The 60,948-nt window shown below is 37.5% G+C and overlaps 1 protein-coding gene across 1 annotated transcript; it reads right to left on the reverse strand.

Annotated features, from left to right (window-relative positions):
- Positions 1 to 11,677: 11,677 nt before the first annotated feature.
- On the reverse strand, positions 11,678 to 58,959 carry LOC145999000 (ATP-dependent RNA helicase p62-like). The gene is made up of 13 exons (XM_083135854.1): positions 58,892 to 58,959; positions 58,647 to 58,710; positions 48,075 to 48,272; positions 46,007 to 46,132; positions 40,620 to 40,731; positions 37,689 to 37,877; positions 36,712 to 36,891; positions 29,176 to 29,348; positions 26,814 to 26,918; positions 24,322 to 24,383; positions 19,610 to 19,669; positions 17,960 to 18,202; positions 11,678 to 12,591 (listed from the first exon to the last, which is right to left on the reverse strand). Coding segments are annotated over exons 2-13 (1,476 nt in total). The 5' UTR covers positions 58,649 to 58,710; positions 58,892 to 58,959; the 3' UTR covers positions 11,678 to 12,565.
- Positions 58,960 to 60,948: the final 1,989 nt, after the last annotated feature.

Here is a 60,948-nt window from a genome sequence, read left to right on the forward strand (position 1 = left end):
CAAATGGGGTTTCTCCCCCCCGCCCCCCGAAAAAAAGGATATGAAAAGTTCAAAATGCACATAGAAATTATCGCTAGCACACTTTTCACAAACACGCAGATGACAAAAAGTCCTTGGAAGTATGTCACTTCAGTCAAAAAAATATCCTCGCACTTGGGCACAAAACGACACACCTATGCACAACTTTCACGGACGAAAAGCTAGAATGCACTGGAAAATGAACGCCGATTCTTGCAGCTGCTTGACATTCTATTTTTAGACAATGCTGGGTGACCTCTGTTCAACATTGTGGAACGCTTGTGCTCACAAACAAAGATTTCCTTCAGCGCACTTCGAATTCCTATTCTCACAATGCAGATTCAACAACCAGTTTTCCCCCTCCCCCACCCCCTGCTTCCGCCCTCACGGAAAACTTTCATTTTGACATCGGATACTGATAAACAAGCTTCCTTCGAACGCAGATAGCAGGAGGGAGTGAAAAGCATTGCTTTAGAACAACAAAGCACGTCTTCCTTTGTCGGCAAAAATTTGACGTTGAAAAGAGCCACAAAAGAGAAGTACCTTTTCCCGCCTTTTCCCCTCCATTTTCTTGAAGACAAAAAAAATATGCAAAAAAACATTTCTGTTAAATACATGTGTTAGGAACAATATATAAAAAAATAAAATCGAAATTCTAGCCAAAAATAGAAAAGTTATAACGTAAAAACTACAACCTTGACACAGCGTCTCGATCGAGACACTTGGGACAGTGAGGGTTACATTTGGGTATCTCGTTCGAGAGGCTTGGGCGGCAAAAGGTTAATGCCTGCCGCTTCAGTCTGAAAGCTCCCTTACTGTGTTCATTGATCCTAAGAACTACACAAAATGCTGTGGTATGTTCATAAATGATGGTTCATCGATACACACACACTTCTTTCATTAAAATAAAAATATTCTTAGTTCCATTCCAACATTAAAATATGTGCTGCCATAAAAAAAGCAGAGAGAGAGAGAGAGAGAGAGAGAGAGAGAGAGAGAGTGAGAGTGAGAGTGAGAGTGAGAGTGAGTGTGTGTGTGTGTGTGTGTGTGTGTGTACATGTAAATACACAGTGTTTCAAAATGATTTGAACAATTTCACATTGTTATATCTTATTCATAAGTGATCAAAATTAGATGCAATTTCACACATATGTAATGTAACTGTCCAAGTTTAAGTGCCAATGATTATCGTGCAGTTAACTCACAAATGCTCAATGTGAGCTCCCTTCGTTACTCTGTACACGTCAATACGGTATATCTTGGGAACAAATGAAGATACAGAAGCGTTCTTGACCTTGTTGTAAAGAGGATAGATGGTTGCATATTATGGGATGATCAAATGTTGAAACTTAGTAAAATTTGAACAGTTCAAAACACCCCCAATCTATTTTTCCCATTTTTGGATATGTTTAACTACCATCCTTCCTCTTCATACTGAGAAAGTATTACCGAGGTGTTTTTTGATATAAGGGAGAAAATTACATTGAAATTTGTCCCACATCAGCAATGAACTGAGCTGCAGAGTCCTTATGATGAGACTTTTCATTTGTGTCGTGCTATTTTTTCCAGTGCATGTTGTGAAAACTTCTGTGTTAGCCAAAAAAGTGAAGGGGGAAAAACGATAATGTCGGGAATGTTTGAGAAAAAAATCAATACTTATAATACTTTTTGAGAATAAGTGTATGTTGGAAGTTATGTTGATGGTTATCCCCTTACATTTTCAGTCATATAAATTAGAGCTCATCCCAACATCTTGAAATAAGGTCTCAAGCAATAAAACTTTGTATAATTGTCATTTGTCCAGTAACTTTATAAATATAAAAATAGTATTTTAAGTATTCAGTTCATTTAAATCTAAGTGGTCAAATTAAAAGTACCACTTTTAAACATAAAGATATCCATAAATATACCTGGTCTTCTCCAGACGGTAAAACTCATAATCAGATAGATCATATTCTCATTGATAAGAGAAGGCATACTAGTATAATTGACGTTCGTACACATAGAGGTGCTGACTGTGCCAGTGACCATTATTTAGTAATTGCTAAATTAAGAGAAAGACTCTCAGTGATAAATCATAAGCAACAAAATCTAAAAGTTCTAAAATTTGATACAGGAAAGTTTATTGATGAAAGAATTAAGAAAGATTACCAAATTAAACTGTCAAATAGATTTGATGTTTTGCAGGATTTAAATGATGACGAAAATATAAATGAAACACACGTAAATAAGAATTGGGAGCACATACGTAATGCAATAGAATCAGCAGCTAAAGAAAGTATAGGATACCATAAACCGAGAAAAAGTAAGCCATGGTTTGATAATGAATGTCATAATCTAATAGAAATAAGAAATCAGGCTAGACTTAGGTGGTTAAATAACTCTGATGATACAAATCTAAACAATTATAATAGAATAAAGCGAGAAGTTAACCGCACGTTTAGAAGTAAAAAAAGAGATTACTTGAAAAGCAAAATTAACGAAATTGAAACAAACAGCAAAAATAAAAATATCAGAGATTTATATAAAGGTGTAAATGAGTTTAGAAAGGGGTGGCAACCTAAAGTAAACTTGATAAAAGATAAAGACGGTGATTTTCTAGCTGACCCAAGCGATATTCTAAATAGATGGAAGAACTACTTTAATGACCTTTTAAATGTTCATGTAGGAGATAAATCAGAAGTAAATGAAGTACACACAGCAGAACCTTTAGTTCCAGAACCTAACTTGACTGAAGTTAAAGATGCTATTAAAAGGCTAAAGAATAACAAAGCACCTGGCATTGATTTAATACCAGCTGAGTTAATTAAATATGGTGGAAATTCACTAATATGTCAAATTCATAAATTAATTTGTTTAATATGGAATAAAGAAGAAATCCCTCAACAGTGGAAAGAATCCATAATTGTTCCTGTGTTTAAAAAAGGTGATAAAATGAACTGCAATAATTACCGTGGAATTTCTCTACTCTCAACAACATATAAAATATTATCCAACATTCTTTTAACAAGACTAACCCCATATGCTAATGAAATTATAGGTGATTATCAATGTGGATTTAAACGTAACAGATCAACTACAGATCAAATTTTTCACATCAGACAGACACTTGAAAAAAAGTGGGAATATAATCAAAATGTCCATCAGCTATTCATTGATTTCAAAAAAGCATATGATTCGGTCAAAAGAGATAAATTATATAATATATTAGTAGAGTTTGGAATACCTAAGAAGCTTGTTAGTATGATAAAAATATGCACCAGTGAAACAGAAAGTAAAATTCGTGTGGGTATTAATATGTCTGACAAATTTACAATTCATGATGGGTTAAAACAAGGAGATGCATTATCTCCTTTGCTCTTTAATTTTGCCTTAGAATATGCTGTTAGGAAGGTAAAAGAAACTAACGAAGGACTAAAATTAAATGGTGTGACTCAGTTGTTAGCATATGCAGATGATGTAGACTTACTGGGGGATGATGTGAATACAATTAAGAATAATGCTAAAATATTTTTCAAAACTGCTAAAGAGATAGGTTTGGAAGTTAACAAGGAGAAAACTAAATATATGCTTACAGGCCGAAAACAAGTGTTAGGTGATAATCAAGATCTAATTATTGATAACAACTCGTTTGAATCAGTTTCCAAATTTAAATACTTAGGAGTAATATTAACAAATGAAAATTATATTAAAGAGGAAATAAAAAGTAGGCTTAATTCAGGGAATGCATGTTACTTCCCTCTTCATAAACTTTTGTCTTCTCGTTTAATATCTAAGAAACTAAAAGTTAAAATATACAAAACCGTAATTTTGCCTGTAGTATTATATGGATGTGAAACTTTGTCCCTTACATTGAAAGAGGAACATAAATTGAGAGTATTTGAAAATAAGATCCTTAGGAAAATCTTTGGACCTAAAAGGGACGAGGAGACAGGTGAGTGGAGAAGGTTACATAATTTGTATTCATGTCCAGATATTATTAGAATAATTAAATCAAGAAGACTTAGGTGGGCCGGCCATGTGGCACGAATGGGAGAGGAAAGAGGAGTTTACAGGATTCTTGTTGGGAAACCTGATGGTAAGAGAACTGTAGGAAGGCCAAGACGAAGATGGAGGGACAACGTTGAGATGGACCTAAGGGAAATCGGTAGGGATGGAAAAGAGTATATAGAACTTGCTCAAGATAGGGAAAGATGGAAGGCCTGTGTTGCTGCAGCCATGAACCTTCGGGTTTAAGAAGGTTATTGAGTTAGTTAGTTAGTTAGTTAACAAACATTACCCAATATTACAATATATATAATACTACTGTTTGATTCGGGAATATTTTTAAGACTGCTAACTAGTAGAGGTGATTGGGTGCCGAACCTTGGGAGATGGGGAAAAGGGCAGTTAATTTTCTTATTAGACAAGACTTAGCATTAAGAGGCCATAGTGCAAGGCAAAAAAGTGGCAAAGAGTTGGGGGTATTTGCTCCAAGTCCCCCTAATCACTGCAATTGCTTCTAACTCCCAATGATTCTCATAAAGTATAGTAAGTAATGATTTTTTTCTAAAAGATTCCCGACATTAGTCGTTTACCCCCCCCCCCCCCCTTAATTTTTTTTTGGCTCACACGGAAGTTTTCACAACACGCCAACATTTCGTCCCCACAAATGCGGTTAAAAATATGGAAACAGTAACGTTTAATTTGCAATAACAGCACAAAATGAAGCCAATTATCAAGTGGAATATCATCTGTCCCTGAACAGTAAGTATATATATCCTTTAGCACGACACAAATGAAAAGTATCATCATAAGGATGCTGCAGCTCAGTTCATTGCTGATGGAGGACAAATTTCTCTCAATCTCATTTTTCTCCCTTATATGAAAAAACACCTCCATAAAACCTTCTCAGTATGAAGAGGAAGGATGGTAGTTAAAAATATCCAAAAATGAGAAAAATTGATTGGGGAGTGTTTTGAGCTGTTCAAACTTGAAATTTGAACAGTGTGTTCAAATTTTACTAAGTTCCAACATTTCATCATCTCATAATCTGGAACCATCTTTCCTCTTTACAATGAGGTCAAGAACGATTCTGTATCTTCATTCGTTCCCCGAGATATACTTCATTGAAAAGAGCATGTTGCTCAAAAATGACTTTTGAACAACCCTCATGTAATTTGTAATAATCATATTTGTGATCAAAATCCGTTCAAAGGTATCGGTTTTGGAGCAAAGCAAAGCTGTGTACCAAATATCATCGACATCGGTGACTATAAGGGTTAACTCCTGCCTGTTTGGCATGGAATGTCCCGTATATATTATTCGAACACAGGATACATGGAATCAAAATATTTAAATGATAAGCTACATTCTTCTGTAATTTTCATTTCAATATTTTTTTTATTGTTTCTTTTCTCGATTTGAATATTCTTCTATATGGAATTCCTTCTTAATGGACGATCTGGATCTGGACTTCCTTCTTAATGTAAAGTCTGGATCTGGACTTCCTTCTTATACCTGCCGCAAAATTAGTTTGGTATTGACACTTGAGAACCACGTGTTGAAATCGGGTCTACGTCACTGCGGGAGGGTGGGTTGCTGGCATGCGAGCCAATCAAAATCTTCCCAGTGCTTCTCCCAGGCCCTGGTTACCTAGCAACAGAAAACGTTTTTCTCGGTGTTGCCGCTTATCGGGCGATTCTTCCTGCGATCAGATTTCATGTTGTTGGGAGAGAACGTGTTGTTTGTTTGTTGCATTGTGATATTTTAACCAGTCCGTTAGTTTAGTGTTTATTGAATTTAGAGTATTCTTTGTTGTATATATCGTGTTGTTTTAGTGTTATTTTTTGTACATAATTTTCTGTGTTCTGCTTGAGTGTGTCGTGTGCTTGTGTGAAGAATGTCAAGCACGGGAGGCAATACTCGAGATGACAATGTACCAAAGAGGCCATGCACTAAAAGAAAAAGGAATTCTTCTCAAAGGACAAACGTGGGAGATGGTTTGTTCGGAGCGCAAATAATTTGAGCAAGAGAAAAACAATGGAGGGTCGAATCATTTCTGTAAACAAATTTCTGGACAGGACTGCTGCTACTTTCGGCATGTCTAAGAACACTATTGTTACCATAGGGAAAGAAAAATATAATGTGGTAGAAATAAATAAATAAATGCGAGACTTCAAAATTGGAAACCCCAGGAAAGAATAGGAATATCAGTAAACGCGTGACAAATTTAGATACTTTTCAGCAAGATGCTATTCTCTCCATATTTACTCTTATTATGGGAGGAAAGATCATCCCACTGTTTGGAAACTGCGCGTTTCGTTGAAAGATTCGGCATTTTTTCAAGGTGGGGAAACATCTTTATGGACAGTCATAAAATATCTGGGATTCTCATACAAAAAAAAATAATGGACCCAAAATAAAGTATGGAGGCATATGGAGATGTGGAGGTAGAGCTCCACACATTCTCGACCTCGACCTAGGCCATATTATGGAGGTGATGCGGTGATGTGGTTCACCAACCACCTTTACCGCAGGTTTGCCCCAGGTACTCACTTGGGCTGAGTCGACCCCGGAGCCGCTCGGGATATTTGAAAAAGTTCCACAAACCACCGCGGGTCTCACGCGTGAAAGTCAGATGCCCCACCAACTGGACTTTGTGAACTTCAGTTGCGGTATAATTGAAAGACGGGCAGACTTTAACGGCGACTTCGGAAAGAAATGATTATTGAAAGTGTATATACAGAATGGATTGAAAAGGTAACCTGTAAAAATTCCCCTTTTCATTAATTCGTTCATGTTGTAAGGGAGATGGAAATGAATAGAAAAAACAATAACACATTTCATCATTGCTGTTCCTTTTCATAACACGTTTTCCTCGACACAGCGTCAGACGGCTGCAGGGCGTACTGTACCACATGATATGGCAACACCGTGACGCGTGTTCCTTCAGCTCTCAATACCAAACTAATTTTGCGGCAGGTATAGTGGACGATCTGGATCTGGACTTCCTTCTTAGTGGACGATCTAGATCTGGACTTCCTTCTTAATGTACAGTCTGGCTCTGGTCTTCCTTCTTAATGTAGTCTGGATCTGGACTTCCTTCTAAGTGGACGATCTGGATCTGGACTGCCTTCTTCGTAGATGGTTTGGATATGGACTTTCTTCTTAATTTCCTTCTATTTGGGAGTTACTTTATCCTTCTTACAGCTTTTTCCCTTAGGCTTTGGGAACTATACTAATTCCCTCCCCTGTGGCTGCGATTGGAACGTGCCAACACTAAATATGTCCAACTTAGGGTCTACTTGGTGCCAAAACGACTGACATGTGCATCAAAGTAGGTGCCACAGCTGAAACACGCAACCAAAAGTGTTGTGGGGTATCGACTGGAACGTGCCACCACTGGGGTAAATAAAATTTCCACTATTGGAAAGGTAAATCAAATCAATCAGATTCAAGATCTGTTCAAAGAGACAATTTTGTAGCAGTGCCTTGACTTCTTTACTTTTCTGATCAATTTACATATGATCACTAGTTTGATTTATGAAGTATATACATTAATTTATTTTATATTTATTCTTTGTCTTCTTATAATACAACCTTTTTGGGAAAAGTTCCAGGACTGATTATTTTATTCTTTACCTATGGTATTGAAACACAAGAAATGGGTGTTATTCAGTTACCTGTTCTGAATAAACATGGCCTTGAAAGTGTTTCCATGCAAACTCACTAGGTGGCAGAGCTGTGCTTTGCAACCCACTGTGAAGCTTGTTGACACATTAGTTGGAAGTTACTACCGTGCGTCCATTTCGATCTGCAGCCGAGAGATCGGGAGAAACGTGGCGGGCGGCGCTGACGGAGGTGCCGACATTTGCGGCCTGTAATGCCTGCATATTTTTATGGACATATGCAGACATTTATATAAATATTGCAAAACTAGCACTAACCTGTGTTGTAAGAGTTGTTCAAAGTGATGTCCACCTACATTCACACATTCCTGGCATCGTTTGATGAAATTTTGATTCACACGCAAAAGTAGTTCTTCCGTAATTCTTCCTAGTTCTGCCCTTATATTGTCTTTTAGTTCGTCGATGCTATGAGGGTTATTTCGGTAGACTCTATTTTTCAAGGTTCCCCACAAATAATAGTCACATACGGTAAGATCTGGCGAACGTGAAGGCCATAAACCTCTTGAAATTATTCTGTCCTCAAACACCTCCCTTATAGCATCCAAAGAATCAGCGGCGGTATGGGCTGTGGCCGAATCTTGTTGAAAATACCCATATTGTCTCTCATTATCTGATAACAACTGAAAAAACGGCGCGAGTATTTGTGTGCGGTACCTCTCTGAATTTATTGTGTCTTCAAAAAATATAGGCCCTATTATTCTTTTGGCACTTACAGCACACCACACACCAATTTTTGCATTGTGTAACGGAACTTCGTGTATTATTCGGGGATTTTCAGTGCTCCAGTATCTATTGTTCTGTGAACAAACATGACCACACAAGTGAAACCATGCCTCATCCGAAAAAATTATTAACTGTGGATCAACAATACCATCTACAATATTCTGCAAAACCCAATTACAAAAATTTACTCTACTTACGTTGTCAGGGGGCCGTAATTCTTGCACTATAGAAACTCTGTACGGTTTTAATTTTAGTAGCTTAGTGGCTGTATGTGCTGATGATTTTGACACGCCCATCTCCTGTGAAACACGGCGTAGATGTTTGTTTGGAGAACGTTCTAACGCTGCACCAATTTCATCGAGTTTTGCTTCGGTTAGAATCCGTCGTTTTTGCTTAGGTGTTTTAAAATTTAACGATACAGTTTCTCGTAATTTAAGGACAAGACGTCTAACCGTATCTCTATGTGGAGGTGAAACGCCTGGGAATTTCTGTACAAATTGCCTACACACGTCTCGACACAAGTCTGTTTTCACGTAAGTGTCATACATAAAAATTCTTTGTTCTAACGTGAACCTTGCGGCTGGCATTCCAATCGTCTGACTGACACAACACACATACACACTGCAATAACACAAACAAGTAACGGCAAGTAACCAAGAATAACACACTTACACACAGTACAAAATTAACACGCTCTTGGTTTACATCTGCCTGCCACTATATTCACAGCTCTGTAGTCGCGAAGGAACAAAAAACTTGAGCTAGGAGATTTCGTATTGCAAGGAAGCTCACGAACACCATTAGCTTTTAACGGTTCGTCTGCAGCGTAATCTTGATACAGTGTTGCACATTTGAAACCTCCAAACGATCCCATCGACACAAAACTCTTTCAAGGATATAAACTTAAGCAGGACGTTACTGGTCAAAACTATGATTAAAATGTTTTACAGAGTATTATCTGTGGCTCTTAATATAATTTCTAAAGCGTATTTATTTGTGTATATAAGGGTGGAACTTGGAAGAATTACAGAAGAACTTTTGCGTGTTATAACACAGGTTAGTGCTCGTTTTGCAAGATGTCCACAAAAATAAGCGGGCATTACAGGCCTCAAATGTCGGCATCTCCGTCAGCGCCGCCCGCCACGTTTCTCCCCATCTCTCGGCTGCAGATCGAAATGGACGCACTGTAGTATGATGTGGATTCTGAGCAGTGTGTTAACATTAAGTTCTCTCTTAAGATCGGAAAACCTCTAGTGAAACATGGAATATGATACAAGTATGTGTGACAAGGCATTATCGTGAAGCAGTGTCTTTGATTGGCACAAAAAGTTTTTGGAGGGCAGAGATTCAGGCAAGACAATCCAAAGACAATGTTGATCACATTTTTTTATGCTAAAGGTTTGATGCACCATGAATATCTGCCTGAAGGATAAACGATAAATCAAAACTTTTATATTGACGAGCTGAAACGTTTTTGTCAAGCAGTTTGGTGGTGCAGTCCTGATTTGTCAGCATCTTGGCAGTGGTTCTTATTGCACAATGCAAGGCCGCATATTGCTTTATCAGTCCAGGAAAATCTGGCCAAGCATCGTATCCCTGCTCTACCACATCACCCATATTCACCCAAACTGTCGCCCTGTGATTTTTTCCCCCTCATGAGAAAAAGCTGATGAAAGGGAAGTGTCGAAGATATTGTAGCAATCCAAACAGTTTTGTGACAGATGTGCTGAGAAGCATCCCGGATGAAGCTTTCTCTGCTCGCTTCCATGACCTACAGAAACTGTGGCAGCTGTGCATAGGTAGCCGAGGGGACTATTTTGACAAGACCTAGGACCATTAGTCCGTAAGTTGAACAATTTATTTTTTTACAAGCTCAGTCCTGGAACTTTTCTGACAAAGGTTGTATATTCTATTGTTTTTCATCTTTCCAATTTGCTTTGTTCTTATTTATGAAGTTATTCACCTATATTATGCTAATTCTTAATCTTGCACACCTGGTGCTGCCATCTCTATTCCTCTTTGGCAAACTATTTACATTACTTGGTCCTACTGGGTACATAACAAAATCTTGTGATATATCATTCCCAGTGTGTTAAGAAAACTGCATCCACATGATTATCACTAATTTCAAACATGTTGCAAAAGCAATATGTTAGGTAGTCATATTGACTTTCAGATGCTCATACGTGCACTCAGAGCATATGTATATTATTGCATGCACCAGCTGGTTTATGTTTTGCCTAGGTGTTTGAAAATTAATTCAAACCTTTAACATAGTACTTAAAAGTTAGGTACCTAGAAGTTTTAAAGGAAATTGGTATATTGGTGGTGTGTACATTTGTGCTGTAAATTATGTAACAAAGAAAGGTTATGGATTTAAACTAGGGATGGGCCGATATGAAATTTTGGCCGATACCGATAAAGTACCGATATAAAATTTACCGATACCGATAACCGATATTCTACTGATCCGATATAAAATTAGAAATGGTCCTTGAAGAACCTGAAATGTTCATTGATCTCCTTAATAAATGTGTGTTTCGAGGTGACTGCAGTGCAAAAGAAGTTGAATATTTAGACAATTACTTTTTTAGAAAGTAGGGCATCGAGATTATCCATAAAAGTTACAACAAAATGGCAGAATTTTGCACTAAATTATGAGATATTTTTCGATATATCGGATCGGTAAAATAATCGGTAAATTTACCGATAAACCGATATGCCTATATCGGCCGATACCGATAGAGTACCGATTAATCGGTCCCATCCCTAATTTAAACTGTAAAATCTTTATGGGAAATTTACCATAGAGAATGTACACTGCTTCAGTTGTGACGTTTATGACAAAGTCAGGTCAGAATAAATAGTTTGAACGTTTATCAGCTTATATTTTACCAAGGTACATAATCATTATCTTCAATCTGCCATGTGTATAAATATGCAATAATCATAAGATTCTCTTACAGGTGGGGAGAGTTCTGGGTGCTGATTGGACAATACGAACTCTTGTCTAGTATGGTATGGTTGAACGTGATAAGTGTTCCTAATTAATCGACTTTCACTAGTGAATGTAACTAATGAATCTTTGTACCATGTCTATCATAGCATTCACTAAATAAGAGGGAAAATAAACATCAAGGTATTTTAAATATATTACTGGTATAAGTCAATCTTTGAGAATATATAGAGGTATGTTAAGGATAGTTTATCAATAGTCTTGGGATATTTCTGGGGCACAGGGTGTTCCGAAAATAAGACTACCAAAATTAGATTTGCCATTCTTTATTTTAAATCAATATAAACCTCTCAAGTAAGCCAAATGTCAACACAATAGCATTAATCAACACTGTGAGACCAAGGCATAAACGCCGATGCTACCGCACATTTGCAAAGTGAGATTGCGTTGGTGTTGGGTAACGTATATGACTAGGGTAGGCACAGAAGGAATGTGGAGTGTTACATTAATGTCACGCAGCTTACAGGATTGGGCATCCCTGCTTAGGCAGACCGTGGTAGGTTAAAGCAATTTTTATCTCTTGGATATAGTTAGTATATACAGCATGAGCTCTATTAAAATATTAGTTTCATTATTGATTAAGTTATTTTACTTTACATTTCTTCAACTTTTGGCTACTTGCAAAGATGATGATGATATTGATGAAGGGACACTTATAACGGTAGAGGAGGAAGTGAGTGGGCAGAGCAAAGCCGTGCTGCAAATGGATGGTAGCTGCAGTTGCAACGCAGCCTGGTTGAAGTTGCTACAAGGTGCACGGGAACCAGATACCTTTGTCCACTTCTCGCTTTGCTTTTCCCACATGTGGCACCAGCACAATTTTGCACAACCACCTATTTTCATGGCCGTGCATTTACATTTCAAACTTAACTGAAATAAAAGTTATAGGAGTTGTTTAGGGAAAAAAAATTACATTTCTTCCTCATTGTTTATTTCTCACTTATAAAAACATTGTTGTTTTCAGAAGCAGTTTTCCTTAAAACTTTCTTGTAATACTGTTTCATGGAAAATGCATGTTATGCATAACATAAATATAACACTTGCATCAAGACAAGATCTTATGTACAACCTGAAATGGTCCGAGTTAACCTGTAGTGTTGTCTCCCTTCAAAGGATTCAACACAATGTATTGGAATAATCAAAACCTCCTGCCATATCCATAACCTGTAGAAAATGAAAGAAAAAAGTTATTAATATAACAGGCTGAGATTTAGTAAATAAGTAATTACACTGTAGCATAAATAATGAAATGAAGTTTATGCGAAAACAGATAGTACTGGAATGTTACAACAGTATAAACATGTATCAATAATTTTAGATTGAAGACAAAAGTTGTTAATTAACAAAATAAGTACCAAAAATATGAATTCATGCAAAATAGTTGTTAGATAAGCAAGATGTAATGAATTACACAAGTACAGCAGAATCCCATTTTCACACTTAAGGCTCGGCTGAAACTTTGACCGATGACAGTGAAGCCATTTTCAAAACTTCCTCCTCCTTCCAAAAAACAGCTATGACATTTCAAACTCTGAAAAATTACAGTGTTTATGCATGTATAATGCACACCCTGGTTTTTAATGGGTAAAAGTGACAAAAAATTATATCTTTTATATAATGCGAAGTACAATCCAGTTTTAAGAAATAGCTTTCTTAGTTGTAGGTCGTAAAGCTGTTGCTATGCTGATCAAGAGTGAATGACATCACAACTATTCAGTGAGTCACCTGTTGCTATGTGGACCTAGAGGAAAATATCCTCTTGTGTAAACAATATGTCTCCAACCCATGTCACCTCCCCCTCCCCTCTCCCCCATTGTGTTTAGCATCCAAAAAGCTTTCACTCTTTAACCACCTTATTTATTCTGTAATAGTAGAAAGCGAGATCAAAATTATGTTATGGATTTGCATTGAATGTTAATTTTTCCTGTTTCTCAAAGGTGCGAGGTGCATTTTCCTAACCTGTTTTGTCACGAAATGATGCGAAATGAACTGCAAAATGCGAAATACTCTTTTAAGCATGAAATTTACTATTTATATACCAACGCGACACTTTCTGAAGTCGAAGTATCCTGTGAGTTATGCAATTCATGGAAAATTGATTAATTCTGCTGCGAACATTTGAGAGGCAAAAATGGGACCCTTTTATACAGGAATAAACTTAATATTCTGGTAATGATTTTGTGTGCTATTAGAAAGGATATGTTTATTTTGTGTAATAGTGCAGTTTTTAAATCTAATTTTAGATTATATTCACATTTTTAAAACCAAAATGTCATTTTATATGCTGCTTTTTCACAGCTATAACAGCAAAATTTCATTTTACAGCTTTTGAACCCGAAATTGATTCTGCTTTTGTACCGAAATTTTGTTTTTTTATTTACCAAAAATATGTACCTCTAGTAATTGGATACGAACTGCACTCTTTCTTTCAATGGGAAGGTATCCCTATTTCTCTGGAAATAAGATATGATCTAGTATGGAGTTCACTTGATTATTTTAATAAACATACATGCACCAACGGAAGATAAAGATGATAATACTAAAGATGATTTTTATACAGAGTTAGAACAGGTCTTTGATAAATTTTCTCAGTATGATATGAAAATTCTGTTAGGTGACTGTAATGCACAGATTGGCAAAGAAGAGACATTTAAACCCACGATTGGTAAAGAAAGTCTTCATGAATTAAGTAATGATAATGGGATAAGATTGATTACTTTTGCAACCTCAAAGAATTTAATTGTGAAAAGTACCACTTTTAAACATAAAGATATCCATAAATATACCTGCTCTTCTCCAGATGGTAAAACTCATAATCAGATAGATCATATTCTCATTGATAAGAGAAGGTATACTAGTATAATTGACTTTCGTACACATAGAGGTGCTGACTGTGCCAGTGACCATTATTTAGTAATTGCTAAATTAAGAGAAAGACTCTCAGTGATAAATCATAAGCAACAAAATCTAAAAGTTCTAAAATTTGATACAGGAAAGTTTACTGATGAAAGAATTAAGAAAGATTACCAAATTAAACTGTCAAATAGATTTGATGTTTTGCAGGATTTAAATGATGACGAAAATATAAATGAAACAGACGTAAATAAGAATTGGGAGCACATACGTAATGCAATAGAATCAGCAGCTAAAGAAAGTATAGGATACCATAAACCGAGAAAAAGTAAGCCATGGTTTGATAATGAATGTCATAATCTAATAGAAATAAGAAATCAGGCTAGACTTAGGTGGTTAAATAACTCTGATGATACAAATCTAAACTATTATAATAGAATAAAGCGAGAAGTTAACCGCACGTTTAGAAGTAAAAAAAGAGATTACTTGAAAAGCAAAATTAACGAAATTGAAACAAACAGCAAAAATAAAAATATCAGAGATTTATATAAAGGTGTAAATGAGTTTAGAAAGGGGTGGCAACCTAAAGTAAACTAGATAAAAGATAAAGACGGTGATTTTCTAGCTGACCCAAGCGATATTCTAAATAGATGGAAGAACTACTTTAATGACCTTTTAAATGTCCATGTAGGAGATAAATCAGAAGTAAATGAAGTACACACAGCAGAACCTTTAGTCCCAGAACCTAACTTGACTGAAGTTAAAGATGCTATTAAAAGGCTAAAGAATAACAAAGCACCTGGCATTGATTTAATACCAGCTGAGTTAATTAAATATGGCGGAAATTCATTAATTTGTCAAATTCATAAATTAATTTGTTTAATATGGAATAAAGAAGAAATCCCTCAACAGTGGAAAGAATCCATAATTGTTCCTGTGTTTAAAAAAGGTGATAAAATGAACTGCAATAATTACCGTGGAATTTCTCTACTCTCAACAACATATAAAATATTATCTAACATTCTTTTAACAAGACTAACCCCATATGCTAATGAAATTATAGGTGATTATCAATGTGGATTTAAACGCAACAGATCAACTACAGATCAAATTTTTCACATCAGACAGACACTTGAAAAAAAGTGGGAATATAATCAAAATGTCCATCAGCTATTCATTGATTTCAAAAAAGCATATGATTCGGTCAAAAGAGAGAAATTATATAATATATTAGTAGAGTTTGGAATACCTAAGAAGCTTGTTAGTATGATAAAAATATGCACCAGTGAAACAAAGTAAAATTCGTGTGGGTATTAATATGTCTGACAAATTTACAATTCATGATGGGTTAAAACAAGGTAAAAAAAGGTAAAGTGTTCCCCTGTGCATAGCACCACGCCATGAAGGCGTATAGGGGGTGTGGGGGTAACGCCCCACACTTTCTTGATCCGGTCGTGAGTGGGGGTGATGTGATCAGCATCACGCCCCTAACCGCCTTTACCCCCCAGGGTTTCCCCCAGGTACCCATGTTATTCGACGCTGGGTGGGCGCCGGGGCCGCTTTCACCGTTAGAAAAGTTCCCGGATTTGAACCGGCCGGGGATCGAACCCGGGACCTTGAGCATGGTAGTCAGACGCGTTACCGACTGAGCCACCGCGGCCACAAGGAGATGCAATATCTCCATTGCTCTTTAATTTTGCCTTAGAATATGCTGTTAGGAAGGTAAACGAAACTAAAGAAGGACTAAAATTAAATGGTGTGACTCAGTTGTTAGCATATGCAGATGATGTAGACTTACTGGGGGATGATGTGAATACAATTAAGAATAATGCTAAAATATTTTTCAAAACTGCTAAAGAGATAGGTTTGGAAGTTAACAAAGAGAAAACTAAATATATGCTTACAGGCCGAAACCAAGTGTTAGGTAATAATCTAAATCTAATTATTGATAACAACTCGTTTGAACCAGTTTCCAAATTCAAATACTTAGGAGTAATATTAACAAATGAAAATTATATTAAAGAGGAAATAAAAAGTAGGCATAATTCAGGAAATGCATGTTACTTCTCTCTTCATAAACTTTTGTCTTCTCGTTTAATATCTAAGAATCTAAAAGTTAAAATATACAAAACCGTAATTTTGCCTGTAGTATTATATGGATGTGAAACTTGGTCCCTTACATTGAAAGAGGAACATAAATTGAGAGTATTTGAAAATAGGATCCTTAGGAAAATCTTTGGACCTAAAAGGGATGAGGAGACAAGTGAGTGGAGAAGGTTACATAATTTAGAACTACATAATTTGTATTCATGTCCGGACATTATTAGAATAATTAAATCAAGAAGACTTAGGTGGGCAGGCCATGTGGCACGAATGGGAGAGGAAAGAGGAGTTTACAGGATTCTTGTTGGGAAACCTGATGGTAAGAGACCAGTAGGAAGGCCAAGACGAAGATGGAGGGACAACGTCGAGATGGACCTAAGGGAAATCGGTAGGGATGGAAAAGAGTATATAGTTCTTGCTCAAGATAGGGACAGATGGAAGGCCTGTGTTGCTGCAGCCATGAACTTTCAGGTTTAAGAAGGCTAGAGAGTTAGTTAGTTAGTTAGTCTTGATTATTTTTAATTTGAAGTTTTTTTTTGTTTTTTTTCTTCAGAATATTGTAATTTGGAAATCAGAATGAAGATGAAAAGCATGCACTCTTTTTAATCCTCCATCTTCTCAACAACATGGTATTGCCCACCCCTCTCGTATGCAGGTGTTCATTCATCCTTCAACCCCCACTAGGCAATGATTTGGGCAAGTCTTCTTATCTGCCCTCAGTTATCAGTTGTGATTAGTTAGGGTAGCTAAGGTGGTTACATGTGTATCTGATTTTGCGTGTGAATACAGTGTACTTAAAAAGTGGTCACCATTTACTGGTAGCTTAATCACGATTGAGAGGGGAATTGTTTTTGGCTTGTCCTACAGGACCATACACTAAATACAGCCATTTTTACCATAAGGCACCACCGCATCTCATTATTTTTGTTAATATTGTAGTGCAGTAGTTTTGTTTTATTCATTTATTTTCAAACAGCATGTTTTTGTTAATTCAATTTCTTTTGGCCCATTGAGTAATAACTAAATGCATGTAGATCATGTGATCTGGGTGTTGACTTAAATGTGCCAGAAAAAAAATGAGTAGGGAGACAGGGGTGTGGCGATATTTTCTGGGGAAGCTTGGAAATTTTCTTCTTAGCATCACTTTTCTTGTAATTATAAATGAATGCAGTGTGTTTCTGCTACAATCTGGAAATATATTTGAATTGTCCGCAGCCTGGTATGAACAAGACACCGGAAGGCAATGAGTTCTTGCCATTTTGATCATTGTGAGAAATGAGAGAATGAACATGGATTCCTACCACTAAAATTGTGTTCAAACTGATTGTTTGCCATATTTCTCATTGCTGGATCTTGAAGAAAGGTGCCTTGTGGTCTATCAGACCTTCTAGCTCCTCCATGAAAACTGTTTGCCTACACCACTTATCTGAAATTTGACATTCCTGTCAGTTTTCCCATCCAAGCTGTTGAAAATTTTACAATATTAATTACAGAATGAATATTTTTCTTTTGTAGTAAATGTTTACTAGTTCAGTCAACAGAAATGAGACTTAACAAAAGCATATGCAAAACTTACGTCTGAATCTATTATTATTATGACTTGGCCTTGTTGCTAGGGAGGCCAACTGTGGGTTAACTTCCTGTTTTGCCTCTCTCAGAACAGATATGAGATCCTTGGCCTTGCTTGCATCATCAGGGGTGAAGAAGGCATACGATGTGCCTGCTTGTGCACACCTTCCTGTTCTGCCAATACGGTGAACATAATCCTCTGAATTGTTTGGATAGTCATAGTTGATAACAACCTTAACATCTTCAACATCTACAGAAAAGAAATCGCATTGTATTAATCATTATGAACATCTTGCACTGTTCGGAATACTTACTGTGAATTATACAGCACAATATTGTTCCTCATTTGAAAACTTAACTCTTGAACATTGAGGTCTAATTTAAGCAATAAGGCCTGAACATCAAGCACTTTTTCAGTGGGAAGTTTAAAATTCCTCAAAGTTTTAAATAAAAATTTATATCTCTTTTAGAAACTGTACTTCATTTTTTTCTAAACAGTCTTTGCTGAAAGTCTATGGTTGAAAAATCTCAATATTAATTTACCAAATAGCAAACAAAAGTGAAAAATGTATTATTTTTTTTTTTATAAAATCTGAAGTTTTCCAGGTCACACGTAGGCAACGTGAGGGTTCAAAACAGTACCAGCATATTGCTTCGCATGCATTCCATTCTCATGGCAAGAATTGCAAACTTGCTGGTTATATTTTTGCAGAAAAAAAGTATTATCTAATGTAAAAGTGGGTGGGAAATCTCCCACAACACAGTCAGAATCAATTAAGCATTACTAATAGAATGCCTCAAGGCTAAGTAGCACTCAAAACATGCATCTCTGAACATTACCAGTCACAGTATGCTCCACAAGTGAAAAAACTAAATGTGGCATTTGTCATGTCCTAACCTTTAAGGGTTAAAACAAAAATCTTTAGGATAGATTATGCCAAGTAGCATATGGTCTTGTGAAACTGGCATCAGCTACTACACTACCACCCAAATCCAAAGGCTAGGATTACTAGTTTCTGACAATGCATTAGGTTTTGTCCAGAAACACTAATACACTTCAATACTTTGCTTTAAATGTGGAATTACAAAGAACTAGAATCTCATAGTTACCATTATATCATGATCAAGGAATTATTTCAAGCTCTGTATCAATTTAATCCAACATTATTTTGTAATTCTTCTTTCCAAAAATTTGCTCCCACCTTGAAGCTGACAGCAATAGATAAAATTTGCTACGTAAGTGTAATTGCCATGAAAAAATATTAGAAAAATTTAAAGACAAAAATATGGTGACATTATATCCGAGGATTCATAACGGAATGATATAATTGTTATTTAAAATATGATACAATACCTGTAGGTAAAAATTATTCCAGTTTTCATCCTTCCCTTACCTACTGATATTTGCATGAAGCACCACTGGTCAAGACAAACCACTCTTTTCAAAGATAAAAATAACAATGATATGAAAATCTGCTCACCATACAAGACCTGGCTGTAACGTAATACTCATGTTAATTCACCATATATTGCTCTTTCTTTGACTGGGACTACAATTCTACATGCAAAGGATTATTCTCCTGGAACTCGCAACATGGCACCAAACAGCCTGGATTTATAAATACTAACATTTGAAAAATAATATATCTTCACCTACCTAAGCCACGTGCAGCAACATCTGTTGCCACCAGAATAGTAACCGATCCGTTACGGAATTCTAGAAATGAAAATACAACAATCAGAACCAAAACAGGGACTAAGGAAAGGTAGTACAGTCACTGATACTTCTGGGTTTTATGAATACCATTTACTTTGAATGGTAACGTTGCAATCCAGAAGTGTCTGTGACTGTGCAAGACACATGGGGAACTGGAATAATCCAGAAAATTTTGTCAACAATGGGAGTACCCATCAATTAAAGAATTAAAAGAAAAAGTCACCAACAAAAATTGACAAACTCAAAACATTACAAGAGAGCTGAGTCAATACCAATGCAAATGTATCAGTTGATAGCATTTTCTTATTAGTACGTATTTGAAAGTTTTAATTCACACTGAATCACCAATGCCAGTCGATACATGTGACACTGAGGATCTTAACATCCTGCAAAAGGATATTGCAGGGAGAATTGATTTAAATAATTATCTTATCTGAAAGAATGAATATTTTAAAGCAAAACTCTGGTACATTGACATGGTATAGTTTCAATTTTTAAATCATGTCACAGTGGTATCACCTCAGCTATAACAACAGATAATTCAATAATCTGAAATTATACACTAATAAATTAATATTTACGTAAATGTTTTTCAAAGATGTATACTGTAGTTTGAAATAATGCCCTATATTAGCTGAACCTCATCCAATGGGTCTGCACAACCCTTTCCTGAATCCAAATATACAGGAAATCATGCCCCCAATTTTATGTTCCCAAATTTTACATTTTCACACATTATACATTCAATGTTGAGGGCCCCAAAACCTTAAAAATCAAGGTTCCCCTGTATGTAATTTTCACTAATATCACGACAATATTGTGTGAAGTGAATTTCTTAATTCAGTCCGTCATTTTAACATTCAGATTATCCTATACATGAACCTAAGAATTGTTGACGTGATACACTGGTAGACTAAAATGGTAAGGTTACAATAGAATACTTACATCTTAATATACAGGGTAAGTCAAAATGATGGACCCAATTTCAGACATTTATTCTGTGAAATATGAGAAACATATGTTATTGTGAGACATGTGCTAAGAAAGGTAATCTGTCAAAGTTTTTTTCAAACAAATCACAAGTGTTCTATTGAGCACCTCGCGTAACACGGCATACATCAAGCCGATAGTCTATCTCCTGCCAAACCTCGTGTAGCATGTTGCGGTCAATATCAGCAATGACTGCTGTGATGCGGGCACACAGGTCATCCAATGTTGTTGGAAGTGGTGGTACGTAAACATGATCCTTGACAAAACCCCACATGAAGAAATCACATGGGAGTCAAGTTGGGGAACGAGGTGGTCAATGAAGGAGAGATCGATCCTCCGGAGATGCACCGCCTATCCAACGTTGTTCCAATGCCCCATTGAGATGGTCCCGAATGCTGCCATGGTAATGCACAGGGGCACCATCCAATTGGAGAATGAAATCTACGCTATCCTCTGCAAGCTGTGGAAGGAGCTATAGTTGCAGCATATCAAGGAAAACAAGTCCTATCACAGTACGTTCATGGAAGAAAAAGGGCCCATAAATCTTTTCATGGGAAATTGCACAAAAGGCATTCACTTTGGGAGAATCATGTTCGTCTTCCACAAATTCATGGGGGTTAGCAGTTCCCCAAATCCTTACGTTGTGTCTATTCACTTTCCCTGAAAGGTGAAAATTTGCTTCATCACTGTAAATTAACCTCTCAGGGAACCCATCAGTTTCCATTAATGCGAGGAAATCAGCACAGAAGTACGAGCGCAAAGCATAATCAGCGTCTTTTAAGGCTTGAACTAGTTGCAAGCGGGAGGGTTTCATTTGTAAATGTTTCCATAGTACCCGCCAGACAGTTTTCTATGGAAGTTGAAGTTCTCTCGCTGCATGGTAGGTGGAGGTCTGTGGACTCCGCACAAAACATGTGTGAACTCATTCCACTGTCTCTTCCCCAGTCGACGGATGGCCAGTCGATTTTCATTTACAGATGCAGCCCGAATCTCTGAAATGTTCATACCACTTACGAATGGCCTTCCCCGTAAGTGGTTCTCTCAGATATTTGGTACGGAAATGGCGTTGCACACACTAATCACAGACTTGTTCACACGATAATCAAGCACTCAGAAAGATCTCTGTTCTCCAGTCAACACCATTTTCCTGCTCGCTGCTGACTCCTAGCGGTAGAAAGTGGAAACACTGCGTGGAAACTAAACTTTGAAAGTTAACCTTTCGAATCGCATGTCTCACAATAGCATATGTTTATTAATTTCACAGAATAAATTTCTGTAATCGGGTCCATCATTTTGACATACCCTGTATACTATGCACTTTAAATTGTTCCAGTATCTGAGAATCAGGATATAGGATGTGCTACAGTAGTCTCGCTTATTCGACATAAATGGCCGGCAGAACGTCGGATAATACGGAGCTGTTAAGAAAAAGACTATTAAACGTCAAACTACACTGCTGTTTGTGAAAATTGCAACACCGAGAAAGAATGGCCCGAATGAATCCAAACTTCAAGGATGTGTAGAAAAGTGTACCAGCAATAAGTTATTAGGATTGCAGAGAGATGGCGTACGCGTAGGTTCAGCAGCACTCGCTCGTGTGACCGGAAAGTTCTGTTACGACAAGCTCAGTGAGTGAAGTGTCGTCAAACGAAGTGGAAACTTGAAAGCAAGTGCTGGTATGCCTCGTCGACGTCAAAGGGTGCAATATGAGCATGTGAGCGAGTTTGAACGGGCCGAATGGTCGGTCTCCGGGAAATGAGTTTGTCATTACGTGACATTTCGGCTCGTACAGGGCATGCTGCTACAACAGTGATGAGTGTGTGGAAACAGTGGATAGAATAGGGTCGTACGCAGCGACGGGTAGGTACTGGACCACACAATGGAAACACAGCACGGGATGACCGCCATCTTGTCCGCATAGCTGAAACGGACCATACAGCTTCGTCCGCAGAGTTGGCTCGACGCTGGAGTACTGCAAAGGCTGTGGACCTTTTTGCATCGATGGTTTGACGCCGTCTGCTGCAGGCTGGACTGGTGGCACGCATGCCATTGCGTCGGCTTTCATTGTCCAGAAACCACAAACACCTCAGACTGCAATGGGTACGTGAAAGCCATCGCTGGCGTGCCGAGTGGCAAAATGTAGTGTTTTCGGACCAGTCCCGCTTCAACTTGTCCTACAGTGATGGCCGCATACATGTTAGACGCTACCGTGGTGAATGCATTCTGGCAGCCTGCATTGTTGAGTGGCATAGCGGACAAACGCCAAGTGTGATGGTTTGGGTGGTGTAGGCTATTGGATAGAACATGTGATCTGGCCTCCTACGTATTGAAGGCAATCTGAACAGCAACCGCTACATCAGGGAGGTTTTAGAGCCCAAGGTACTGGTCCATCAGGCAACTCCAAATGCCATAGTGCAGCACGACAATGCTCGGCCACATGTGGCGAGGAATGTGCAGCCGTCTTCGAAGAATGACAGGTACCACTGCTTCCCTGGCCTGCACGTTAGCCTGACATGTCGCCCATCGAACATGTCTGGAATATGGTTGGTCGGCAACATGTTCGTCACGGCCCTCCAGCAACCACTGTTGATGCATTGTGGACTCGCATAGAAACAGCGTGGAGGGAGATTCCCCAGGAACATATCCAGGCCCTCTTTGATTCCATGCCACGACATGTAGAGGCTCTGTTTGCAGCACGTGGGGGCTTCACACCATACTGAATTCTCAAGGTCAGAGATCATGTACAGTTCTGTAATCCTAATCATTTGTGTATTGTCATGTACCTAATCTGTGGTATAAAGTTCATTGCAATGACATGTATCCTTCTTGGTGTTGCAATTTTCACAAACAGCAGTGTAGATGTTATAATTTTACAATGATAAACTGCACTGCGCAGAGTATCGAATAACAGACACACGAGTCATAGTGTAGGCATGCGTGCCACATGGTAGTCTGGAGAAACTAAAAGTAGACTACGCTCATGCTCGCAACTTGCAGTTGTTGCAGATTGATGATTTTTTTCCCGGTGGTATGTCGGATAAACGAGAGACTACTGTATTTTCAACCCTTATATGATTTATACCAATTCAACTAAACAATACATATTACTTACGTGAAATTTAAAAGATTTCGTAATTCCGCGTTGCTCGCTACGAAATATTTTAAATTTCACGTAAGTAATTTTAAACCGCGTTTACCGCAACCACCATGAATACATATTACATGAAGAACATAATTGATTCATGCACATCATTTAATGCATTTGCCTCATAGGCTTCATATTTAGAAATTTATATCTATTTAAAATATTACATATTAGAAGAATAATGCAATCACAAGTTGCTTACAGAAAGAAGACATGGGGGAAATTATTAGTAATTTAACAATAAAATGATGTGCCTTTACCGGCAGATAGTGATTAATCCCTTAGCTAAGGCTTTTCTTAGCATTTCTACTGTAGTAAAGTGTGGTTTCAAATCTTAAAACTTTGTCAACTGGAAGTAAAGCAATGCTATTTCATATTTCCAGACCCTTCCAAATTTTCCCTCAAAAGACCCATCATGCTAAGCATAGGGAGAATCTACTATTTAGTTTTTTTGAAATAAATAATCAAAATAATCTAAGAAGCAATACCTTTTGCTTTAAGCTAAATTGAAACTTACGATTTAGAGCATAGTTTCTCTCACTTTGAGATTTGTCACCGTGGATACTTTGTACATAATACCTGAAAAGAAAAACACATGCACAAAATATGAAATGTGTAAATTGTTTTCTAAAAATGGCTAAATTCAGAATGCAAATCATTCAGCCCTGAAATTTAGCAACTTTATATAGTGGGTAAAATAATTTAAGATAGCTTTAAGGCAAGAGTGAGAGAGATATAGTACTACAAGAAATTATATCCACAACAGAAAAATATTCACCATGTAGTAGAAGGTTGTTATAATGGGTGGAAACTAATCAACAGATCCCCCCCCCAAAGATTTCTACTTTCTTTTTATTGAAACCAAAACTAATCTTTGTAGTAAAAAAATATAATTATAACATATAATTACAGGAAGGCAAAAATTTACTTTATTGTGATTTGCTTTTGTGGATAAAAGTAAATTATCTTCCCAGCAGATTTCCAGAAACCACCAAAAAGGCTGGAAAGCTTTTCAGCCAGCTTTAGCTAATTGCCGCCATGAGAACGAGTGATAATTAAATGAAATTGATAAAGGGACATTCACAAAGAACACCCATGCTCAGGTCAGAACTCAATACAGAATAAAAAAAAAAACTAACTTTTACTGACCATTTTCATACAAATTCAAAAGGATTTACACATGTTTCTTGATGTAATGTTTCAGGAGAACACATGCTCCCTTCATCAAACATTTATCTTCTAGTTTCAGTATAAAAAAATACATATCAAATATTCTAAACCACTTTAAACTGTTTCATTTTCCAACCATCGACACTGATCTAAAAATAAATTTCTGATGAATAGAGCATCAAAAGACTTGTTTAAACGCTTGTAACAGTAAACCAAGGGAGTAATTCTACAATGCAAGCAATTATGTACATACAAGAAAAATAAGAAGTCTTTTTATTCTTGAACACACACATTTACTAGACACTTTGCAAACACTGTTGCATAATGTATAATTCAGTGGACTAATCCCCATGCTAACGAACAAGAAAAGCAAAAAATTAAATCTTTCAACTGTAATTTCTCAACATAAGACTGTGTGCATTTCCTATCTACAGTATGTCGCTTGGTGAGACTAAAAATATTGAGAAGATACTTTTGAATCATTATGCAAATTCATTGTTAGACGAATGCAATATTAATACAAATTACACCAAGTGCAGTGGATTGTACATTCCAGAATTTTAGGTTTTCACTCTAAATATGCTCACCCACCCAGGCCCAAGCAAAGTATTATCAATGATTTGAAACATTTTTGGGGTAAAAAATACATGGGAAAAATTTGGTTCCTTTTCCCGACCACTTCAGACTCTAGCGCTGATGACATAAAACTTGCCAGAACGCTGTCTCAAATACAGCCTTCCAAAAGAGAGACCAGAGAAATGACTTTGCTCAATAACTAGAGGCACATATTTTTGGTAAAGAAAAAAGCAAAATTTCGGTACAAAAACGGAGTCAATTTCGGGTTCAAAAGCGGTAAATAAAATATAATATCGGTGTTATAGCGGTGAAAAATTGGATGAAAAGTGGTATATAAAAAGACATTTTGGGTTTCAAATTGTGAATATAATCCTAAATTTGATTTAAAAACTACACTTATTCCACAGAATTAACATTTCACTTCTAATAGCACATTTATGTAGTTATAAGAGTATTAAGTTTATTTCTGTGTAAAGGAGTCCATTTTTGCTTCTCCAATATTAACAGCAGAATTAATAACTTTTCCGGGAACTGCATAACTCTCAGGATAATTCAGACCTCGGAAGGTGTTGCGTCGGTGAATAAACCCTGAATTTCGTGTTTAAGAGTTAATTTCGCTTTTTGTAGTTCATTTCGCATTATTTCGTGACAAAACATGGTCACAAAATGCATCTCACACCTTTCAAACACATGAAAAATTAACACTACAATGTGTTTTGTCAAATTTCCTTTTTTTGTCAAAAACGAAATATGCATGTCCCTATCAATAACACAAATCTAGTTAAGCAGATAAAACAATTTCTCAGCAACATGTTTCTATGAATGCAATAGTCCCTCTCTTGTAGGGTCACTGTGACAATTGTCTCCTGTGATGGGAGGGTGTTGCTCCTTCCTTTCAGACATCATCTCTAAAAATGACACCAGCTCCTGTCTAACAAATAGGATAGAGAGAGAGAGGGTAAGATGTAAATCTCTTGCTGGCCTAGGTTGGGTGTAATGAAAAATAAAGAGGAAAATGTATTCTTCGAATATTTGGAAAAGTTAAATCTATTCAACTTCTCCTTTCATGTGGCAACCATTCTTGTATAAAGTTAGATGCATACAAAACAAGTTTGGCATTTTGACCCCAGTTGTATGGGAAATTTGCCAGGAGTAGAACAAAAATCATACAGAAAAACAGTCAAAACAGAATTTCACTCCCTGCCAAAAATTCTCAAAAATTAATGCAAGTGTAGCAATAAGTGTGTAAATACAATTGCTTACCCAGCTCCTTGAATGGACCTTGCAAGTTGGTCAGCTCGCCTCTTTTGTCCAACAAAAATAATAGTTTTATTGTCTCCACCTATTTCTTCAAGTAGCAATCTCAACCTAAAACAGAAAATTTAAATCTGTCATACACCATGTCTTGTAAGTAATCTTTGTGAAAATATTATGCAAATATATAGAACAAAATAGAACTTCACCCATACCACATGCAAAACAGCAATACATCAAACAAACTGATGTAGATTTTCAGCGAAAAATGCAAGCTCCATCAGGACTCAAACACTGCCAAGCTTCCATCTTTCACTGAAAACCTATGTAGTGCATCTCCTGTGTATGCCTAATTTAATGAAACGAACTGATGCTTCAACATGCAATTTCCAGTTCAAGACAATCTAGTACATATACTACTGCAATGACATGCTGGAAGTCTTAAAACACAAACTGCATATATGGGAACCTCATTTTAATATATTTTAAAAGACTACGATGAAAAAAATGCATGAAAATACAAAATCAACGAAAACTCTTATATGGTTCTACTGGTATCCTGAGGATGGAATTCCTAATGCAGAAAACTGTAAAACCAGGAAGATAAAATTACGGTCCTGCTCTATTTAAAAATGGATAATGTTAATATTTTGAAGTCTGCCATTTCTTCACTAGGGCAATGTACCAGGTGGTTAGAATTATTAAAGTTCACCTATTCAGAGTTCTCTGGAGTGACAGATTGTAGCCAAATCTGATATAGAGGCTATGCAGATCATGGGGAAAGAATGCCGATGGGGAGAAAAAGATTAAAAGTTTCACCAGAAGCTGGACATGCAGAACTTCATTTTCAGTTCATGTCAGTACAGCATTGCTCAATATGCATGTTGTTAGCATTTCTTGGAGAATGGTAGATACATGCCATGTTATGTGGGCTTTCAGCTCTGGCAAAGTCCATAAACGTTACTGATAAAAACTATCTGTCAGTAATCACATGGGTTCAAAGTTTGGAGAAAGGGGTGGCCAAGCATCTGGTCAACTTCTGGAGATGATACGATCATCAGCAAAGTTGACACAAACTTCTGCCCCCTAGTTATTACAAACTCTGGTTAACACGTTCCCTGTCAGGGTGGTTTCACCAATTCCTTTCTCCTGTGCAAAAGTGGTTATTTTAACTTTATTTCGCACTAGACTTCCCACGCCTTATGTACATGATTATACTTGCAGCTGATGGCACGCTAGAAAAACAAACTGCAAGCCACATATTTTGGACATAATTACCAACATGGTGCAATTGGTGTGAGCCAGTTTCGGTCAGACATGGCAGAGAACATGGTAAGGAACCAGACAAGCAATAACATCACATGTTGCCAAACTTATTGTCAGCACATAGCTTCCTCCCTTGAGGCATTGCTACGGAGACCTGTTAGGGGTGACCGAACCCTCGTGAGTGAGGGACAAATTAGTGGTGAAGGAACTTTGTTAACTGAACATAGCCACAGCCAATGCAGTTGCTCATAATAGAACATTCTTTACAACTGAGATTGGCAAATAGAAATAGCTCTCAAGGTTATCTACCACTAAAGTAAGTAAAATTCCCCGTGCATATAGCACCATGCTCTGACCATCTTTAGCTCGAACGGTTGCACCCAGATACTCACTGATTGAGGATGGGTGAGCCCCAGAGACATTTTATGCAGGGAATTAAACCTGAATCTCCCATGTGGCTAGTCCGATACTTTACAGACTAGACCACCACAGAACTTTATCAGTACAAATTTCATTTAGTACAGTTGCTGAATGACATCCGAAGGTTGAATTTAAATCCCAGTCAGACTACAAATACCCTGAAAATTAGGCAAAATTGAACAATTACATTTTTCTTATATCATATGTGTAACATACAGATAAATATTAGGGCTGAACCGATACCAATACTTTTACCAATTCCCACAGATACCGATACTTGATAATTGAAATAAGTAAAATTTGTTCAAAATATTAATCAATGTTGTTGAGTAAATATTCTTTCCCAATTATATGAATCTATCTACCAAGAAATTTGCTTTAGAACATTCAAGAATGACATGAGAATATAAAAATAGAAGTCATTAAAAAAAAATAGTATTTCGTGCAAAATTTGTGAAAAGTAACAAGGAAGTTTGAATTTTGCATAATTTCCAGGACAATTAAACAAGGGAAAATGCCATGTGGTATATCCGTGAAAAACTAATATGCCGGAAAAGTATCGGTGGATGAATTTCAACTGATACTTTCCAATACTGATACACTGACATCAGCTCAGCCCTAATAAATATAGCTCGGTTTTATGATCGCAGTGTCTTGCGAAGATAACCTTCTTTTAATCACTTACTTCTCTTCTTTCTCATGTTCGGGGATCACATCAACAATCTGTTCAATATTGTGGTTGGCCGACAACTCTAAAGAGCCAATATTGATCTGAATGTAATTTTCCAAAAACTGTTCCGCTAAGTTTCTAACTTCTTTGGGCCAGGTTGCAGACCACATCAACGTCTGACGATCAGGCTGTTGGAAGGAAATAAGAGATCATTCCACAACAAGATAACAAAACATTCCTCAGAAAGGATTATTCAAGGTTCCAATATGTCATTCGTACCCTTGATTCAGGGATCCAAATTTTAGGTGTTGACTCAAAACAAACAAAACAAGAGAAATACACCATATTCATGGAGGCATGATGTTTTAGGTGTAAAATTTTGAAAATTACCCTTTATTGCAATTCTAAAAGATACCATAAAAATCTGTTACTGCTTAATGTTTAACCACTAAGTGACATTAAAAAAATAATAATACTGTGCGTCCACTTCGATCTGCAGCCGAGATCGGGAGAAGCGTGGCGGGCGGCACTGACGGAGATGCCGACATTTGCGGCCTGAAATGCCCGCTTATTTTTATGGACATATGCAGACATTTATATAAATATTGCGAAACGAGCACTAACCTGTGTTATAAGAGGTAAAAAAAAGGTAAAGTGATCCCCTGTGCATAGCACCACGCCATGAAGGCGTATAGGGGGTGTGGGGGTAACGCCCCACACTTTCTTGATCCGGTCGTGAGTGGGGGTGATGTGATCAGCATCATGCCCCTGACCGCCTTTACCCCCCAGGGTTTCCCCCAGGTACCCATGTTATTCGACGCTGGGTGGGCGCCGGGGCCGCTTTCACCGTTAGAAAAGTTCCCGGATTTGAACCGGCCGGGGATCGAACCCGGGACCTTGAGCATGGTAGTCAGACGCGTTACCGACTGAGCCACCGCGGCGACCTGTGTTATAAGAGTATGGTTTTAATTTTAGTAGCTTAGTGACTGTATGTGCCGATGATTTTGACACGCCCACCTCTTGTAAAACACGGCGTAGAGGTTTGTTTGGAGAACGTTCTAACGCTGCACCAATATCATCGAGTTTTGCTTCGGTTAGAATCAGTCGTTTTTGCTTAGGTGTTTTAAAATTTAACGATACAGTTTCTCGTAATTTAAGGACAAGATATCTAACCGTATCTCTGTGTGGAGTTGAAACGCATGGGAATTTCTGTACAAATTACCTACCCACGTCTGTACACGAGTTTGTTTTCACGTAGGTACGTGTCATAAAAATCTTTGTTCTAACGTGAATCTTGCGGCTGGCATTCCAATCGTATCACTGACACGTCACACATACACACCACAATAACACAAACAAGTAACTGCAAGTAACCAAGAATAACACATTGCTCGCCACTATATTTACAACTCTGTCTTCATCTAGTCGCGAAGGAACAAAAAACTGTAGCTCGGATATTTCGGATTGCGAGGAAGCTCACGAAAACCATTCACTTTCATCGGTTTTGTCTGCAGTGTAATCCTGATACAGTGTTGCACATTCGAAACCTCCAAACGATTCCCATCGCCACAAAACTCTTTCAAGGATATAAACTTAAGCAGGACGTTACTGATCAAAACCATGATTAAAATGCTTTTTTATCTGTGGCTCTTAACATCATTTCTATAGCGTATTTATTTGTGCATATAAGAGCAGAACTTGGATGAATTACAGAAGAACTTTTGCATGTTATAACACAGGTTAGTGATCGTTTTGCAATATTTATATAAATGTCTGCATATGTCCATAAAAATAAGCGGGCATTACAGGCCGCAAATGTCGGCTTCTCTGTCAGCACCGCCCGCCACGCTTCTCCCGATCTCTCGGCTGCAGATCGAAATGGACACACGGTACAATTCAAATTATATAAGACAATCAATGATTTATCAACATTCTTCTAAAAGAGAAATATCACTCATAGTATACAAACAAATAAAATGTAGTTATAAAAATGTAAGATTTCTCATAAGTAGACCTCGGATCTTAGGTTTTTAACCTATTTTTTTCCTTTGCAGGTAAATAAGAAATATAGACGTTTCATAAAAAAACTAAACTACTGACAGTTTTAGTGCCTAAAATAACCTATTTTTAGGTTTTCTTTAGGTTTTACAGGATTTTTATCTCTCACAGAGGTATTTACTAGGTTTGGTGGTGAAATAATTCAATGACTGGTGTGTTTGAAACATGTTTTCTGTCGATTTCCCTCCCTCCAAGTGTATGATGTTGATCAATGCTTTAAACAAAACAAAAATGTCTGACGTCACTGTTACCTGCAGACAGTGGCGGCAAAAGGGGACAGTTCCCCCCAACTTTTTACCCCTGCACTATAGACTCTTAATGCTAAACCTTGCCTACTAACATAAAGTAAACTGTCCTTGCCATTCTCAGTTTTGGCACTCAATCGTCTCTACTGCCTGCACAGTCCCAAGTGCAAACTTCTGATCTGCGTGGCTTTGCTCACTTTCACGTCAGTTTGATCCTTTTGGCATTCACGCCTTGCGAAGTAACGTTTCAGCATTCAAATTAGCACTACTGACTATGTTTCTGTTGAAAGACAATTTTCAGCATATGAAATGATCCTCGCAGACAAAAGGTGTAGTTTGAGTGTGTATAACGCAAAACTATTCATGGTGGTCACTAGGACCATGATAAAATTCAAGTATAATTCATGGTTTTCAAGGTGAACCTTATGTATTACCGACTCTCACCCTCCATTCCATAGATAAAAATATTGACAATATAAAGGGTTTGTATGATTCCAATGTAACAAAAAATTGACTTAACCCATTAATGCATGGTGTCCGATTAATCGGACGTTGACATATTTGCATTTTCTGTAACAGTGTTTTACTCTAATTGGTTATATTTATCAAATCTAGTTCTTTGGTACCTCTGTGATGCATATGTCACCCCACAGGCTTGGCAACATTGTAAATTTCCCACCAAATTGTAAGGGAGTGAAACATGGAGAGAGAGATGTACTGCGTTTCTGCGTAACGGGAAAGCTAATTTCAATTCATATATAGTACTTGACATTTATCCGAGATGTGTTTTGACAAATATGCGTAAGAAACATTAGTAATCAAATATGTAACAATAATTTGTGCATTAGTTTCATCCCTGAGCTGCTATTGCGAGAGAAAATATAGTGTCCGATATATCGGACACTATGCACATTGAGCACTTTATGCAGATTTTCCAATTTCCTGTAAAATTTTCGATACCTTTGATGTTTAGACATTGTCAATGTATATATGTGTATGTATGTGTGCATATATGTTTGTATGTGTGCGTGCCTATGTGTGTGTCTGCATTAGTGTATGTATGTGTGCGTGTGTATGCATATATGCTTGTATGTGTGCATGTGTATGCATATATGCATGTATGTGTGCATCTTTATGCAATAGTGTGTGAATGTGTGAGTGTTTATGCATTATTGTGTGAATGTGCATATTTATGCATTAGTGTGTGAATGTGTGCGTGTTTATGCATTAGTGTGTGTATGTGTGCACATGTGTGTGTATCTGTGCATGTGTGCGTGTGTGTGTGTGTGTGTGATCAAATTTTGACTACTTTGGAGAATGAAGATGTGGAGGAGGAGGAGGAGGAGGAACAACTCATTTGTGTTACACCACCAGTGGATGGCAAGGATACAGACGAAGACAGCGATAAATCTGATGAGCATGCGGCCAATCTAAACAATTTTTGGCAAAATATGCTAATGAGCGTTTGTGAGGTGCAAACTAAGATACGAAGTTGTGTTGATTGTGAAGGTTCATCCAGTAATGTAGAATCTACATCTACCACTACACATGACACTGGTGCTTCAAAAAAAAGAATACGTCTTCAGATAAAATCAAGACCCTTGTGGAAGAAAAGTCTACCTTCATTCTAATTACAAACTGAGTGCTGCCGTATTGAACCATCTGAAGAAGCACGAAACTGTGAATCGCAATTACACTTTTATAATTTATTTTTTGATGAGGACATGCTAAATGTTATACCAAATGAATCCAAATTGTATGCTTCGCAAAAAAATCTTGATTTGACGAAAGAAGAACTTCTTGTTGTTCTTGGTGGTCTCTTGTTGTCAGGTTATACAAAATATTCAAACAAACTTATGTTTTGGTAAATAAAAAAGATACTACTTCGATACTTTCTGAAAGCATTCGTTGTGGTCTGCATAATATTCATTTGAATGACAATATACAAATAGATGAGTCTGTTAGTCTGTACACGATACGGCCATATTTGGAGAAACTTTCCTCATCTTTCAAACAGCATGGGGGTGTGGACGAAATGCTTTCCATCGACAAGAGTACGATTCCTTACTACGGGAGGCGCTACGCAAAACAGTTCATTAGAGGAAAGCCGATCCGTTTTGGGTTCAAGAACTGGGCAAAAAAGCTCTGGTAGTGGTTACATGATAGATTTCCAGTTGTTCACAGATACAAACTGATATCGAACGACTGTGTTCTGTACTGTAATAATAATAATTTTGTGTATATTAGTTGATTTCTATTCCAAATGTTTCCTTTTGTATTGTTTCTTCGAACTTTGTGTATGTATTTATGTATGTATGTAAACATACACATGACCAGAGGCGGTGATTAGGGGGGCAGTTGCCATCCACATTTTTCGTCACTTTTGCACCCGCAACTAGGATAGACCTTATCTACAAAGGGAAATATACTGTCATTTCCCCCCTACATTTGGCATTGGCACCTTGCCACCCTCCCCCCACGTTTTTGAACCCAATATCCGCCACTGCACATGACTGATCTTAAGGGTTTCATTTTCTTTTGGTTACATATTTTCCACAGCAATACTTTTTCCTTGGGACAGCTATTTATAGACAAAACATGAAAGTGGTCATTGTGCACAGTGTCCGATTTATTGGACACACGGAAGTGATCGTAGTGCACAGTGTCCGATTTATCGGATGCACTGTATCTCTTACATACATTGTAAAAATAAAAATGTATCGTATATAGTGTCTTATTTGAATTGTACTGATAACAAAACCATGAAAAAAATTTCATGAAAGGGGTTTGTAAACTTTATGCATTAATGGGTTAATCAACTTCAAGATATATTATTTTGTATTAATCTTCCGTTTGTCAGCTAGATTGTTCTGTAAAACACTAACAAAGTAAACGGATTGAGAAAACTTTGTTTTATTTTCTGTGTAGCTTTCTTTTTCAGTCTCAAAAAAAAATAATGAAATAAAAGCTGAGCTGAGAGAAACTTCCCTCACGGTGTTTATAAACATGTATAAATTTAATGGGACATGGCTTAATAAAAGTTGCAATTTTTCACGTCAACGGAGGAAAAATGGAATATAGTAGCCACCCTGACACTGTGCAGCAAATTACCGGTATACATATGTAATTCATTTTTCATATCAGCAAGTAATTTTTTCTAACAACAAAAGTGCAGTATTATAATAATTTGTTTAGAAAATTAATATTTGTATTACGGTTCTTGTGAAATTTTGTTTTTAACTATTGCATCTAATCAGTAATTTTTTTAGAAATTTTGTACCAAATTAAGTCTTTTTGCAATCCATTTCAGGATTTTTAAGCCTAATTTAAGGTTTTTAGAACCTATTTTCGGAGTTTTAGAGCCTATTTTAGGAACCTAAAAATCAGAGGTCTACTCATAAGCAAATGGTCATTGGTTGCAAATCAAAGTTTCAAATGCCATCAATACAAAATTGCATTGAGTATTTAAAATTTCTAACAAAGTTGACAATTTCATAAAACATGTACATTGTACATATACAGTGGAACCCTGATTTTACACAAACACATTATACATTCATTCTTGATCATCCCAACATATCAATATGTTATGTAACTTTCCTGGATTTTAAGTTTGTTCAGCTTGGTTCCCTGAAAAACATAACACAAGAGGTTCCACTGTTTTAAACACACATGGACGGCATAGAACACAAGTACCATGTGTCCAGATGCCGGACCTAAATGGACAGGAGTTGACATTTGAGTGCCTCAAGGAAAGATGACTGACCCCTTACACCCAGGTGTATTATTAAAATGACAGGTAATTCTACTGTTCCAATGCATCTATTAATACCCTGTAATTTAGAGCAAACTTTGCCCTTTTTATGTTTGTAAGCTTATAATTGATTCGCACTACTTTTGTAAAGTAAATTGCTACATGTACCAGGTGCTTCATAAATACTTGAGGGGTTACAAATATTTACTGCAAGTAAAGTATTGACAATAGTCTACTTCTTGCAACACTCGCATCAAAATGGGCCTGTCGATAGTATCTATTGCTGCGATGATACGCTCCCTTAGGGCTGCGATACCATGCAGGCATAGGTGAGACAAATACCCTGTCTTTGATGAAACTCCACAAAAAGAAGTCCCACGGTGTAAGGTACCGTGATCGTGGGAACCAAAACATTGCACAAAACACTGAGTGATGTGAGTGATTTGAGTATCGCCTAGCAGCAAGGATATGAACTCTCAGCGTTACGAAACATGCATGCACAAACTGTTTGCGTTCCTATCGTGTTGATGTATGCTGTGCCACCCATGGTGCATACATTGAACATTTGTAGGTGTTAAAAAAAACTGGAGTTCCTCACTTGTTTTGTACTGGTTTCATTAAAGAAAGTTCAATATTTTTACTTGCAATAAATTTTTGTAACCCCCCAATTATTTATGAAGCACCAGGTATAACTTTTCTGAAGCCACACACATAGCAATCACCTGGTTACATACACTATGGAGGTTAGTAGACATCCTTAATGAACATTTGCAATTTTATACAAGATCAGTAGAATATTGGTTACCGACATTGGTAAATTTTACATCTGTACCTTATCGGTAGGGGCATGCATATTTAGTCGTTTTTGATGAAAAAACGAAATGTCAAAAAACACATTGTAGTGTTAATTTTTCATGTTTTTGAAAGGTGAGAGATGCATTTTGCTACCATGTTTCGTCATGAAATAATGCAAAATAAACTCTTCAACACGAAATTTAGGGTTTATTTACAGATGCAACACCTTCTGAGGTCTGAATTATCCTGCGAGTTATGCAATTGAAAATGGATTATTCTGCTGTTAATATTGTAGAAGCAAAAATGGACTCCTTTACACAGAAATAAACTTAATACTCTGATAAGTACACAAATGTGCTTTTAGAAGTGAAACGTTAATTTTGAGTAATAAGTATAGTTTTTAAATCAAATTTAGGATTATATTCACAATTTTAAAACCAAAATTTCTTTCTTTATACAACTTTTCATCCAATTTTTCACTGCTATATTTTTTATTTTATTTACCACTTTTGAACCCGAAATTGACTAAGTTTTTGTGCCGAAATTTTGCTTTTTTATTTGCCAAAATTATGTGCCTCTACTTATTGGTTTAAAATTTCACAACAGTCCATCCCCATTATAGAATATTCCATGTCATTCCCATTCCCTTCAAAATTGTTCTATTAGATCTACCAATCATAGCAAAACAATGTTACTTACGCGAATTTGTTCCAGTATTGTCCTTATCTGTGGTTCAAAACCCATATCCAGCATGCGGTCAGCTTCGTCAAGAACAAGGTAAGTGCATCGTTGCAAGTTTGTTGCGCCATTAGACAGGAAATCAATCAAACGGCCAGGAGTAGCAATCACAATCTCAACGCCACGGCTCAAATCCCTAGCCTGCATGAAGATGAAGTATATTTAGCAAAACAAATATAATTTGCATACCAGTGTACAGAAAACCTGGTCAAAATTCCCCTTATTGGTCAGCAACCTCTTCTTTCATCTTTCGGAGAGAAAAAATACTGAAAAATATTACTTTACCACCCAAGGTGCAAAACCAGTCCCATTTTTTTTTATCACTTCTTGCACCCTCCACATCCACGCTGCCACTGGCAAATTCACTCTCTACCCCAAAGGAACCTGCAATATCTGCATATATAAAAAGCTAGTCTTTCACTAAAAACTTGCACAATTAACCTATTCTCATGTTAAGAACGTGAGTTGAGCAGGAAAGGACCAACCTGCAAATTGTATATAGTGATACACAAAGGTTTTTGTTTTTTTTTAGTTTTTTAACGTTCTTAACATAAGAATAGGTTAATTGTGCAAGTTTTTAGTGAACAACAAGCTTTTTATATACCTCTGGGGTGGGGATAAAATATCTTAAATGTATCCACACCAACCCTTGTCCACAATCCTTTTATTACATTTCGATGTGGTACTATGCCAAGTACCTAGTTTTTTCATTCGAACCTGAAGAAGGGGATACTTAGTCTCCGAAACGTAGTTCTAAAGAAAGAAAAATAAGAACAACATACTCGCATACGTTAGTACAGTTTTTAACGTATCTTTATATATTCTAGAACTGTGAGTAATACGCACCAAACCTACAAAATGCTACATATCAATGTACATACTAAACTGGATTTTGGCCAAAAACATAAAATGACAGTATATAAACAGCAGTTTCTTACCTGATTTATCCTTGCAGCACCACCATAAATGCATGTATTACGGATAGAAGATGAAGCACCAAATTCATATGCTACTTGCTGTATCTGTTGGGCTAGCTCTCTGGTGGGGGCCATCACTAAGGCTATAGGTCCATCACCTCTTGACAAAGGGGCCTGGTTATTGATATGGACAATCGCTGGAAGTATGTACTGAAAGGAACAAGTTCATAGGATATTATAAAAGGTGTACATTCATGTCACAAATATGCACACAATCGTAAAAATCATTGCATTTTAAAACAACGTATTACATTTACTTGAATGAATGCACCGAAGTTATAACTTCAAACTAGATGTATTGTCCCCACAATCACAGTAGCCAGTTACATTGAACTTGCAAGAGATGCAGCTAGAATTTAGACGTCTTCAGCTTTCTTTTGTGGTGGTCAAGTTCCTGACAATGCACCTGACAATTCTTTTCCTGTAGTTTACGGTTATTACAAGCATAACAAAACAGTTTCTCGTTATATATAATGGATGTTGTCAATGTTACATTGTTTTAATATAGCAACCTAACTGTGAAAAGAAGCAGTCTGTTTTATTTTTATTTCAGATATATTTTATCACATTTTTTATTTAAAATTATGAATCCCAAATATCATCTGGTAATTCAAAGTCATCATTGTTTTCACAAAGTCTCTTTTGATGTTTTCTGTTACATTAAATTTTAAAGATGGTGGCTTACCCCATTTGTGAAAAAGAAAACTCCATACTGGATCTATGTTACCATTTTCATTATTTAATTTATTCCACTGTTTTTCTGCAATGAACGAAGCTTCCCAGACATTCAACTCTATGTTTCCCATCAATCTTTTTAAAACCCTTCTTTTTTTAATCAAGTGATTCTCTTGGATGATGTGAGCTGACAAACCTGTTTTTGGGTTTAGATTTATAATGTCCAAATCGTGTTCGTGCAATCTTATTGCCATTTTCCTTGCTGTTTGTCCTACATAATCCTTTAAACATGAACAACTTATATTATATATTCCTGTGGTTTGATTAAATGCACATTCCAAACTTCTTGGTGATTTAAAAACAATTTTGAAATTAAATCTTCTAAAAATTTTTGCAATTTTATGTGAGAACCCCTTGTGGAATGGAATGCACACACATTTCTTTTCAACAGAGTTTTCATCTTTGTCTGTATTTCTCTTTTCCCTTAGTTTTCTTGCAACTTGTTTTTTGATTTGGTTTATTCTGTTACTGTGAAAGCCAATTTCTTTTCCTATATTAAAAAGACTTTCTTCTTCATTTTTGATATCATTATTTGAACATAGTCTATGTGCTCTTAGGAAAAAAATTAAAAATATATATTATCCATTTCTATACGTGAATGTTCTGAATTGGCATGGATGTATTTTTCCCCTGCTATTTTTTTCCTATGGACTGATGTTTGAATTGTTGTGTCAGTTGTCTTAATTTGCAGATCAAGAAAAGAAATTACATTGTTATACATGGGTTTGCAAGTGAATTTTATGCAACGATGTAATTCATTTAACAATTTAAATATGTCTATGATGGTGTTCTCATTTTTAGCAATTTCATTTAACAATTTAAATACGTCCATGATGGTGTCATCATTTTTAGCAAAAAATTATCTGAAATAAAAATAAAACAGACTGCTTCTTTTCACAGTTAGGTTGCTATATTACAACAATGTAACATTGACAACATCCATTATATAATGGATTCTTTTTGTTTAAAAAAATTGCTAACCATTGTTAAACTGTATCTTTAGTCAAAATGAAAATAAATGTCTGATGAAAGGAGCGTGTTCTCCTGAAACATCGCAACGAAAAACTGTTTTCTTATGCTTGAAATAACCATAAACTGCAGGAAAATAATAATACATCCAAAATACCTGAACTTCATGCAAATAGTTTGGATGGAGTTCAATAAATGTGCCATTATCACAAATGTGCATCGATTTTTATCCTCCATCTACATGCAGCCTTGTAATTTCAGAAAAAAATTCCATAACAGGGTGGCCACTCTAGGACCATAAAAAAATTCAAGTATAATTCCCGGTTTTCAATGCGAACTGTCCAAAAATTCAAGGGTATTTCAACCTTACATATTACCACCTCTCACCACTCGCAGTCACACAATATAAAGGGTCTGCGCGATTCGAATGTATCCAAAAATTCCAATTCAATTCAATTAAATGGTATATATATATTTAAAGTATTTAGTTTTAGAAGCGGAGTTTCATTTGCCATTTTGCATACTCAGACTAAAAATACATTACAAACACAAGCTACAAATGTTACGGGATAGAGTAATCTACGAAAAATTGTTGATTGTATAAGAATTTCTCATTGACCTAAGCAACTTTAAGATTTCAGATCTTGCAATAATTTTCCATATGTTAGATTATTTTGCAGAAGACACTAACAAAGTACACAGGTTTAGATAATTCTGTTTTATTTTCCTTCCTTGATAAAAATAAAAGCCAAACTGTGAGAAACTTGGCACAGGACATGAATAAATATATACTAATTCAATGGGATTTGGACTAATAAAAGTTGCAATTTTTCACGTCTACGGAGAAAAATTCAATTAGAACTCACACAATTCCTGGAGACAATAGTTCACGCATAATTCCCGGTGAGTAGCCACCCTGCATAACAATATACAAGGCATTTAAACATTCTTATAGGCACAACCTAAATTGGACCGAATGGTTAAGATTCCAGATTCATGAGAAATGATTTATTCAGTGAACAATTTCAGAAACAACTAAATTTAAAAAAATGCTTGTCTGATACACTATAAAGATGATTTCCAGTTGAACGTGTCGTATCATGCGAGCAATACACACATGAACAATTAAACATTTTTTTGTGGTGCACAAATAGGATGAAATGCTACCATTGAAAATTGTATACTCACAGCCAAAGTCTTTCCTGATCCAGTCTTAGCTACACCAACCATGTCTCTCCCACTCAGAGCAATTGGCCATCCTTGTGCCTGAATGGGTGTGGGCTTATCAAATCCTTGTTTCCTGTAAAACGTAATACCAGAAACAAATTACAAATAAGCATTAAGGGAAATTTTACTCTCATTACACTTTGGTAGTGGATGAAAAGTTTGGTGGCAACTTTGGAGGCAATTTGCAGTAAACAATCAGACATATTAAAACACTATCAAAACTATATATCATTAAAGGTCTTTTCCACTCTTACGGCAGCCAGTCCTAGTTCTGGCAAGGGAAGTGGGGAGCGGGGATTACACCACAGACCAACAAGACAACAGCAGTGGCGCCGAGAGGCACGACGCGGCGGAAAAAAGTACTAAGTGAACCTCGTTCTACTGGCTGCTGAGTTTCTTATCGCACTGGATTAGTCTCTTCCCCGCTCCCCACTTTCCTTGCCAGCTTATAGGGTGCCCGCCATAAGACTGGAAAAGAGCTTTAGTAAGAAGCAAACCTCATTCTTTACTAATAACAAAATATTTTATTGAGTCATCCCAGAAGTAATGTCATTTTCTGCAAGGCCATGATACTATCATGGATAGGACAGTTTATTGTGTATCCATGCACAGAAATAGATCGGCCTGCAGCGAATTGCGTGGCTGTGACATGTTTAGAACATGCTGGTGTCTGAAGAACATATGTGGCATGTTATGCTTTAAGAGTTCCATCAGGGGCATTCAGCGAGTATAGCAGCACAAAACAGCATTCACGTGTTTGGTCATGGGACCCTCGATATCCACAAATGTCAAAGATTGTTCGCAAAATTCCAGTCTGGAAATATCAACTGTTACAGTCATCTGCATGATCATGCTTGAGAGACCAAACTGGGAAAATGGGTATGTCATGAATTAACACCACAGCAAGGGCAGCAGTGTGTGGACATTTGCAGTTTCCTACTGACCCATTACAAAGGAAGGGGCATTTTCTTAACAGAATGGCAATGGGAGAAGAAAATTGGATACCTTAGTACAACATTAATAGTGAATGTGAGTCTGTGCCCAAAGGGGTGTGTGGTGGGAACAATGGCAAAACAAGAGCTCCACCCACACAAAGTGATGATGTGTGTTAGTTGGATTTGCAACATATCATCTACTTTGAATTGATTTTACCAAACCAGACGATCACAACGGAGGTCTACTGTCAGCAGTTCGAACAGCTAGGGGCTGCATTGCTGGACAAACACCCTGCACTGCTCAAATGTAATGGTGTGCTGATCCACACACACAATGCCCACCCAGGCCAAGGGGCATTACAGGAATTTGGATGGGAGAAAATGTCTAACTTATTCGCTGGACCTTGCACCAACAGATTTCAGTCTGTTTTGCAATCTGCATAACTCTCTTCAAGGAAAGACATTGCAAAACGTGGAGGACATGCAGCAAAAAAGTGGATAAGTTTTCTCTCGAAAAACCACAGATTTATTCAAGAGGGGTGATCAAATACTGATTGACAGGTGGCAGAGGATTGTCAAATCAGGGGGGGGGGGGTGGGGGGAACAAATATTATGATGACTGATGATTGTGTTTGAGGTTTGTCATTGTGCTCTTCTTTAACTACATTACTTATGGGATGACCTAATAAAATGAGATAATGTAGCTGAATTTTGCATTTCACTTTTCAAAGACATTTTTTACATCCTTCATTAATACAAAATAATGATTGCGCAGGAAGTGAATGAATGTGACTGGTACAACCACCAAGCATCTTGACAAAACATCTGGCAGGTGCTGTTGCGCTCTAATGACTAACTCAAATTTTATTTGTTGGGCTGCATCAACAAGCACAGATTCTGGTATTGGGCAAGAGGAAATATCCAAAACTCCATAATCGAGCCATACATTTCTGAGAAAGACTAATGAAGAATGTCAATTACATTCTACTGCTATGTGGCGATGTTACTAAAAGAGGGTATCATGCTGCACATTGGGAAGCTCTAGAAGGAACGTTTCCAGGACAATTCAGCTCGCTATGTGGTGACATCCAATGGCTGAAGGAAGTTTTAAAAAAAGTATGCCCCAGACAACTCACTGAAAGATGTTATTTGCCATGAAATCTCGGCAACACCTAAAGGCAATGACTCCGAGAGTGCTGTAGAACTTCAGGGTTACTTCAGAAGCATATACAGGGAGGTTATTTCAGTCGTTCACCGCGACAGCGCCGGCCGCCTAGCAGCCCCTTCATGCAACAGGTCCCGGCAAATTCCGTTACAGGAAGTCCGTAACATAAACAGCTTGTTTTGTAACGTTTCCACTTTTCACAATTACAGTTACAATTACAATTGAAATAAGCACGTACCTTGTCGCAAGGATGCTGGAAAAGGTGTCCTCACAAATACAAATATTTTTGGCATCTTATTTCTGACATCTAATCTTAGATTAGACATCGCTACTTTATTCTCAGTTGTCTCGACAGCGCCGGCAGCTTATCGGGGGTCGGGGGAATTGTCAGCCGCGAGAGGGCGCTTCATACTGAACGTTTTCACGTAATTATCGTACATAAAAACTCTTTGTTCAAGACTATATTTGTTTAGCGGAATAACTAATGAATGAATAACAATTAACACACAATAAAGCACTAGGACTGAATAGCAGACCCAACTCAATAACATAGTATAAACAACACGCGTGCTGATAAACTCAGACAAAAGTGAACATAGCGCAGACTCACTACGTCTGGTAGCCGCCAGTGTTGCTAACCATTTTCCGGCAATGTCCCTACAGACGTAGTCAAAATCTCCCTACAACTTGCCAAATGCACCTACGCCAAGTAAAGCGACTTTAAAAAACAACACCTCATGAGCGTGCAAAACAGAAGATAAAATGTACACATTTACTTACCAAATCTTTCTGCTCGGTGCTTCCACAATTAATGAAGGAGCGAATTTACAATACAGGACCCCTCCCCTTTTTTTGTAATATTTCTCATAATCACTAATTGAGGCCTCCAAATCACGAATTTGAAGGTAAAATTTGGGGTCACTTGTAGAAATTGCAAAATATGTGAAATTGAGTGGTTCGCGATCGGCACGATTGCTCATTATTTACCGGACGATTTTGTGTTTCCAATACTTAAAAAACGAAATATACATTCCTGATATTACTACGACCCCAAATTTTAACTATGTTTGCCTATCCTAACCTAACCTTACCGTGAATGGTTCGTGGGGCTATCCGTCAATGATTTGTGGGTGCATGGATTTCGACCCCAAATTTTAATTATGTTTGCCTTGCTTAACAAAAATCTTATTTTCGTAGGACTTTAACGGCAAACGTTCATCATCGAAGACGCCATTTTAGTATCCTGCAATTTTACGATCGATACACTGTTGCCAAACTTACCTGTAATAAAATCAGTCCACATTCCACATGTTCTTCTACATCGTGATTGTCACATATAAGCAAGCACCTTCTTTGGGCAATATACCGAAATCCATAAGTTTATTAATTAGCCCACGGCAATCCTCCTGCACACTCCACCTAAAAATCTATACAACATTAACAACTTTTTTACTATTCTCTTCCGCCATTCTTACACGATCCATGCTCTCCAAGTATGAAATCGACAGTGTGGCAACGCTGTAGACAGCGTAACTAATTACGAACGTCATTTGTTCATATCAACAAATATGGCTACCATACTTGTATACGGAGAATCATTCCGAGAATTGAAAAGCTTATTTTACAACTTCTACACTTTAATGAACAATTTTTTCACCTCACCCCAACATGTTAACTTGAGATAAATCATCACGACTAATTATTTCGTGAGTATAAGACGTAGCATAGAAATTACAGAATGGTCCGGTATTGTAAATTCTAGCCTTAATGAATAATAGGGGTGTGAGGGACAGAATATTTTGGGTCCGGACGAGATCGGGACGGGAAAATTTGCAATTTCCCGACCAAGTCGGGAAATTTTCGGGACGGGAAATTTCCGTAGCACTGGAAATCTCGAATTCTACACGTCATTTTCACTTTAAGTGTTTGTTTTTGAATTTGTAGAATAAAAACTTAAAATTTCCGATAAGTTCCAGAAACTTACAATGCAGAAAACGTCTAGAATTAACGACTTTTTAAAGTGACCATTCGGTATTTCCCGACTGCTCGGGATCCCGAAAAGTCGGGAAGTCATCGGGATTTTTTTTCCCGATCTCGGTCCCGATTTTTCGGGATCCGCACACTCCTAATGAATAACGTTGAGTTATTTACTGTTGATTATGTTATTTGAAGTCATACATACTGCTGCTGATGTGAAGAGATAGATATTGGTTGGTGATGCTGTATTTCCTGCAGTCTTTAACAATTCTGGTCCCATTCTATTTCTCTTTTTTGTTTTTGTATCACCTAACATTGAAAATATTCTTTACGTTTCCGCGTTAGAATGTGGCAATGTTAGCACTATTTTCGCGAGAGTGGAAAAGTTTTCAAAAAAGAACTTGCCTTGAAAGTTCTTGGTAACCGATAACATGTTTCAAAATTCTGATGGAGATTTGTTGGTTAGTTCTTATTTCTCCTCCTCGCTAAAGTATCCAGATAAACGAATCCATTCATTCCAAACCGAGCACGAAGAAAGTGCAACTGACTGACGAGTAAGCTTTGCACCTTTGCACAATAAAATGTTATTTTCCAAGATTGAAAAAAGTTCCTACGTTTTCCCTTATTTGGTAAAATCTGTCCCTACGCGGGCAAAATATAGTGAAAAGTCCCTATGCGTAGGGACATGTCCCTACGGTTGGCATCACTGGCGACATGTGTCCCGTTCGTTCAGTATGAAGCGCCATCTCGCGGCTGACAATTCCCCCGACCCCCGATAAGCTGCCGGCGCTGTCGAGACAACTGAGGATAAAGTAGAGATGTCTAATCTAAGATTAGATGTCAGAAATAAGGTGCCAGAAATATTTGTATTTGGGAGGACACCTTTTCTAGCATCCTTGCGACAAGGTACGTGCTTATTTCAATTGTAATTGTAACTGTAATTGTGAAAAGTGGAAACATTACAAAACAAGCTGTTTTTGTTACGGACTTCCTGTAACGTAATTTGCCGGGAATTGTTGCATGAAGGTACCGCTAAGCGGCCGGCGCTGTCGCGGTGAACGACTGAAATAACCTCCCTGTAGATCATAAAGGAGGATGAAAAAAATTACAACAAAGTGATGGAACAGTTACTTATTTTACCTAGTACAATAAAATTTAGAATGGTATTTATGTTGCCTTGTGTAAGGTCCAAAACTGGGATGATATTCTGCTGGACATGTACTAGAATATATTGCATGCTAAACACATACTGAAACATAAAACAAAAGTACCTTATTTCATGCATGATGTAATCTGGAAAATTGGCTTCTGAGAACTTTTTGCATGGGAATGGAATGTTATCTCCTTTGACTGTAATTTCTCTCTTCTCTCTGTATTTTGCAATTTTCTTTTCTGACCTGCAACAGATTAAATACAGTTATTAGCAGTGCAAATGTAGAGTAACACTAATTCTGCAGTGAAAAAAATCAGGACAGTTTTTTACATAGCACAGTGGGGCAATTTAAATTTACATTAATTTTGATCAAGATCATTACAGGCACCAAGAACTACAAACTGATGACATTGTGGAACAGGGAAGCTAACATGATGTGAATAGTTGGCAAATGTAAAGATTCCCTGATTTTTAGCCAGTTCTACCTAATGACAATTCGTTATTAATTTTTATGGTTTAGGCTTAGGTTGGGAAATATTTTCTGCTCCAAATATTAAATTTATGCTCCCATATGCTCAATATTACTTACTATTTATAGATTTCCTTTCACTCAATATTTTCCCCCTGCACTACAAGCTTTCAACCTACTTTCACACATCCCCAGTATTCTAAATACAATGGAACTTCGAATTTACATTTTTCAGGGGACTAAGCTGAAAAAAATTAAAATTCGGGAAAATGTACAATTGAGGAAAATTTCTTAATGTTTTGCTATATAGGATCATCAAGACAATGTATAAAGCAGGAAAATGTGAAATTGGGGTTTCACTGTATGTTCTCCATTCTCCTGTACAACTTCTAAAACTTGTTAAAACAATCAAAACAGAATATTTTCCCCCCATTAATGATAAAAATTAACTTTACGGTCTATAAGCATACAATGGAATAAGAAATTTCCCAACAACTTTGATCAGCAAGACATGTAATTTACTTGCATGGAATATTTGACATTAATTAATGACACTTACTTAACCCTCCGTCATTTGTATCTTCATAGTAGCACAAATGTTTTGGAAGCAGCACTTAGTGCAGCCCTATCAAAACCAACTTTATTTACACGAATTATTGATGCATATCGATGTTGAATTACACTAGCAATTACTGAAAATCAAGCAAAACACATGGACATTTTGATTAGCTATTAAAGGAAATAAACTAAAAAGAAATTAGAGAAATTATATCATAGAATTACAAGCTTACTCTTGAAGCAAATGCATCAATTTATTATTCTAAAAATATTCCACGTAATGAAGGAACTAAAAAATGAACTCTACGCACAAAATTTTCAACATATTTTTCAAAACTAATTGAAATCGTACAACTTATACTTGTTCCAAATTTATCAGTCGAAAATCTTACTGACTTGCACAAAAAGCAATCAAATGTGTAAAACACAACTCGAAGAAACTTACAATACTTTCCAGACCATTATTGTGCTGGTAAGGAAAATAATTCAAAATTTTACGCCGTGCAGGTTACGGAGGGTTAAATGCTAAAATGGTTGCAGCAAATAAAAACATTCCACATTTCAGCAAACTCCATTAACCAATTTCATTCATGGAGTCTAGTAATGAAAAGGAATTGTAGGTGTTAAATATGGAAGTATTCATGCAAAACAGTTCTGGTAAACTTCCAATTGATATGAGTAGTTTCCAACAGATTAGTGAGTTATGTTGTCACACTATTTCTGCATTCTAACATAGAAAGAGACTTGAAACAGATCCAACTTACAAGTGTAAACATTTCCACAACCTACTTTCCAGGAACAAATATCTTCAATGTTAAAAATACTTACACTTACACACATTAAGTCCTAAATTTTTAAAGAAAATCTAAATGCTTCCCTTACAAATTCTTTCCTCATTCTCCTTTACACCATATGAAAATCAGACAGTCTGTGCGAGAAACAGGTTGTGATTGTAGTTCCCCATTTTCAATATAAAATAATATCTAATGTTAAAAGTAAAGCTGTTACCAATTTGGTAATTTATGAAAAACAAAAACCAGGAATAGAAAAAAACAAGAAAATTTCAATTTTCATCTATGTCACAAACACCCCCCACCAGCCCAAAAGACACCTGACTTCATGTCTCTATTCTTGATTTATTTGTATTGAAGTACCTTACCTTTTGGTTACATCTGGATGAGGCACATAGAAATCCTTTACCACAGGCTGCAGATCGGTATTCTCCCAACTAGGCTTCTTAAGTTCTCCTAGAAATGTGTCTTCATTTTGCTTCCTCCCATTTCTACCTCCTCTTCTTCCTCGAAAACCACCACGTCTGTCACCCCCAGAGAAATTTCTTCCTCCTCTTTCCAAGTGCCTGCACGAATATATTCATTGGTCACAAATGCATATGATGGCCTTTCTTGTTAAAAATATTAACTGTAGTATAAAACATTTCACAAATACCCAGATGCTTTCCAAATGCTTAGTTCAAATTTAACTCCAACCTATTGAGACTGAGAATAAAGTTATTTGATAACTTGACCCTCCACACACACAAAACAAGTGAAACTTTTGCATGGTTTATGAAGATTATGTTTTCATGATTGGGAAAAGAGAGACGCGGTAGTATATAAATACGGAGAAACTAGTACTCACTTTTATCCGCGAAGCTGTTTTTTCTGCTTTTTCGATTAATTTCAGTGGCCACTGCCACCATCCTCGTTGGAACTTGCTGCGCTGTTGCTTGGCGTGCGTCTTTTGTTCGTAGTTCTCTGGCTGCCGTTAGGTGCGCTGTGCATCTTGGTGCGTCGTCTGCTATTTCCGGGCGATAACTGCTGCAGTAGTGGAATCCAAGTATGGTGCGCTTGCCCGCTATCGATGTTTAGTTCGTGCGGGAAGTGCATTATGGCGTGCGTTTCCTTGATTTTGGTGTCTATGAGCGTGTGGGCAGTGTGTTTGACTCGAACCTTTTGAATTTTATGGCTATTGTATTTGATATGTCTAGCAAGACCAGTAGTGGGTTGGGCTTTTTTCGCATCTGCTAGGTGTTGTTGGATTCTTTCATTGACAGATCTGATGGACCTGCCGATGTAATGAGCCTTGCATTCACACTCTGCATCATATACACCTGGGTTGTCAAGGGGGGAGAGGAAGTACCGTTTGTGCTTGTTCAGTTTATCAGTTATTTTGGAGTTGGGTTTGTGCGCTACTTTGATGCCAAATGGGAGAAGGGCTTTGGCTATGCGGTTGGAAGTGGTGGGATGGTAGGGGAAGGCAAACCATTTATATTGGTCGCTGGGGGTTGGTTGTGGCTGGGTTGGTTGTGGATGGGTTGATTGTGGTAGGTTAGGGTGTCTGACCTGTATTTCTGCCTTACTGCACCAAGTGGAAAGTTGTGATTCAGTGTAGCCATGTTTCAGGGCTATTTCTGTGATGGTGGCTATCTCCTCTCGTAGATCCTCTTCTTTGCCACAGTAGGAGAAGGCTCTTCGATAAAAGTTTAGCCACACATTGGCTTTTTGCTTAGGGGGATGGCTAGAGAGAGCATGTATGTACTGGTTGCCTGCATCCGGTTTTCTGTAGACGGTGGTTGTGAATTTGTTAAGTGCACGGCTGATGGTGATGTCCAGGAAGTTGATTTTACCAAGTTTTTCATGTTCTACGGTGAAGTTGAGCCTGGGGTGGATGCTATTTAGTTTGTTCACTAGGAGGTTGAGTTCTTCTGCCTTTTTGTATACAACTATTGTGTCGTCCGCGTACCTTCCATATCGGATGTGTTGTAGTTCTGGAGTATGGAGTATCTCTTTTTCAGCCAGGTGCATGACGATGTTGGCTAAAGGAGCTGATAGCGGGTTGCCCATCGCAAGGCCCTCGGATTGGTTGTAGAACTTATCTTCAAACTGAAAGTAATTGTGTTTTAGACAAACTTCCAATAGTCTGGTTATCTCTTGTACCTCTAGGGCCGGGATTCTGTTGGTTGTCAGCCATCTTTCCACCGAACGCAGTGCTAGGTCTATGGGGATTGAACTGTACATATCTACTATATCAATGCTGGCTAATTTTGCACTGTCAGCTTGCACTATTGAAGTTACCAGATTTTTAGCATCGGCACTGTTGCGGAACACGTATGTAAGTTTGTGGTTGAAATGAGATATTTTGTTTTTTAGCCAGTTTGTTAGGTGAACTGTGGGGTAATTGAAGCCAGCTATTATAAGTCGCATGGGGATTCCAGGTTTATGAGTTTTAGGAATGCCATAGGCAATGGCAGGTGAAGGGTGGGGATTGAGGAGGAATTTGTGGTCTTGTTCACTAAGTATGGCACTAGTTTTCACTGCATTTTTCACAATTCTATTGTACTTGTCTGTGGGGTCTTTTTTGATGACACTGTACGAGTCACTGTTTAGTTTGTCTATCACTTTTGTGGAGTAATCACCTTTGTGCATGATTACGAACTGGTTTGTTTTGTCAGACTTTAGACACCAAACATCATTGGTGTTCAGCCATTTGCCAAAATCGGAGAGGACAGAAGAGATTTCTTGGTGCACTGGATTAGGTTTCCTGGTTTCACTGTTGGTCATAACTTTTTGAAAAATTCCGGCTGCTGACGTTCTGATGTTTTCTGAATCTTGGGGTTTGGGAGCAAAACAAGCTGCTTTTTCTGCCGCACATATGAGGTCGAGGGTGGGTGGCTTACTGTTTTGTACATTAAACTTATCGCCGTAGGCAAGGAGTTCTTTGAATTTGTTGGGGATTGAGAGATTTGACAGATTTATTATGTTTTTTCCATGTCCGTCATCTGGGTTGATTGCATTCGCACTCGGCCACGTTCCTCCCAAGTGGTGAAGTTTGTTGCGTAAAGACCTAGTTTTTTGGTTTTCCAAGATTTGCAGCATGTATTCGATGTTATTCTTTGCATGCTCCCACTTAGCGGGTGGTAGCGTGGTTTCCAGTCTATTTCTTTGTCGTTCGCACGTGTGAGACAGTCGGCGAATTTCAGCATGTTTGTCGGAAATAACGGCGGAAAGCGCACGTTTTTGTGAAATATGGATAACGTTCTTCATTCTGTAGCTGCTATTTTGCACTTTCCACTGGATGAACTTGGGAAAAACATCGCACCGTTTGCACGCTTTCAAGAAAATTACGTCCAAACGACGCACAAGTAACTTACGTTCGTTCCGTTCGTATTCCCGTAATTCCTTCACACGCGAAGGTTCTGTATTCATGATTGGGAAAAGAGAGACGCGGTAGTATATAAATACGGAGAAACTAGTACTCACTAGGTCTTTACGCAACAAACTTCACCACTTGGGAGGAACGTGGCCGAGTGCGAATGCAATCAACCCAGATGACGGACATGGAAAAAACATAATAAATCTGTCAAATCTCTCAATCCCCAACAAATTCAAAGAACTCCTTGCCTACGGCGATAAGTTTAATGTACAAAACAGTAAGCCACCCACCCTCGACCTCATATGTGCGGCAGAAAAAGCAGCTTGTTTTGCTCCCAAACCCCAAGATTCAGAAAACATCAGAACGTCAGCAGCCGGAATTTTTCAAAAAGTTATGACCAACAGTGAAACCAGGAAACCTAATCCAGTGCACCAAGAAATCTCTTCTGTCCTCTCCGATTTTGGCAAATGGCTGAACACCAATGATGTTTGGTGTCTAAAGTCTGACAAAACAAACCAGTTCGTAATCATGCACAAAGGTGATTACTCCACAAAAGTGATAGACAAACTAAACAGTGACTCGTACAGTGTCATCAAAAAAGACCCCACAGACAAGTACAATAGAATTGTGAAAAATGCAGTGAAAACTAGTGCCATACTTAGTGAACAAGACCACAAATTCCTCCTCAATCCCCACCCTTCACCTGCCATTGCCTATGGCATTCCTAAAACTCATAAACCTGGAATCCCCATGCGACTTATAATAGCTGGCTTCAATTACCCCACAGTTCACCTAACAAACTGGCTAAAAAACAAAATATCTCATTTCAACCACAAACTTACATACGTGTTCCGCAACAGTGCCGATGCTAAAAATCTGGTAACTTCAATAGTGCAAGCTGACAGTGCAAAATTAGCCAGCATTGATATAGTAGATATGTACAGTTCAATCCCCATAGACCTAGCACTGCGTTCGGTGGAAAGATGGCTGACAACCAACAGAATCCCGGCCCTAGAGGTACAAGAGATAACCAGACTATTGGAAGTTTGTCTAAAACACAATTACTTTCAGTTTGAAGATAAGTTCTACAACCAATCCGAGGGCCTTGCGATGGGCAACCCGCTATCAGCTCCTTTAGCCAACATCGTCATGCACCTGGCTGAAAAAGAGATACTCCATACTCCAGAACTACAACACATCCGATATGGAAGGTACGCGGACGACACAATAGTTGTATACAAAAAGGCAGAAGAACTCAACCTCCTAGTGAACAAACTAAATAGCATCCACCCCAGGCTCAACTTCACCGTAGAACATGAAAAACTTGGTAAAATCAACTTCCTGGACATCACCATCAGCCGTGCACTTAACAAATTCACAACCACCGTCTACAGAAAACCGGATGCAGGCAACCAGTACATACATGCTCTCTCTAGCCATCCCCCTAAGCAAAAAGCCAATGTGTGGCTAAACTTTTATCGAAGAGCCTTCTCCTACTGTGGCAAAGAAGAGGATCTACGAGAGGAGATAGCCACCATCACAGAAATAGCCCTGAAACATGGCTACACTGAATCACAACTTTCCACTTGGTGCAGTAAGGCAGAAATACAGGTCAGACACCCTAACCTACCACAATCAACCCATCCACAACCAACCCAGCCACAACCAACCCCCAGCGACCAATATAAATGGTTTGCCTTCCCCTACCATCCCACCACTTCCAACCGCATAGCCAAAGCCCTTCTCCCATTTGGCATCAAAGTAGCGCACAAACCCAACTCCAAAATAACTGATAAACTGAACAAGCACAAACGGTACTTCCTCTCCCCCCTTGACAACCCAGGTGTATATGATGCAGAGTGTGAATGCAAGGCTCATTACATCGGCAGGTCCATCAGATCTGTCAATGAAAGAATCCAACAACACCTAGCAGATGCGAAAAAAGCCCAACCCACTACTGGTCTTGCTAGACATATCAAATACAATAGCCATAAAATTCAAAAGGTTCGAGTCAAACACACTGCCCACACGCTCATAGACACCAAAATCAAGGAAACGCACGCCATAATGCACTTCCCGCACGAACTAAACATCGATAGCGGGCAAGCGCACCATACTTGGATTCCACTACTGCAGCAGTTATCGCCCGGAAATAGCAGACGACGCACCAAGATGCACAGCGCACCTAACGGCAGCCAGAGAACTACGAACAAAAGACGCACGCCAAGCAACAGCGCAGCAAGTTCCAACGAGGATGGTGGCAGTGGCCACTGAAATTAATCGAAAAAGCAGAAAAAACAGCTTCGCGGATAAAAGTGAGTACTAGTTTCTCCGTATTTAAGATTATGTTGTTTGTGAACATTTCCTCTTTTTAGCCCACGGAACTTTGTTACAGTGATGCAATAGGTGGTTTCATGTGGTACTGGGTCCTCCAATGATTTTGTCACACTTGAAATTATTTTCCATGTATATGGAGCTATCATTTTAAATATTATTGTAACGATTAAATTCAGCTATTACGAATCTGGCAACAGTGTTACATTCAAGATGCCAACAATCGTGTGCAATACGGTTGAAATAAACTCATCACAAAATCAAGAAAGGTTCTGATTTGTAAGGTACTTTGGATGGGGGAAAAAAATAAAATACATAGTAAACGTAACAGTAAAGATGTAGCTCACAGTTGTCACATTTGGATGCCTAAATTATATGCTACAGGAGACTGTGCTTCCAGAATAAAAGAATGCTGCGAGTTGTATCATATAAGAGGTATTCAGAGGAAGTGGTGACCATTCATATAGACCAGAATAATATAGAAATCATTAACGGTTCAGATTGTTTTATGATATTTACAAATTCTCCTAGCAGAAAGACTAAATCGTAGAATTTTGGCAACCATTGTCACACAAAATTTGGAGCTTCCTTAAAGCAATGAGCACTGTTTGCAGTTCGAAAAAGTTTTCCGTTAAAAAAACAAAACTAAAAATTAGCTTATGCAAGCATGCACAGTCCCCATGGACAAGGCATTCTCTGTTGATGTAAGTGACATTAAGTATAGTAGACTAGTGGGAATGGATGGAGAAGTACATTGGAATCTTCCTGAAACTCACGAGCACAGTTTTAATTTCGAAAAAGTAGAATTTATGACCACAAATACGATGTTAAAGATCCCTTGCGCAATACTCCACGTTTCACACATTGCACAGACTCCAACTGCTACTTCCCTCTTCCTGAATGTTCACAGTTAGTTCGAAGTGATTCTCATGGGCAAGATATTCTCAGTCGACAAGCAACAGTAAATATCATAGAAGCGTGGAAATGAATGTAGAAGTAAATTGGAACCTTAGTAGAATGCATTTAGGGACTTTATATTAATGCTAAGGGAACCAAACCTAACCTGCCTAACCTAACCACAAAAGCATATATTGAACAAAACCTTAAGTAATCGCTAAAACTCTGCAGTATATGTTAACAGATGGACATCGAAATCGAACCATGTAAAAATTGCATTCGTAGCATGATGAAATCGCCATAAAACAAAAGGAACTTGGTTCCGCTTGGTTTATGATTTTTTCAAATTCTCCTAGCACAGAGACCAATTATCGTAGAATTTTAGAAATCATTGTCACACCAAATTTGAACCTTCCATAAAGTAATGAGCCATGTTTGGACTCGAAAGGCAAGCATGTGCACTTCCATGAACAACATAATCTTTGTCGACAAGTAACAGTAAGTATCATAGAAGAGTGGGAATGAATGTAGGGAGCAATTACAGAATACCGGAGGTATCTCACATTGTTCTCAAATTCGGCATACTCACTAATTTTGGCATCCTAATCACGAATCTGCAGTTAAAAATTGGCAGTCACGTCTAGAAAATGCGAAATAAGTAGAAACAAGGGGGTCCGTGAACGAAGCAAACACCTGTGATTTATGAAGGAAACAATTTTTCGCAATGATTAGCGTTCAAAAACTATGTTTATGAATTACCTGAATTTTAACTATGCTTGCCTAACTTAACCTAACCTTACGTGAATGGTTCGTGAAGCAAGTATGTTTTCCACATTTACTGAAGATGCCATATTGTCACATGTAAAGCAACACTCCATGGAACGGATAGCGAACTTCACTTGTTCAAACATCATCAAACATGGCAACCATATTAGTGTATCGACAATCATAGCAATAATGTATGCACGGTATTTCGCATTTTCTAGACGTGACCCCCAATTTTTAACTGCAGATTCGTGATTTCGAGGTCAAAATTTTTGAGTATACGTCGAGGTCAAAATTAGTGAGTATACAAAATTTGAAAGAAATCACACACTTCCGGTATTCTGTAACTATACCGAATGTAGAAATAAATCTGAACCTTAGTAGAAAGCATTTAGGAACTTGGTATTTATCTGATATTCCCTGGACGGTACTACTTTACTATACCGGAGACACCTATCAATGATTTATTTCGCAATTTTTTACATTGCTAACGTACTATTCTGCATTACAGAACATTTCTTTCGGTGAAATAATGAATTTCTAACAAAAATAATGTATATTTCTTACATTAACGAGTACTTACTGCTGTTCTTTATTTCCCACAAATCATCCACGGGCAGCCCCAAAAACCATTGACGTTAGCCCAAAAATTCACGATACTCCACGAACCATCACGGGGACGAGGTATGCCTACTAGGTTAGGTTCCATTAGCACTCCTTTCGTTCAATTTTAGCATATACGGACAATACGAGAGCGTATCGTGCTCTCGTGCAGAAAGCAAATGGCGGCAGCAGCAATAGCGCGTCGGAAATAGATTTCCGTAGAAAACCACATGCATTCGCATTAAAATGGATCAAAACTACATTCCCGAACATCAACAACGCTACAGAAAATGATTTGCGTAAGTACTTTCTCCTGTAAATTTGAAGAAATCCGTCTCCGGTATAGTAAAGTGTTACCCAGATTTCTTACAGCTGTACATCAAAATCGAACCATGTAAAAATTGCATTCGTAGCATGATGAAATAAAGCAAAAGGAACTTTGGGCCAAAAAGCGGTCCTCCATTCATTGTCAGCAGGAGAGGATATTGAAAAAAAAATAAAAAAATATATGTATTCAGGGAAGCAAGTAAGACCGCATGTGAAAGTCCACTCTGGAATGCAATACATCAATACTAGATGCATGATAAACATATTGCGTTCTCCACATGGGGAGTTTCTACTAAAATTGGTAATTATGCGATATCGCCCGAGCACCTATCACTCATTTATTTCGTTAATTTTAGCATTGATACTTACCTATTCTGCATTGCGGAAGATTCTTTAACGTGAAGTTGCCTTTTTCCATAAATAGTGTCAACTTTTCATATTACGAGTCATTACTTGTCATCCTTGTTCCGCTTGAGTAACAGACAATATGGCATGCACTCGTCATGGATCATTGCGCGTCGTGGTTGTGTTTCGTCGATTTGGAGTGGGTATGCAGTGTTTCAACTTCTTTAACCGAAAAATACCTACTTTTGTGTTCATTATGTCATCACAAACCATTGATGGATAGCCTCGAAAACCATTCACGATAGCACTACGAACCATTGACAGATAGCCCCACGGACAATTTCCGGCAAGGTTAGGTTAGGTTGGGTTAGGTAAACATAATTAAGAAAAAAATCTCGTAAAAAGGCACGTATGGAAACACTGGCGAGATCGCGTGACTTTCGACGCTCGCGCCATCTGCAGGTACATAATGGAAACAACGGCATAATGTTACAGAAAATGCAAGTTCCTTACATAACAAGTGATTATTTCTTGTTCTGCAGCATTCTATGGTGAAGTTTTCAGTTTTCGCGAAAGATAATACCTCGTAGAACTTCAACAATGCTACAGAAACTGATTTCAGTAAGTAGTTTCTCCTGTAAATTTGAAGAAATCCGTTCGGGTGATATCGCATATTTACCCTAAAATTATACACTCCCAAATAACACTGGGGTAACATTATCGTATGGGTAAAACGGATTCCTTCAAATTTACAGGAGAAAGTACTTACGGAAATCATTTTCTTGAGCGTTTTGGAAGTTCCTGAATGTAGATTTGATCCATTTTAATGTGAATGCGTGTTGTTTTCTGCGAAAATCTCTGTCCGACACGCTGTTTCTGCTCACGTCATTTGTTTCTTGCATGAGTGTGCAATGTTCCGTGTGTTAAGACGAAGCAACCCCGTAGCCAGTGTTTCAGCCTCGCCGTGTTTTCACTAGAACCACCTGTCGAGTTCGGAAGAAGCCATTTTTCCCAAATGGGTGTCACTTATCGCACAACATTGTGTTCCAACGTCACAGGAGAGAGCTGTTTTTACAATTTTTCTTTGTATTTATGCTAATGGAACCTAACCTAACAGGCCTAACCTAACCACGAGGCATTCCTCGTCTGACGTCAATATTCAAGGTTGCAAGGAAGAGAATTAACGAATTACGAAAGAAAGATGGTTCCGACCCGAATGGGTGTCACTTATCGCACAACACTGTAGCAACATTGTGTTCTGACGTAACAGGAAAGATCTTTTTCATGTTAGGCAATACAAGCTAACGCGTCTCTTAACGAAAATAATAATTTTTCTTTGTATCTATGCTAATGGAACCTAACCCAACAGGCCTAACCTAACCACGTAGGCATTCCTCGTCTGACGTCAATATTCAAGGTTGCAAGATGGTTGTGCGGAAAGTAAGAGCATTAACCAATTTCGAAAGATAGTTCCGACCCGAATAGGTGTCACTTATCGCACAACACTCTAGCAACATTGTGTTCTGAGTCACAGGAGAGACCTTTTTCATGTTAGGCAATACAAAGGTAACGCGTCTCTTAGCGAAAATATTATTTTTTCTTTGTATGTATGCTAATGGAACCTAACCTAACAGGCCTAACCTAACCACGTAGGCATTCCTCGTCTGACGTCAATATTCAAGGTTGCAAGAGAGTTGTGCGTAAAGGAAGACCATTAACGAATTGCGAAAGAAAGATGGTTCCGAATTGCTGTGTATGGACAATGAACGTGGTAAATCGCAAGGTTATTTTACAAGTTCTACACGTAAATGCGACGTATTAGCATAATTTCAAATAGGGGCACGAAAGTAGACATTTTCCGGTGAACGAGATTGCACCACTGCATAAATCGACAAAACACTCTCAGAACGCCCCCTAAACCAGTATGCTATCACGGCCATAATGTGTTACAGATTCGAAACAACAAGTAACAGTAAGTACTCGTAAATAGAGAAAATAAACATTATCTTAGTTAGAAATGCATTATTTCGCCTTAAGAAATGTTCCGCAACGCGTTAGCAATCTAAAGAAGTCCGAAATATATGATTCGTAGGTGTTTCACCCATAAACACGGTATGGCTAAAGCTAATGATGAAGGAGCATGTCTATTAGCCCATCTTCCTTTCACATGCCAACTTCCGGTATATCTTTAGCACGTGGTGAAAGTCTTCGTAGAAAAATTAAAATTATGCACTACGTATAATTAGTTTTGATTTACAAATGTAAAGACTGTAAACATATATACTTCATTAATGCATCATATACTTACATGTTTGTGTAGATAATCAGCGATTGTACTTAGTTTACGTAAGTGGAACTTGACAGGTCACAACCTGTAATCAAAAAATTTACAACTTACATTTATAGCTTGTAATAAAGAACGTATCATTTTAAAATCACAGTCTTGAGCGTTATGCTTTCTACAATCTATTAACAGTTTACAGACAGCACACATATTCGATATACAACGTCATGTTTACAATTCGTAAGACAATTCCCACGTGCATATCTTACCTGAAATCAGCCAAAATGGCGAAACGGAAGTGAGCGGCTAAGCCAATGGTAACGCATGTTCTGAAATCCCAAGTGGTTCGGAGAAACTGAAGACTGATTGGTGCAAATGTCATGACGTCAGAGCCTCATCGGAGGTTCCGGGGGGTCACACTTATTGCACAACACCGGGACAACCTTGTGTTTTGACATCACGAAAGTAAACTTTGTCAGCTAACCTAACCTCGTGCGGAGGCCCGTAGCCAGGAATTCTTTGTAGGGGGGGCGAAGTAAATCCTAGAGGGGGCAAAGTTTTAATATATTGTGTCGCATTGGCAGATATAGCAGGGTACGCAGAGGCACTTGCCCTTCCCTCAAAAGATATAAGTAACAGAAAACGGATGATATCTTGAAGCTCCAACGAACAAAAAAAAAACTTCGAGCTACATCAAATAGCAATATTTCGATAATGACCTTTCCAGATTGTCAAAGAATAAAAAGTTTAACATAAATAGGATAATAGGGACTGTATCTACTTGATATTTACAGGTCGATAATGTTAATAGACGATTAATATGCAGTGGGATCCATAAGTATTACCCTGCAAATTGTTCATGACTATTTTTATTAATTTTTTTCTTACATCCTATGTGTTTTTAAGCGATGCATTTTTATGTCTGCTGGTGCAGAAATTGTCAACAGCTTGTTTTGAATTTTCTTTTAATTCTTGAAGCTCTTATTGGACCAAATAAAGTGCACGAACATGGTGATGGACAATTTGCACGGTAATACTCATGGATCCCACTGTACCAACACCCAGGCACGTATCCAGAGGGGGGCTTAGGGGGCTCGAGCCCCCCGAAAGTTTTAGGTTTAAACTAGATAAAATGAGTTTTTTTTTGTTTCTTGTGCTGTGAAATAAAATAATGTGACAATAATTTAAGAAAAGAAAGAATTATCGAGGCAAGACGGAGAATATAAACCATATACATTGGTATTTGGAGGGTTCAGTACAGTTCATATAAAATAAAAATATATAATTACAAATTTTCTATAATTTACAATCTAGATATTCACTAACACTATAATATTCCTTATTAACTAATAGTTTCTTTAATTTATTTTTGAAACTTGTCATACTTTCTGCTTTTATATCATTTGGTAAATGGTTGAATATTTTAATTGCCATCTGTTGGGGTCCTTCTTGAACTAATGTTAGCCTGGTGAAGTATGGCTTTAAGAGCTGTTTATTTCGGGTGTCATGTGTGTGTTCTATTGAACTTCGCAGCGCAATATTTTTTCTGGCATATTATGACATTTCATATATGTACAGAGAAGGGAGCGTTAATATTTTAAATTTCTTAAACAACGTTTTGCACGATTCCCTAGGCTTTATACCTGCTATAATCCTAATGGCTTGCTTTTGTTTTCTAAATGCTTCTAAACTTGCCGGTGAGTTCCCCCAAAATTCTATTGCATAATTTATTAGTGAATGAAACATTGCATAATATACCTGAATTAGTGAATTTGTTTGAAGTGTTTGTTTTAATAACCGCAGTGCAAATATTTTGGAATTTAGTTTTTTAACAAGTATTTTTACGTGGTTTGACCAATTTAGATTTTCATTTATAGTAACTCCTAAAAATTTTGTTTCTCTAACTAATATTACTGGAAGATGGCTATTCTTTACTACATCTTTAATTTTATTGTTTTGTTTTGTGTGAAATAGCACGTAATTTGTTTTTTGTTCATTCAATAGTAATTTATTACTATCCAAGATGGAGCACAGGGGGCTCGACCCTGTCCCCAGGAAATTTTTCACTTTACGTTAGATAAAATTAGGTTTTTGGCTTTTTGAATAATGTGACGATGATTTAAGAAGATAGACAATTATCGAGGCAAGACGGAGAATGTTCTATAACCCTGTTGTTGGTAATATTGCACATACACTTTTCTTGCGCTTTCGGTGTTGTCTCAGCGCACTTGAGGACTATGTAGAGACTTGTCAGCATTTGGAAGCTGCACAACAAAGGTAGAGCCACACGTAGGGCGATTCGTTGTAATTTCTAATCTCTGGAAGG

Source organism: Lepisma saccharinum, chromosome 14, assembly GCF_977018435.1.
Source record: "Lepisma saccharinum chromosome 14, izLepSacc3.1, whole genome shotgun sequence".
NCBI classification, from domain to species: Eukaryota; Metazoa; Arthropoda; class Insecta; order Zygentoma; family Lepismatidae; genus Lepisma; species Lepisma saccharinum.

Coding starts and splice junctions, on each gene's coding strand:
- LOC145999000 (XM_083135854.1), bottom strand. Junction 46,133..48,074: donor CATCCAGATGTAACCAAAAG/GTAAGGTACTTC, acceptor AATCTGTTGCAG/GTCAGAAAAGAAAATTGCAA. Junction 19,670..24,321: donor GAGAAACTATGCTCTAAATC/GTAAGTTTCAAT, acceptor TTTCATTTCTAG/AATTCCGTAACGGATCGGTT.